This window comes from Sipha flava, unplaced genomic scaffold (genome assembly GCF_003268045.1).
Source record: "Sipha flava isolate LNK unplaced genomic scaffold, YSA_version1 84_pilon_pilon, whole genome shotgun sequence".
Lineage (NCBI taxonomy): Eukaryota > Metazoa > Arthropoda > Insecta > Hemiptera > Aphididae > Sipha > Sipha flava.
The window spans coordinates 664,476-736,564 of NW_020273626.1; the positions used below are offsets into that span (position 1 = coordinate 664,476).

At 26.9% G+C, this 72,089-nt stretch overlaps 4 protein-coding genes and 1 pseudogene across 5 annotated transcripts; 1 reads left to right on the forward strand and 4 right to left on the reverse strand.

The window, feature by feature from the left end:
• Window positions 1–3,895: 3,895 nt before the first annotated feature.
• LOC112693299 lies at window positions 3,896–11,195 on the reverse strand (annotated as a pseudogene).
• Window positions 11,196–13,353: 2,158 nt separating this feature from the next.
• LOC112693286 (DDB1- and CUL4-associated factor 7) lies at window positions 13,354–17,535 on the reverse strand. The gene is made up of 9 exons (XM_025568282.1): window positions 16,900–17,535; window positions 16,596–16,727; window positions 16,381–16,522; window positions 16,205–16,303; window positions 14,358–14,480; window positions 14,164–14,287; window positions 13,934–14,085; window positions 13,755–13,872; window positions 13,354–13,680 (listed from the first exon to the last, which is right to left on the reverse strand). Exons 2-9 carry the CDS (start codon window positions 16,700–16,702, stop codon window positions 13,505–13,507), a joined length of 1,041 nt encoding a protein of 346 aa, XP_025424067.1. The 5' UTR covers window positions 16,703–16,727; window positions 16,900–17,535; the 3' UTR covers window positions 13,354–13,504.
• Window positions 17,536–17,790: 255 nt separating this feature from the next.
• On the forward strand, window positions 17,791–32,562 carry LOC112693288. Its single transcript, XM_025568283.1, has 21 exons — window positions 17,791–18,996; window positions 19,959–20,107; window positions 20,178–20,423; window positions 20,495–20,579; window positions 21,566–21,748; window positions 21,896–21,955; window positions 22,017–22,073; window positions 22,723–22,803; window positions 23,087–23,146; window positions 23,800–23,847; window positions 25,914–25,991; window positions 27,036–27,152; window positions 27,607–27,906; window positions 27,965–28,072; window positions 28,160–28,272; window positions 28,404–28,610; window positions 28,685–28,840; window positions 29,937–30,084; window positions 30,154–30,325; window positions 30,687–30,846; window positions 30,900–32,562. The coding sequence occupies exons 1-21, from the start codon at window positions 18,667–18,669 to the stop codon at window positions 32,458–32,460; spliced, it is 4,419 nt and encodes a 1,472-aa protein (XP_025424068.1). The 5' UTR covers window positions 17,791–18,666; the 3' UTR covers window positions 32,461–32,562.
• Window positions 32,563–43,403: 10,841 nt separating this feature from the next.
• On the reverse strand, window positions 43,404–46,863 carry LOC112693281 (protein cornichon-like). The gene is made up of 5 exons (XM_025568272.1): window positions 46,080–46,863; window positions 44,338–44,406; window positions 43,831–43,943; window positions 43,603–43,746; window positions 43,404–43,539 (listed from the first exon to the last, which is right to left on the reverse strand). The coding sequence occupies exons 1-5, from the start codon at window positions 46,158–46,160 to the stop codon at window positions 43,509–43,511; spliced, it is 438 nt and encodes a 145-aa protein (XP_025424057.1). The 5' UTR covers window positions 46,161–46,863; the 3' UTR covers window positions 43,404–43,508.
• A 3,658-nt stretch (window positions 46,864–50,521) lies between these two features.
• On the reverse strand, window positions 50,522–59,302 carry LOC112693291 (class E basic helix-loop-helix protein 22). Of its 2 annotated transcripts, XM_025568288.1 has the most exons (5): window positions 59,066–59,158; window positions 58,756–58,866; window positions 51,958–52,158; window positions 51,602–51,884; window positions 50,523–51,375 (listed from the first exon to the last, which is right to left on the reverse strand). In XM_025568288.1, the coding sequence occupies exons 3-5, from the start codon at window positions 52,152–52,154 to the stop codon at window positions 51,265–51,267; spliced, it is 591 nt and encodes a 196-aa protein (XP_025424073.1). In that variant the 5' UTR covers window positions 52,155–52,158; window positions 58,756–58,866; window positions 59,066–59,158; the 3' UTR covers window positions 50,523–51,264. The 2 variants fall into 2 exon arrangements, with proteins under 2 accessions (XP_025424072.1, XP_025424073.1); XM_025568287.1 differs by lacking the exon at window positions 58,756–58,866 and having other exon boundaries at window positions 50,522–51,375; window positions 59,066–59,302.
• Window positions 59,303–72,089: the final 12,787 nt, after the last annotated feature.

Consider the following 72,089-nt stretch of genomic DNA (forward strand, 5'->3'; position numbering starts at 1 on the left):
ATATTTTGATAAATATTTCCGTCCCCAATGGGAAAATATTTAAAGATAAATTAAAATATGTTTTAAAAATTAAGGATATAAAACTATTAAAACTAACTCTGAGATTATGGCAAGAAATCAAAATATTAATTTAGAAAAAACACTAAATGTTTTCAATTATTTTAAATACGCACCGATAACAAGTGTAGACGTTGAACGTACTTTTTCACTATATAAACAAATTTTAAGTAATAGACAATACAATTTTCATGAACACAATTTAGAGATTTATATAATTATAAATTTTAATTCGAATATTATATTAATGTCCATAATATTATTTAAGTAAGTGATTAATGATTTTTAAATTAATGATACTTTATATGATTTTACTATGTTTTTTTAATGTATTTTTTATTGCAGTTTTAACATATTTTTAGTGCAGTTTAAAGATATTTTTAACGCAATTATAACCGGTCTTTATTTATAATAATAGTGATATGTTATCGGTACCGATAATTATGCAAGCTTTTTATTGTAGTGTACCACGATCCAACGAACATTAATCTCATGCTGCGTTGACAGTCATATTTTTTCTTTTAATTATGCGCTCTGTATATTAAATTTATTTTATTTTACAATATAGAATTCTAAAGCATTATAATAATAAATTATCAACAACAACTTGATATTTTCAATCAATGCCGTCTATGTTAATTTCATCAATAGGTTCACCCGTCTAACCACTGGGAGAAACTTGAAAAATAATTGATGGGGCTAAGACTAAGTTTTTTACTAAATAAAAATGTGGTGAATCTCATTTGAGATGTCCATTGACAAATTGACCACTTTTTTACCTAAATTATTTGCACTTTCTTCACCATTATATCTTTTAATAGTCATTATAATAACTAGGTAGGTACGTATTGTAAATAAATATTAAAAGCGTTTGAGTACACTTTAATGGTTAGGTTTAGATTGGAGATAGACGAATTAAATAACTTTTTGCAATTTATGTCTTTCAAATCTAACATACATAGGCCACCAAATGGTTCATATGATAATATTTTAAATTATTTAAATCTTATTCCGCTTAAAACTAGACGCTTACAGCTGATCTCAAAATGTCTCCATAAATTAATTTCTGGCTTAATCGATTGTCCCGATTTACTTTATTTGATTAACTTTAAAATTAATACCTTTAATACCAGAAATCTTGAACTTTTTTATCCTACTCATTCTGACAAAAACTATATAATAAATAGACTTGCAAATCAATTAATGATTGCTGGGAATAATTATACTTTTAATATTAACTAGTTAAGTTTATTTCGTCTTGTTTTACTCTTGTCTCTTTTAATATATTGTTTTTTGGATTAATAGTTTCGTAATTATTATTTATATTAACTTTTGTATATTTCTCATTGTATACTGTACCAAATTTATCATAATTGTAAACTCTTACTACTGTAATTTAAACCATTTTTTAAGGACTTCGTCCGTTTAATTATTATAAATAAATAAATGACAACGTCAATATGTCGATTTAAATTAATATCTTATGCAGCCAATGAAAAAAATTATAACTAGGAAGGTTTAAAAACGCTATTCTAGTCCAAACAGACGAATGTATACATATTATACATTTAATATTACACTTATACTATTCGCAAGTTCTAAATTCCATACATAATAGGTAAATGTATCAAAATCTAATACCTACTCCAATATTTTTGAAAATGCTATTACGATTACATCGTATACAAAATATGTATGACAAATATTTAAATACTGACCTCATTCCTAAACATATCATATCTTATTATAATCAAATGTAAATTATACAAACCATTCACGTGTAATACATTTTTCTACTAAAACATAAAATTTAAATTTCATATTACGAGTCCTACGAATGATAGTTAATAATTAATTATTAATATAATTATTATGTTCTGTTATAATTTATACATATTTTGTCACCAGAAAACTTTCATTTCACTCATTATGTTGACATTTCCAATAAAAATGTAAGGCAGACAAAAAATAACAGTTATTTGGTTGATATAGATTTTAACCGTGCTAAAATTATAACTATAATTAAGTGCTAAATCGTATTAAAATATATTCAATTACTCTGAGCGCACGGTAGTGCGTTGTCAAGTTCTAGTAGTGCGACGTGTATCTTTACACACATAGAAAAATGGAGTCGTTTTAACACACCAACGTGTTAATTTAATATACATTTGCGCGTCGTTTTTCGCTCAGAGCTAAATTGTTGTTGATTCAACTACTATTTATTGTTAAAACATTGAATTTATTGTAAATGCTTGATTTATACACTCAAAATCTATTAAGGGGTAGATACAACATCAACAGTATTGAAAATAACTATGTTATTAATCATAATGATAATTATAACAAATTTAAAAAATAACAAAAATTATAGGTTATTCTAATTCCATTTATTGTAAAAAAAACATGTATAAAGTAAATTAATTTTAACAAATATTTTAAGTTATATTGATTACATTTGTAATAAGAGTAATTTTTAAGCTGTTTGTAGAAATAACACATTTTAATAGTTTTATTCACTCTATTAAAGGTCAACAATTTTGATATAACATACATTTTTTGTTGTATTGACTCTATATTCGTTCGTTCAAAGTAATTAGTAAAAATAACAGTTTAAAATTAATACCTATTCACTTCATTAAATGTCAACGAAACTTATTTATTACTTTTTTTTTTATTACAATAAGTATATGTGATGTTGATATCATAATGAATTAGGGAATAATCAATATATCGATGAATCTTCACGGTGGTGAGAAATGATCTCTAATCATTAATAAGTTCTAAACACCAATTTTGTTTCTATCTAAAGCCGTGTTCACACTAGTAAAAATATACATTGTGCGTCAAACATAAAATTCACCGCAAATATTTACGCAGAAAATGTATGTTGCGGCTCAAAAAACTCATAGTCCACGGATTGTGTGTGGAATGCGCCGAAAACATTTATGTGTGCTCTTATGCAGCGAACACGTCCACACACGCACATATTTAGTGCAGCATGAACAAATTTGCACCGAATACAACGCACATTGTAAATTTTTACGAACGTGGCTTAATATTGATGCCCACATATGACATGTCTATGTCTACTGTGCCACTCCATCATGATTCATTATATAATATAGTATATTTATAATACATACATAATACTATAAGACAATATTGTATAAATAACATCATGAAACCAACATTTTGGTTGTGGTATCTTACTTGCATGTGTACATGTATCTAAACTTATGCATATAAGTGTATATTTTCATTAAATCTAGAAGGTAAATAATTTAACTCTTTGGTTGGGTATAATTTTGTTTTATTTAATGTCACAAAAATACATAATTAATTAAAATAAATAACAATATAATATAATGTATACAATAAATTATAAAATAATCAGCATTTGCTCATGTTCAGATAAATTATTATCAATGGTATCAGATTCTATTAATGAAGTACCTATATTATTTATTTCTATACAGGTAGTAGTTACTGGAGAAGTATGAAATTTCATTAAATGTTTTCTAAATTTATCAGATCTTTGAACATCTGTCACACAACAGTCTTGCCTACATGTATATAATGAGTACCTACCATTGTGATGATATATTTTTAAATGCAAAATAAGTTGGTTAATTTTAAGACATTTTAATGAACAGATGGAATATAAACACATAATAAAGTTTATTTAAACTTATTAAAATTTAAAAAATAATAGTAGTAATAATATACTAATTGTTATATAACTATTTACGCCTTTTGTTGATATAAATATAATAGGTTAAGAATTCCCTATTCTTAAACAATAAAAATTAAATTAAAATCAAAATATAAAAGGTAATAATTATGTATTAAAATTAGCTGTGATAAAAGTAGTTATAGAAGTTGATTTATCATATTTGGTGAACAATTTAAATAAGTGTTGTTGAATTATAAGCCAAGAGTCTCATAACTTTCAATAGGATAAGCACAATTAAATACAAAACATGACTTAAAACAAATTTCAAGTGCTTTTAGAGGACAGTCAAAACACCATAACTTTTTATTTACTCTGATGTAACAAGAATCAATGGAGCTGAAATCTTTTCCAACAAAGATTATATAAGGCTGGATTGTAGCTTCATATTGACTATATTTTAAACGCTTCTTATCAATATCTTCTTGAAGACCAATCAGATTCTAAATAAATTCAACATTAATATTAGGATGCATTTATTCATAAACTAATTTTAAATCAGAAACGTACAGTGCAAATATAAATGAATGCAGAAGAAGATTCTAACAATGAAGGGTTCCAATATTTATTTTTTCCAGTAGGTAAAATATTTTTCATCAATGTTTTTGTTGGAATCTAATAAACATTTAAAAGTAATTTTAAAACATTTACTGTTTTTAAATATAAAATAATAATAATTACAATAACTATTCATACAAAATATGCAACAATACTAACAATAATAATACAATGATACTCAATCATAATATTTTACTTACTATGTTGATACATTACTAAATACTAATATAGTAAAATATACTGATATAGTAAAACAAATAATATAAATATAAATAAAAAATATGTATAGGTGATATATGGATATAATTTGATTATAACCCAGATATTCATTAACAAAGTAAAACTATGCTTAAAAATTAAAATAGGATTTTCCCACTTCAACTCAAACATAAAAAAAAAAAAATTTAATTTAAGACATAGTTATTAGTAAAATAAATTAATAATGAATAAAATATTATTTTATACTAAAATATTAATTAAATAATATAAACATATTAAGCTCAAATCATGATTTTTGATAATGCAGAGCATTTAAAAATTGTATATGCTTTAAATATGTTTATTGGGCCTACATAAAAACATTTTAAAAAGCTAGTAGGACTTAGTTGATTAAAGAACATCACAGCGAACACGGAGTGCTGTACAAGAATAAAATATAATTTACAATAATAGCAATAAACATATATGTTGTAGATTGTTAATTTTAGGGAAGCATTAATGTTAGTAGACCATTTAATTTCATCAGTTGTGTTTAACTGTAAGCTTTTAAAAGTCAATAAAATATTCTATAGCATTTCTTATATCAGAATAACCTAATAAACATACCAATTTATAACCATTCGGACACTGAAGTGCAGGCCAAGATTCAAAAAAGTCTGCTAAATATTGATTGCTAGACCCTAAAATTTCATGTTTCCGCAGCTAATAATATCAAAATTTTCTGTCAACTCTTAATTTGCCAACCATCGTTTAATAGCCACTGTATCTTCTATAGCATGTACAATTTAAAATATATATTATCAATAAGTTATAAAAATAACGATTATTTATTTACATTAAATTTTAAATACCAGAAAATGAAATATCTGTAGCTGATAGTTGTAAATTCTTTACAACTCAAACAGAACTTATAGCACTAACTGCCCTTAAACGCCTAGATACATTCTTCCACCTTTATAAGTTTTCCTTTAGCATGAGTTGGTCTCTCTGAGCTTGCTGGTATCAAGTAAACACTCTAAATTCAAAATCAAAATGAAAACTATTTATCTGAGGTAAAATTAATTTTATCTATAAGAAAGTACTGAGTAAATATTGATTTATTACCTTATGCTCTTTAGGAAATATTTGCACTATCAAATCAGATAATTTTCGAAAAAATAATTCATTACCTCTGTAATATTTTGAAAAATCAACAATTTAAATATTTTAAATATAATAAATAAATATGTTTTATTCAAACTTGCTCTGCTCCTGGAATAGATGATTTATTAAAAGTAGAGTCAATATGTTCTGAGCTTCATCAGATAGAAATCCATTATTTTTTTTTGAATCCGCAAGTACATATCTACCATCACTTGTTGTATGCAATTTATACAATAGTGTCTATTATTATGACATAGTAATTATTAATATTTATTGCAATAGAATTCAATATATCATTTGTATTTTAACTAAAATGTTCAATTAAGTATCTAATTTATTTAATGTATTTCATTCAATAAGTGTAGGTAAAAAAAAAAAACACATAATTGACTATTTTATAAGTAAATATTTATGAATTTGGATGCCTATATAGGTAATTTATTTTTTAAAACAAAAATACAAGATAATAAACATTTAATAATTTCAGTCATTTTAATTTCACAAATTTTCATTTATTTATGGTTTAAATAAATGGCTAAATCCTAATAGATGCTTTAAAATTGTCATTGTGTTAATGATAACAACAGTTACATTGTACTGTGATAGCAATCTTTTAATAATGGACAATATTAAAACTAATAAAATGTCAAGTGAAAAAAAAAATCAGTAACCTATAGGTATGTTATTTTTATTTTTTATTTAGCCTTTGTATATTAGGTATGTTAATCCAATATTTCCATAAAACACATTAAATTATTTTTAATTATTAGTAAAATAAAATTTTTTAAATAATTTACTTTATAATTATGTCTAATTATTATTATTACAACAGCAAGACGAATCGATATTAATTGTTAATTATTGTACCGCAAGCAAAAATAAAATATACTCGTGTTTTTTTCTATTTCCCGTTCTCGCAGTATCTATACTATATCATTGATTATAAATACTAACTTTTATATAATTAATAATATTGTGTGTTTGGGTAATTATTTCGAAAATAAATCTGGTTATTATACAACAATTAATAATTTACAACATACGCTCATAAAAAATATACATGTAGTTACCCACTATCCACACTTACGACACACGAAACACAAACTACTTTATTTGTATAGATTTTATGAACTTGTTATACTTATACTTATATTATTTCCAATACTGACGCATTTTTTTATTATATAACTTTAGTGAACTGGTGTTCGCGTCGGCAAGTCGTGTCTACACATGCAGTGGCATACATTCAATTTTGCTCGGGGGGGGGGGGGGGGGTTTAACAAAAATAATCGTTATCTTTTTTTTTTCGTTGCACAGATAAATAAGATAAATAACTGCTATAAATAAATATTATTTTATACAACATTTTTATCAATTTACAGTTTACTTTTACATAACAGTAAATTAATAGTTATTGGAATATAAAAACAGCATAGTTAACAAAATTTTTCAAATACCTATCAATATAATTATTTAATTATAATAATATTTGCATAGTTGTATATTTTAAGTTCAAAGCGTAATAATGAAACTACGAATATGTTACACGTCATCAATAATAAAACAATTTTTTTTTTGGCCCTGGGGGGGTTTGAACACCCCCCCCCCCCGTATGTATGCTCTGTACACATGTGTTGTATTTTAATGTTGGGCAATATAGTTTCCCCAACAAATTATCCTAATTACACATTGTAAGGAATTGTTTTACATATCGATGAATGATAAGTGGCGTATTTACAGGGGGAGGGGGTGTCCAGGGGAATTGAACCCCCCAGAACCTCTAAAAAAAAAAAATAAATAAATAAAAAATAAACTAAAATTCTTACATATTTGCAGAATTGGCTATGTTAAACATTCACAGGGAAGTTGAAAGTTGAAGTTATTGTTGATAAAGTGATAGAGGCATGCGCGCCCGCAGGGGGGGGCAAAAGGGGCCATTGCCCCTACTGAGAATTTTTGTTTCAAAACTATTGTTAATTTAATATCACGCATATTAATTATAACATAATTTTATTGAGATTCATTTATGAATTTTAGTAAAATTTATTATATTTTTAGATAATCTAAAATGTATAATCTTGAACGTATTTATTAGTGTACAGTTTTTACACATGATTGCATATCGGTTAAGACTATAAATTCTCCCGAGTACTGATTTCTATGATATTTGATTTTCTTCTCATCTATTTTTAGATACACATTGCTTTGGCCCTTAGAATTTTAATCTTGCCCCGGGTGAGATTTTAACCTACGGGCGCGCTTTAATAGAGGAGTTGGCCAAGAAATCAAGACGACTGGAATTTATTTTATAACTATACTTTATAATATATAGTGCTAAATACAACATATAGGTATATATATATAATATTACATAAGACTATACGATTATTACATTATATATTTAGTTCAACCTTCTCCAAAAACTGCATAAGGACGTAACTATTACAATATAATACCTATATAGTTTATATTAATTATATATAAACTGTGGACCTCCCCCAGAAAAAATTGAATATACGCCACTGTACATCATAATAGAAATAATATACAGATAATATTTAATACATCAGAAAATAATAGTTTCAACAAAAACAGCATTATAATACTCGTAATATTATCCACACAAATAAACAATACCCACTTTAACGTGAAATAAAAGATGTTTTTTAAAAATAAATATTGATTTTTTTTTTTTTTAGATAAAGATAAATAATTAATGAAAGGATTTTATTTTAGGAAGATAAGAAAATATGATTTTTTTTCTACTGTCATAGGACTGTAATATGTCACATATTACTAATTAAAATAAAATGTAACACGTAGAAATCGAACGATATGTATATGACAAACGCTAACAATACAAAATAAGAATGTACATGGGAAGACGCATTTTAGCGCTTCACATAATTAAAAGATTTTAATTCTCAGAAAACCATAGTGTGCACGTGTAAGCGTGTGAGTCACTCCTTTTACCGAACGATGTTAATATTCCATGATTCACATTTAAATAAAAATATATGTGTGTAGGTATGTATATGGGTATGTATATGTATATCGCACGCTAAAACAATCGAACGACGGATACACGGACGTGACACATCTTGTGGAACAGCTGAAGGGGGGCCATTCACCAACATATAAAAGGAGATGGACCGGGTCAACACCAATTTCAGACGTGTCCAGCCGTTTAGTACAAACACCCCGCTAACGATTGTCATTTTCCTGTTAATATTGTCTTTGCTAATTTTTATCTAAGTGTTAAATATAATATTAAATACTGTCAGGGCCACATTTAAGAGGGGGGGGGGTACTGGCTACAACTGCCCCGGGCGCCAGTTTTTTGGGCGCGCAAACATTTTGTGGTCGGAAATTTGCTCACTTGTGAATTATTGAACTTTTAAAACTATTTTGAAGTTATTTTTTTTTTGTTTTTAATAACAACATCATAAATTAATGTTAATGTATTATGCTGTTTGGAATTTAAACAACTATGAACTAATGTATTTATAGCAATATAGCTATCAGCGATCCAGAATATTATTAATATACCTAATAGTAGTTCCCAAATTTGTTGTGATAATATCAATAAACAAGTTATTTATAATAATACGGCTTAGGTACCTATTATGTTATTGAGTGCGGCGTGCGGTGGCGTGCCGACTACACAAAAATAGCATTGATTTTAAAATACCTATCGACAAGGTTCATAAGGATCTATTTCCTATATTTTCCGTGGGTAGGCCCCTTAGAGGGGCGCCAATTTTTTTTTTTTGCACCGAGGCGCAATATGTTTAAATGCGACACTGAATACTGTAAAAGTATTCTGTACGACTTAATTATTGAACTTACCCCATTAGACTTAGATTTATAAGTTAAAACAAACATTTATGTAGTACTGGCAAACAACGCCCAGCACGCTACAGGGCTGCAAACATTTAAAAAGTGGTAAAAATATACATATATTATATTAACAGTGAGGAGCGTAAAGGTTTGTAAGGAAAATATGTATAAATGTCTTACATATGATACATAACTGATATAAAGTGTAAGGTTATCAAGTAAATTCGTAATGGTCCTCAGTTCTGAGGAAACTTTAATAATATAGGTAACGGCTTGTAGCAGCTGTACAAAGTGGAGGCAACAGAGGTGTAGCCGGGCAAACAGAAAGAAACTGACAAGACTAATTTTATTGAAAAAAAAAATAATTATGTTTACGATAGAATACCATTTGAGGCATTAGATTATCAAATATCGATAATCCACAAGATTTTTTATTATTCTTCATTAGTAACATAATTTAAATTCGTCAACAATAAAATTAATTTTTTTGTATTCATGTTAATTTTATATTTTTGTTACATTCATATTATGTTGTCATCTACCCGCTAAACAAAGTTACCATATATGATATGTCAAATAGTCTTACATTAAATTATAATTTTATTTTTTACTTAATATTTAACCGAACATTAGTTTATCATAGGTACCAAAAGTAATAAAGATTGAATAAAATGTATTATCGTTCAAAGTTCCAAAGAAAAACATTAAAAAAACTCGTAAACATAATATGTTTTTGAGATCGAAAAATCATTATTTTGTGAAAATGTACGAAATACTAATGGTGAAACTTACATGGCGAACCTATTTTTACTTATGCTTATATAAAAAACCATAAGTTCTGTTGTAACTTATAACTTAAACAGTGGTGGTTTTACGGGGTGGGGTCTGGACCTTCCTTCTAAGTCACGCGTTTAGATTGTGATATATATTTTATATTTTAAATATTTTGTCTTGTAACTAATTGTGTTAATTTTCTTTTGTTAGTATATTAATTAAATTTTAAGACTAAGTGTTAAATTATTAATGGGTTAAACATTTTTTGTCTTCACATATTATAAGATAATGTAAAAAGATCCCTCCCCAGAAAAAATTTAAAAAGTAGCCACTGAACTTAAGTACACATGTGAATGTGAAACTTAAAATTTTTCGATCATTCAATTAAATTAAAGTACCTAGGTCATTAGTTCGTAATAGTTATACCTACTTCTTGTTGATTGAAGCAATATTTTTCCATATTATAATTTTCTATATTTAATAGTCTATATTTGAATATAACCTTGGTGGCCAATCCGAATGTCCATAATTTATTTATCAATTGTTGTTTCATTTTTTTTTATGCACCAAAAAAAATGATTAATTTACATCAATAAATAATACTCGATCGTATAATATTAAATTTAAACTCAAATATTTGCTAGTTTGATTTTTATATTATAATAAGTGTAATAAAAAACTTATTTAAAAGTGTTCACTTATATGTAACATTTGAAATGGTTTGGGTAATATATTTAATTTTTATTTTCTGTTTAATTACGAAGACAGTGATGACAATTAAGAATTGGCTAATCAGTTATTTTTATTTAAGGAAAAAATTTAAATTTTGAATTAAACGGTTATTCAGACATTATGTGCATAATTTTACCAGCATTTTGAACACTTTAAATAACCTCCAGTTAGTGGAGGGGGAAAACAGGCAGCCTTTTGCATATTATAAAAAAGATGTCTGTGCATACCTATGACCAATCGTTCAAGAACTATACCGTCAGTTAGATAAATACTGACAATAATAATGATCGGGCGAGGGTCGCTTTACGAATGGGCTACTTGCTCGTAATGTAATACCCTACAAACTACCGCTGATCCTCATAATTAATGCTGTATTTTTATTTATATAATTATTTTTGTCATCTACTAGATATTTTTTACCGTACGATGAAGAAGATTTTTAACAATGAATTGAGACATGCTTAAAAATAAAAAAATATAGAAATAGTACCTATAAACCTAAATACGATCAATACCATGAAGACCAAAAAGTATGAATAAGACTATTATATTCTTGTGGAAATTGCTCTTAGAAAATTAAAAATATTTCTACGTCAATTCTGTAATTTATATTATTTTTAAAAAGGTATTCGGCAAATTCAATGAAATTCGAAAAGCTAAGACCGGTTGCTAAAATGGTACCATTGTACAACACTGTACACAATAAGTAAAATATTTGAACTAATTATTCATTGACCACTAAGATAATAAGCAAGTAATTTAATTTAAACTTAAGATACCTTAAAGTTTTTGGTTTGTTAGAATTATGCAATAGATGATAGGAATATCATAAAATATAAGTATATAATTTGGTTATTAAATGTTAAAGGAAAAAGTTTTATTATTAAAATTTATTTGTTACTAATTCTTAATGATCAATAAACATATTTAAATTGAAAGTCAGAATAAGAATCATGGCAATTAAAACATCAATTTAATTAATAATTAGGGAAAGTTGTTATGAAAAAAAATATTGTGACAATTAATCTATATGTTAAGCACTAAATTAAAATATTTGAAAACATTTTATCATAATTTATCTGTGTGCTTATTTATCATTTATTATCATTATTTAAAAATATTTATGAAAAATATTCAAGTTATTACATGGATTAAGAATAATAATAACAGTACAATATAATTTTTTTTATATGTTTATGCTGTATTATAATATAGTATAGTTAATAAATGTTTAGATATAATTAATTATTATTTATAAAGTATTAATATATTCATAAACTTCAATGTACATATATAATATTATTAATTTTATGTAAAATATTTTTTTGTTTTTTCAAAATATTCAAATTTATTTTAAGCATATTAAATTAATAATGAAATAGGTTTTTTTTTATCAAAGTAACATAATTTAGTACTTTATATTATTCAAAGTAGAATTAAAAAAAAATCATACATTTACAATTGAAATCTATGTATTTTTAATACAAAATATGTAAGTATTATAACTATAGTCTAATATGCTTTAATTTAAAAAAAGTATTAAAAGATGATTCCAACAATATTTTAATGGATTTTAAAATAATCTAATCGTTATTAATTTTATTGCTTTACATTTTATATTTAAAATCTAATATAATTTTCAAGAGAATAATTATAAAATTGTTCAGATTGTACAATAATTAACATCAAATAAAATTAAATATCTAATGTAGAGTGCTAATAAATATTGTAAAAAATATTTTATAATTATAATTTGTATTATTTTATGATGCCTAGTTAATGAATATACAATATTAATGTAATTTATAATGAATATAATAAATGTTAAAAATGTACATGTTAGGTTAATAATTATTTAATAATTAATCTAATAGTAGGTAGTTTAATTTAACATTGCACTTGCAAATTGTGTATTAATATAAAAATGAATTATAAAGTTTTTATATACATATTGTATTTGGTAAATATTTATATTTCATGAGTTAATAATTGTGTAAAATAAACTTAAACATAAATGTTTAATACATCACAAAGTCATCTTAAAATAGTTAAATAAAAATAATTTTATGATAATACCGGATTTTATTCTGGTTTACAGCAAATACAAAAAATTTCTAAAATATACATTTTTACTATGAGTATTCTTCTTTGTTATGTATACAAGCTACAGATTTTTCTACTGACAAAAAACTAATTATTTACATTTTATACTAAAATATTGGACAATGTTGTAAAAATAACTAAAATAGTAAAATTAAGAGAAAAAAATGAGCAAAATAAAAATAAATCACGGTCTCTAATAAATCATTAAAAACAAATAAAAATCTTTACGTTTTTTTTTTTTTTTTTTGTAAACAAAATATGCATTAATGAGTATATATTGAAGTAAAGAATGTAAGAAAATTTAAAAAAATAAAACTATAATGTGTTTACAACAGTCCAATAGTATTACTACACTCTCAAAATTTCTAAAGATTTGTTATAACAAATGGCGATCCAATCTGGCTGAGTGGCACCCCATTGAATTTGATTAATTTCACCTTCTGCAGCAGTATATGCTAAAATAGGATCTTCTATGGCTCTTGGCATTTGTTGTATATCCCATATCAAGGCTTGATGATCATCACCTAAAAAAATAAAATTAAGTTGGTAATATTATAGATTTAATAAAATAAAGAAATAATTACGCATAAAAACATACCTGCAGTGCATATATGACAAGATGAATGAGGAGCCCATGCGATTCCGTTAACACAGGCTCTATGGTTGTTTAATCTAGCGACAGGAGTACAAGGAACTCTGACATCTAATATAATGACCTTAAAACAATACAAATATAATTTATGTAAATAAGTAAATAAATCAAAAACTATTATTTACTTCACAAGCATCCATTGCTACAGTGGCAAGGTAATTAGGATCTTGCTTGTTCCAAGCAAGCCTAAGTAATGGAGAGTGCTGAGGATCTTCATAAATTATAGTAGAATGCTCTAAATGCCGTAGATCAAACATTCTTACTGAACCATCAGCTCCTAATCAATAAATTATAATTTACATAGTAATGTAATTAATATTATTAATAAAAGTAAGAATTTTTTGTATTTTCTTACCAACTGAAGCAAACATATCTCGGCCACCTCCGGCACGACTAAAAGCTATATCATATACTTCTTTATCATGAGCAATTAATTGAGTTTTTACATGACCAGCAACAGAATTTATTCGCCCAACAATCTATAATAAAATTTAATTAAATTATCTGAATCCATCACTAGGAAATATATATTTAGTATGGTAAAAATACCTGGGTTGTTTCAAGACCCCAAATTGTACAAGTAGTATCAATACTTGATGTACCAATTAAGTTAGGATCAACTTCATTCCAGTCAAATGATGTCAATGGAGCACAAAAGTCTGAGTTTTTATTCTGTAAATAATACAATATGGATATAATTAACCTAATGTTATATTATAAGTTATCCTATTTAAATAAAAATTAACAGAATTTAGTTTTAAAAAATGTTAGTTTTCAAAAGTAATTAATTTTAATTTAAATTAAAATATAATATATGATCCAGGAGCGTACATAGGAATTATTTAGAGGAGGGGGGGTCCAAAATTTTTATTTTATCTGTTCTCCAATTATAATTATAGTTTAACTCAATACCAACAAATTACTGTTAATATACTATAGTATGATTTATACATTATAGGTATATTATATAATCTATAAAATTTGTATATTGAAGATAATAGGAAATTAAAATACATTATATACTATTACTATACTATTTACTATTAAATCGTTGAGTACGTAGAAATTTCAATGGGAGGATCCGAACCCAAACACCCCCCTCCTACCTTGGGTACGCCCTTGATATAATCTATCAGTAAATACATCATAACACGTGTGATTTACTTAGTACTAATATGTATTTACTGAATAGTTAGAAATTTTTTTTTTTTATATAAATTTATATATATATATATACACATACATTTTTTGTTCACTTTTAACAAATAATTTATTGACATGTAATATTATTATTGATATAATATTTTGAATGAATAAATAATTTGAAACTTCTGAAGATTTTTTTTTTTTAATGCTACTATATTAACATTTAAGAATAATTTATATCAAGTTTTCATTTATTGTTGAATCATTTTTATAAAATAAAATAATGTTAAATAAAGATATAAAAAACATTAAAATGTATATTAAAATCATAAAATATGTGGAAAAAAATTATTTTTGTAGCAGAGGCAACTATAAATATAGAATTAAGAGATATTTATAAATAATTTTTTGCAGCTAGTCATACACAAAATCTATTATTTTTTTTTTTTTTTTAATTATTTAGTAAGCACTGATCATTATGTAAACACAAAATCATATTCAAGCACAAACTAAAAATTGGTCAAACACAAGTATCAAAGAAGGGTTTTTTATAATGATAACTATAGAATTTAGTTACAAATAATAAAATTTTATTTTAGTTATAAATTGGTGACTATAACTCATGGATTTACATATTTACAGTATTAACTTATCTTTTTTTATTTATTTAAAATATACTTATTTATATTTGGGTAACAATAATTTAATTTAATGTATTGATAGATTTGTGATAAATCTGTGTATCTTCGCTTTCTACAACTCATTATAGATACGATAATAAGTTACATTATATTTTAATACATTTATGAAGTTTATAAAAATATATATTATTATGTTAAAACATTTGAAAAATATGGAAAACATTATTTTCAACAAAATTTCAGTGCAATATTAAAACAATTTAAATAAGAAAATAATAAGTAATTAAACTTTTGCAACACACCTAATTATTTTTTCCTCAAATATTAATTACTAGAACTACCCATTAATAGATACTTATTATTTTATTTGTTAATTTCTTCATGATTTTATACACCTTGGTCTCTAATGCAAATGTTAGTTAATTAACTTTGGAAAAAATAATTTTTATTATATTTTTTATATAATAATTCATATATTATATAAAACCATACAATACAAAATATAAAGTAGTGGTAGGTCATATATAAGATAGTTTCTTCAGTTTTAATGAAAATACAACGAAGAATTGCTATAACTATTATAGATAAAGTAAATAAGTAAATACTAACATTATTAAGAATGCATTCAAGTCTTGTTTCTGGTTCACCTGCTCTCCAAATTCGCAAATAATCCCCACTCGTAGCAAGCAAATCAGGAAAGACTCCTTTCTAAAATATTATAATTCATAAAATAAAATAATTATAAACATTAAGTTTTAATATAACAAATAAAATAAAGAACATACACTATCAGGAATCCACATAATTTTTGTTGTTGGATAAGGATGGTCAAATGTGCTTTTAGGACTGAATTCTGATACTTCTTCATCCAACGATACAATTTGTACTTTATTATTGTACTCCTCCACAAAACTTCCAATGGCTAATCTACAGTATAATTTTAAAAGAACTTAATAAACAAGGTTGACGAAACTTGCATTGACAAATTATAATTACTTACCGAAATCGCTTGTCGGGTCGTACTGACCAGTTCATACTGTACAATGGCCAAGGAGCTTCATGTTTGTAAATTTCTTTACGTTTTGGTGTAGATCCATGTACAGCCATTTTAAGAGTTAATGCTAGTTTTGTTCTGAAATGAAAAAATTTCAAAAATACAATACAATAATAATTATTTTTATTGAATGTGAAGCAAAGGACAGCTTGCAGGAGTAAGGGAAAACTGGAAGCTTAACTCTAAAGGTTAAAAAGCAAGTCACTATAGTTAAGCCACTTCTGGATTGTAGTAAAAATGATGTACTTACCGTTATGTCAGGAGTGACAGCGTCAATGCAGTCGTTGGTGTAGTCTAGTAATGGACGTTATTACTGTTGGCGTGTGTACGTTCGGACCAGTGTTGATGGCGTTGTTGACAATTGCATATCTCACGATTCGAACACGGTGAACATGCGTGTTTGCATGCGACTGGTCAAGCTGCGATAAGTTGCGAGCAAAATCACTGGAATATTGTTCGAAACGCAACAACCGTATCGCTAATATTAGTATTAAAAACAGTTAACAAGGACTAGAACGATCAAAAAATATCGTTGCAAATGATGAATATTTGTTTAATTTTATCGCCAGAAAGACATCGCGTTGATAACTACAGTCGGTCCGACTGTGGCGTTGATGACCGGGAGGAGTCGGAGGACGGAAGAGGGAACGCTTTTGTGTTGTTATTATTATTTCGCATGTACGGGGCGCGCGCCCGTCTGAATGCGATCGTAATTATTATAATAAATCCGTAACGATTTACGCGACGCTAGTGTGGCTAACGCATTTGCGGTAAAGGAGAAAACGACACAACGGTGAAATTAAAAAAAATCCAAAAACAACGCTCCGATTAGACGGACATAAACAAACGCCGCCGCGAACCGTGATAGCAACCAGTCTGGAAGGGTAATGAAGAGGGTTACAGCGTTCGAGAACAGATACGCTTGTTTTTAACCAATGTTTTAAACCGAAATGTGGTATGCCGGTTGGAGGCAACCAATATTACCGATCGGATATGGGTCGCTGCTACCACCGGCGCCGAACGACGAGCACGCAGTACGCGCTCCCTTGTGCGTCCGGGCGCCAGTGATTGTTTTTGTTTGCTTATCAACGGCGTTTCTTCGAACCCGTGATAATGGTATCATAAAACAAAAATAAGACAAATGTTTGTCAATAACAAGAACAAATTGGAAAGTTACATTCTTAACATTTTTAATATACCTTTGAGCCGTACTGACAAATATTGAAATAAAAATAAAATACAAATTAATTTCCATTTCGTTGGTTTTCAAAAATCACATTACTATAATGTGTAGTAATGTGTATGATACATATTATTATATATTCATCGGTCTGAGATAAGAGGTATATATTTGATGTAAAATATTAATAAAAATTGTAATATGTATCACATTATATGTACATAATATAAAATAGCTTATTCAATGAACACCCGAGGACTTAATAAACGTAACTCCAAAGGCTATTGAATGCATACAGAATATAGGTGTTGATCTAAAATAAATTTTAATATTTGTATTTTAATATAAGTATTGTCTATACTATTATTCTTTTTAAACAAACTTATTATAAACGAGTACTGTGCAACATGTATTGGTGGGTAAATGTGCCAGATGAGATGATATATGAAAAAAAAAAACGATCGAGTACTCGAGTGGAGGCAAATTGTTGATAGCGAGACGAGGCAACAGTCGTCATTGATCGTCGCCAACGGATCGTCGGACGTTACGTTTTGGAGAAACCGTGATAAGTTACCACCACCCATCCGCGACGCGTCGTCATTGGATCGTTCGCGCGGTAACGTTCCTCGGAGACATGAGCAACTCAGTTTTCGTTTTTCCGTTAACTTTGCTCGGCATTCGCCCCTCGCCGTTCTGCCGTGCGTCCGTCTCGACCGTCGTTAATCTCAGCAGTCATTTCCGCCGCTGTCACATCCGTAGCTAACCTCCGCAGTCGATCTCCACCGTCGTCGCCATCACAACCATTTTAGAAATCTCTACATTGTGTCCACTGTCGACATGTCGTCGCCCGATATAAACATGGAATGCTCGCCACAGTCCAACGAACCGTTATCGTCGTCAATATTGGTTGACTGTGAGCCGTCCACGTCGTGGCAGAACGTCGTCGGACCCTCAGGCACCTTGCGACCAGTGCAGTCACCACTGTCGTCGCCATTGCAGACATCATCACAACTACCGCCGCCGCCACCACCACCACCACCGCCACCATCATCAACACAGCAACCTGCGCCAGAGAAAATGGATGCAATGGACTACGTTGAAAAACTGTTAAACTGGGAATCGTTCGGAGAAACGGTTGAATATTACCGATTTCAGAGGAATATTTCGGTGAGTTTTTGCTGTAAATAATTTTTTTTCCATCTTGTTCATTTGTTCAATTGCTTTATACCTTCTGTTTACTTCATTTGCTGATCCCTTACTGCTCGTTTGAAACAAATTTTGGAGCAACAGTTAACTTTTTCTTCCCTCTTGCAAATTGTTAGGCTGTTGACTCCGACATGATTTTGTTTCTTCACCGTTACTCCTCATTTGCTGCTTAGAGTCTTACATTTTTCATCCAATGATCACTGATAACCAAAGATTTTAAATCTCGATGCAACACCTTGTTATGATTGTGATGCATCAGGAACATATGATTGTTAAACTTCTTGGTATTATCTAATTATATGTAAGTATAATAAAATGTTGGTGCATATTTGTGAAATTACAATACAAATTAATATGAAATAATATAAATGACTTGACCTTACTTGTTGATCATTAATATTTTTTGATTTTAAAATTGTTTTAATTGAATTTACTAATAGTTGGTAGAACTATCAAGGCTATTATTTATTAAATAACATTAATACATATTACTCAGATCAACTAAGTCTTAAATACACATCTGAAAACAACGATAAACTATTAAGCAGATTTATGTATATAGTATATATAAAAAATAATTGAAATTATTTAACCAAGCTTTTTGGTTTACCATTTTATGTTAATGTGGCTATGGTTATTTTCTATAGTATTTAATTAAATCTATGAAATTAGTTTTGTAATTTTTTATTGATATTTCAACATGAATATTATTTTTAATAATAATAATTTATTTTTATTCTCTATTTAAAAACATAGTTATTTTATCTAAGATAAATTTGTCTTAGAATTTTTTTTTTTTTGTAGATCTTATAAGGATGGCAAAATATTTTAAAATAACCATTTTTAATTTTTAATTTTATAAAATATGTTTAAGTTTAAATAATTGCCTGACAACCTAATATATTTTTATGTTTTTTTTTCAGAAATTAAAAACTGATGATGCAACTATTCCAGACAAATCAGCTATAGAGTTCATAAACACAAAATATATTGAAAACAATTTTAGATCGATAGGACTGAATAAAAAATTTGACAAAAATAATATAATGGAAGCACAAAAAGAATTTGAATCGTAAGTAAAACATTATATCAATTACCATGAAAATGTATTTTTTTTTTAATTTCTAACTTTTTTGTTTTAGTTTTGAAAATTGGTTTGTTCGAAAAAATAATTTTGCTGCTATAAAAAATTTTATGATTTCTTTTCGTTTACCATTGTTTTGCCACCTTTATTTATGTCTTTATTCAGATCATAATCGTCAACAATTGCATTTATTTTTGAATAAATTTAAGTATTTGTTTATGAGCTCCAAAGGTGCTGCCTTACTTGAAGAGTTAAAGAGTGTTACAGAACAAAAAACTTTGCCATCTCGTCTAAAAGCTCTCCGGTATAACAACTTTTATTCATAATAAATTAAATTTGTACTTTTATATTGATGATTTTAATTTATAAATTTAGGGGAAGCAAATTTGTTTATCAAGTTTCTCCAGGCTTTTTCAATCAACTTATCAATTTTTTTAAATATCATCATACGATTAGATCGGTTTGTATATTTAAATGTCATATTATGGAATAGTTTATAAGAGTTAACTTAATTTTGAAATGGTAAAACCATTTATTTTCTTTGTATTACATAACAAAATTGTATATTAAACATTATAACTCTGTATCATAGTTAAAGTGTAAGTAATTATTAACTAATTTAGTTTTGATAACTCAAATTTCAAGGGAGGTAAAAATGAATTGGACTTTTATATTTTTTGAATTACATAACTTAAATTTTTTTTATAAGTAAAAACAAATTTGAGTTATCTATTATTATGAGTATATTTGTAAACTACAATAATTAAAATACATAATGAGTTAGTATTGTAATGAGTAAGTTGTAATTATTACAACTAGAAGATAACATTTTTTAACACTATATATATAATTTTTACAATTTAGAAAAATAACTTGATAAGAGTTTGACATTTGGGAGTTTTACAGCAGTGTTCAATTTTTCCTAAGTATTTTAAAAGCATCTCACCTGCATCTTCAGTTTTTACAATAAACACTCTTAATTTATCAAGAAACACCTTTTATATATGAATAGATATATGTATGTATATATGTGATTAGATTAAGTTAATTGGTTTACTATGTTCCAACTTATGCACTATACGTGGATCATTGAGATATTTGATGTTCAATTATTATAAATGTTAAAAATTTATATTATTCATAGTTTATAAATTAATACATTTTATTATGCAAAATATTTTTATACTATGGTTAAGTATACATTTTGACCTATAAAGTTAATTACTATTCCAATAATTATATATTATATATATACATTTAATTCATATATTTTATAGTATTCCACATATATTTTTAAGTATTTATCACTGTTATTTTGAATTATTAAATATTATATTTATATTTTTTTAAATATTTGGATGTGTTATATTTTTCTAGTTTAATTTATTTTAATATAATTTTTTTGTATATAATACATATGTATGTATGTGTATGTATTTGTTATAGGTATTTCAAGAGTGGTTTGATGTTATTTTTACCAATAATAATGATCCTTTTATGATATATGAAAAATATTATAATAAAACCTTATCAAATATAAATAACAAAATTATGACAAATCATCCGATATTGAATAATAGTGAACTTCCCAACGATTTTGGTTCCACCAGTACAATTTTAAGCAAAAAAGTAAGTTTTCATTTAATTTCATTGTAATACCTCTTTGAATTTTTATTGAGAATTACTAAGAAATCCAATCACTTCATTATACTATTTCTGATAATTAATAAATAAACCAAAAATTAAGTATTAAAATGTTTGATTCAATTTTTTTAGGAACTAAATTCACCTCAAAACCAGAAAAATAGTACAAATACTACTAATTTTGAAGATAATGTGAGTAATTTTTAATTTTTATAAATTTACAATGAAATTGTATTATAAATCTTAATTTTAGGTGCTTATTGCATCTCAAAGTATGAAAATTGAAAGAACTTCTAATTCTGAAAACATTGTAAGTAAATATTTTACTATTAAATATAAACAATATTTTTTGAAAAATTTACTCTTTTATATATTATACGCTATTTTTTATTTTTTTTTATGTTAAGTTTAAAAACATTTCAAAAATATTATATCTATTTTATTTATTTTTACTAACTGTCTTTAATAAATACTAATTCTATTAAAGTATGAAGCAATAATAAATTAATGTGGATTGATTTACAAAATAATTATTCATTTAAATTATTGGATAACTTAAATTTTTATAAAGTTTTAGACTGTCTATAATAGAGAAACTTTGTTGTAAATACTTTGAATTGTATACACTTTACATAAGTAAAATGTTGAAATTATATCAATACCACTTATATTCTTCATGAAAAAAATCTTTTATTTAATATAATTCAATAATTTTATCAACAAAATGTAATATAATATAAATTCTAAAAATTATACTTGTTTAATACAATAGAAAAAATAACAAAAGTTTACTCATTTACTTATTTGATCAGAACATTATTATCTATATTTCTTGTATTTTTACTAATAAAAAAAAATACTTTAAATAGTACTAAAAATGTATTTATTTTATTTGCTTATAAGTATTTTGACGATCCTAATTAATTAAATTATTATAAAAATTATTTTTAACAAAAAAGTGTAGTGATGATCAGCAACCATCTACAAGTAAAGAAATTCTAACTTCCAGAATTCAAGAACCTCATTCAAGCAAATGTCAGGTAAATGATGACAAAGTAATTTCATGAATACTTAAATTTAAATTTTGATTTATTTTATAATTAAAATTAACTATTAATGTTTTATTCTCAATACTTAATCATAATTGTGGTAATATTTATTAAAATTTTTAAATCAAATTATTTCAAAATAAAATAAATATATAGATATTTTATTCTCAAAATCTTTGTTAGTGTATATTATTTTATTAATTGAAAGTCAGATATGTATATATTTGAAATTTCCTTATTTTTATTGAACATTAAAATAAATACATTTTTTTAGGAATTAAAGCCTTCTCAAAACAAGAAGAAAAATCTGGCGTGTTCTGATTATGAAAATAGTGTAAGTAAACTGTTGTTTATTTTTATTTTTAAAATAGAGGAAATGTATACCTTGAAGTTGCCTAAACTTGCATTACAAATATACATTTTTTTAGAACTGTTAAAAATATGAAATAGTAGAAGATTATAGAAGGATTTATTTCTGTTATTGGATAGAGTTAGTTGTATTATCTAAATTTTTGAAAAATGTTAAGACTTGTTAATACAATTATTTATATAATTTTTTCACAAAAATTATGATTCAATTCAGATGTATAAGATTTTAAATCTTATTTAGAGTGTAGAAGTACTTAAAGTGACTAGGATTCAGTTTGAAAGTTTTACTAACACATTATTGTGATATTAATTTAAGTAAATTTGTGTTATTAATTAAACAATAAGTTGTTTGATCAACAATCATCTACAAGTAAAGAACATCAAAGTTCTAGTCATCAATAGCCTTATTCAAGCCAATTTGAATGAGATGATGCTAGAGTAATTTTAATTTTTAATAAACTAAAATTTTACATTCAATATTTAACGATTAGGCTGATTACTATTGTACAATTACTAAAAAGAAATAACATGATTTTAATAAATTAAAAATAAATTAAGTAATGATCTTATACATTTATTTTTTGCTGATATTTAATATTTTCATTATTTTTATAATAGCCTATCGAACTGTCTTCAGGTGATGATTTAGAAGAATCTAGTATTAAGGTAAGCTTAATTAATTATTTTTGAATGTTGATTATTTATTTTAACTGCAACATTATAATTATTAAAGACTGAATTGAATTGTTATTGCAACTTTTTTTGCATTTAAGATAAATAAGTACTGATTAAATATATAATCGATATATACTTTTTTGTATTCTGCCTATATAATTTTAAAATGCAATTTTTTGCAATTTTCCACATTTTATAAATGTTTTATAATATTTAAATGTTGTATTTAAACTAATAAAATATTTAACCCAGCTAAATTTATTGAATTGAAATGCTATATTATGATCTACTGATGAGCAGATAATCTTTAGGTGTACTGTAAAGACATTGGTAAAATTATTATTATTATTCACTATTATTCAATATTTATACATAATTTTTTCTATCGTCAGTATTATCTGATATTAATAATTATAGTTTACTAAAATACTAATGGCGTGCATGTTTTTAGTGGTGTCATTAATAAATGGTAAGCCATTAAATATGAACTTGCATATGTAAACATGTACTGGCGTACAAGTGTTATGATAACATTCATTAATTAATCAGCAATAGTTAGAAAACTTCAACTTATTTGTGCTCCAGGGCATGTTTCATTATTTTGAATATAAAATTTTGCTGTGGTGTTTTTGTAATTTTTGTTTTTGAGATGACAATATAATAATTTAATTTTTCAAGGTTTATATAAAGTATCTCTGTTTATGAGATGCCTTTTCGACAACCTATAAAGATAGGTTGGCTAGAAAAAATGCATATTTAAACATTGCAAAAAAAAAAAAATAAATGAATATTGAAGGATTTGAAAAGGAAGAAGTCAAATCAAAAATACTTATATATAATATTTCATCAAATATTCCTGGTCTAAATAGAAAAAATAATGAATGATAAATTATTGTATGTAATTGAAAAATATTAAAGATATCTTTTATAAAGTCATGTCAAGTAGAGCAGATTTTAATTTACAATAATGCCTACCTTATTGAATTGTTTTAAATATACCTAATCTATAACTAATGTAGATGTATTACATAATTTTTCTTTATACAAATATATTTTTTATTGATTAATATATTTAAAGTAATAATTTAATATTTTTAATTTTAATAAACATAATTTGAAAATGTATTAAATTATCAATTTGAATTAAAAAAAGTAATTTTATTTAATTTATTTTATGTAATTTGCATTTTTATATTGCAATTTACTATTCAATTTTTACATATTTTTTGGTGTAGTTATACAAATTATTATACAATTTTGTGTGTTCTTAATGCAATTAAATACGGTTTTTAGTTATAATACATATCAATTGCAAAGTTTAAACTTCAGCTTACTTTATCTAATATTATATATTTTTAATTTTGTATCCATTTAATATGTCTATTAGAAATTATTAATTTCATACATCATATGAAACTTACGATTTAAAGATGCATCCCTTCATATTAAAATATTCTATCTATTAATTATTTAAGGAGAATTGTACCTGGTAATGTACAAACTATAATTGGTTGAAATAATCAAGTATATCTTTAATACATATGTATAAATTGTTCATTAATGCTTTAACTATATATATATTTTTTTTTGCTTTCATTAATAATAATATTTTAATATATTTAGATTCTAAATGGAATGGTTTTACCATGTGTTATTTTTTTTTTTTGTGTCTATTTGATTTCAACTATCACTCTAATCATTACGTTGATGGCCTGTATTTTTTCGAATGATTTAAAAAACTAAAAAAATTCAACCTAGATTAAATTTCAAACTCTTTTTACCTCCTCATGTTATGTATTATTCTACTGCACTATATAGAGTACTTGTATAAGAATATTATAGGCATTTCATAATTTTTAATTGAAGTTTAAACCTACCTTATTAAAAAATGAGATACTATTACTGTATCATCCATATTTAGAAATATAAAATAATCTCTTTCACTAAAAATCATTTTTTTGAGAGTAATAGTTTTATATTGATTTCAAGTTTAAAATACCAATACATCAGTATTATACATCTGACTGTGGATTCTTATCAATTTTTTATATTTTTAGAGTAATGTAAAAATAAAACGGAAGAAAAACAAAGCTAACCGATCTTCATCAAATAAGCCGAAACATAAAAGTCACAAGGTAATTTTAATTTTAACTTCTAAAAATTATTTAGAAACCATTCATACTAATTTATTTAGTTCGTTTTGCTTTTATTTTCCCATTGATGGATTTACAGATTTTATTGTGCTATTGTGAAACATCAATCTCCATGAGACGCTTTCTTGGGGTAGGGGCGGCATATTTAAAAGGGCCTAGGACGGCACTTGTTCTAAATCCAGCTCTAATTATATTAATTATTATTATTTCACATCATATTTTGTTATTTTATTATTATTATCACCTACTTTCTGGTGAGTCAATTGGTCAATTTTGCACATAGTACTCACACTTTACAAAAATATATTATATAGTGCCGCCGTTGCATCATCCCATTATTGTAATTTACTATTTTGTATATTTTACTAAATATTTTTCTTATGTTGAATAAATTAAGTAATTGTTCATTAAAAAATTTTTTTTGAAAATGCAAAAAGACCCTATCTTGGATTTTTTATTGTCTAATAGTTTCAAACAAAAAATCAATTGAAATTTAATCACTTGGCTTCTAATTTATTACTAAAATAATTTAAATTTTCAGTCTCCCTACAATATTAACTCATGAGTCGCTACTGATAGTGAACTGTATTTTTAGGAAGTAATTTATTTATCAATTAAAGAGTTTTGTGTTAAAATATTTGTATTGCGATAAAAGAATAAAAATGTATAATTTTTATAACAATACCTTTTAAAACAAATATCCTAATGATAAGAATGATATATTTTTTACTTTTAATAACAAAAATGAAATTAAAATAATTCATTATAAAGTTTCAAGACTCAATTTGGCACACTTATAATGTAAAACATAAATTTAAAAACACTAATGAATAATTTTTATCTTTTTTTGAAGCTTAAACTATAGTTGAGGCACTTTTCAAGAAAATTCGTAATTTATTTTTGTAGTTTGATGTCTATAGTTTAAATTTGACATCCCGGTAATATTAGTACATAAAGACGTGGTTTTTGAACTTTTTTTTAATTTTGGAATCGTGAACTATAATTTTGTAAATTTTTAACTTTTAGAAACGCAGACGTGAAAATAATGAAGAATCAATTCAAGGAAACATATCCATCAAAGCTAACCCAGGAAACAAGGAAAGAATATTGTTACGATTTGGAAAAACTGTTGAAAATAATTTTGTAATTATATTTATGCTTTACTTAAAATTGAAACTAAAAATGTAATAAATTTTTATTCAGATCTATTTTTGATACTAATTCAGTGTCATAATAAGTTGATTTTCCATTATTAAATTAATAATTTTATAATTAAATAGATAAACCATAAATATAATTTATATTAATAAATATCACTATCATAACCTGAAAGTTAATATTTAAATTACAATAAATATTCATGTTAATGTTGAGTTTTATCTTGCATTAATCTGTTTAATGAACTGATGAAAATAATTTTTAAATATTAAATACAATTATGAAATACATTTATTGAATGTTAATGCAAATTAAACAATTAAATCATTGTTCACTAATTACTAAACCACTACAATTTTATTTGTTTATTAACAATGTATACTTAGTTTATTGACAATAGATGTTAAGTTTTTTTAATGTTTAATTATTTTTTAAACAGTATTATTTAATAAATGGTAAAGAATTTTACGCGAAAAAAGAGTCATCCTCTTTTAAAAAAGAAGCGGAAGATAAAAAAGATGAAGAAGAGAAGAAAAAGAAAGAAAAAATTGAAGAAAAGCGACAGGAAGAAGTGAAAAAAAAGGACAAAATGAAAGATGAAGGGCAGAAAAATAAGGAAAAAGTGCAAGATCAACAGGAAAAGCCATCGGGATATGAATCAATCGATGAAATAAATTTTGATGATTTTAACGATATCAGTATAAGCAGTAGTAGTTGTTCGAGTAAAATTTTTTCTGAAGTAAGATCATACTAAATATTTCTTTTTTATATGAATAATAAATAATTATGAATTTAAGGATTCTTCGGAGTTTTACAGTTCTGATAGCTCCTTTTATGATGAAGAAACTGCATTGCGAAATTATGTTAGAATCAAGAGTAAAAACTTAGACCAAGATTTACGATTTGTAAGTTAAAACAGTTTCCATATACTACTTTGTATTTCAATAATATTTTTTTTAAAATAATAAAAATATTAAATTTATATTTTTAAGAAAACATCACTTTTATTGAAACCCGAAAATATAACAAAAATTGATTTGCAAGACTTTGAGAAAGATCCACATTTGTGTACAACAAGACAAATCATATTAAAAAATTGTAACAAGTACGTGTTTTAATGACCTTAATTTAAATTTAAAATTATAAAAATAATAAAATAAATTTCTTGAACACAATTATTACTTTTATAATTATATACATGTTTAAAATTTTAAAATATTGTATTTTCATTTACAGCAGATTATCATGTACTTTATTGACGACAGACCATAGGCATGTAGTTGCTGGCTCTTTAGATTCCATAATTTACCTATGGGAGAGATCCAATGTAGCAACATCTCTGAAGCAATCATTTGATATTTTAAATAATTTTGATAATATAGTGAACAAAAATAGTGAAAAAAGTTCCTTATCTTCCAATTGTAACAAAAATTTAGTTGAAAGGTAAATTATTTCATCGTAATAATATTTTTATGCTCTAATAATTTGACTGTTATTGAATTTTATGATATTAATAGTTTAGAAAAAAGTAAAGCGTTCATTTTACGTGGACATGGTGGACCTATATTTGATTTAGCTGAAATATCTAAGACTAAAGTACTTCTTAGTGCATCTAGTGATAAAACATTCAGAGCTTGGGATTTAGAATCTAAACTTTGTTTAGAAGTGTATAAGTGAGTTAAATAAATCAATAATTAGTGTTAAATATATATAAAATAGAATTATTCACATTTAAGGAGTACATACATTAGATTAAATTATAACAAAAAAAAGCAATCAATTTTGTGATTATAATTTATTACATACAATTTATGAGTTAATGGCATTATATAACAATTATGTTGGTGATAAAAATATGATGTATCTATTACAATTACTGTTAGTGCTATTTAGGTAATTTTCTTAAATTGGTACACGTATATTCTTAATTACTTTACATCATAGCTTATTACTAGGATTCAGAAGTTATAGGGGTTGCATATTGTTTTGTATGTTCTCGATTTATAGCAGACCAAGCTAAAAATCCGAGCTATACAGTGTTGAATTTAAAAAAAAATTAAAATTAAATTAAAATTTAATTAAAAAAATTAAAAATGCATATTTGGATATTTCGTTAATTTTAGAGAAAAATTGTATATTTCATCGATTTTTATTGATTTTTGCATATTAGTATGCATATTTAATATTTTCTAAAAAAATTAATTTTTTTCATTCTTAACCAATTTATTTTAAATAACATTACATAACACAACACTAATAACACGGAAAACGTGTATCATACAAAACTCGATATTATTTTTCGTGGTTATTTATTGTTATTTTTTATTGTTTACCATAAAGTTAACGAAAATATTAGTGGTTCAATGCAACAACTTAACATGTATTACACCAGATATACTCGTATTTATTTCTTATTTCATAAATAATGAAAATATATATTTTAAATTATTTTTTCAGTTCAATAAAATATCAAATGCCCCAACCGGTTATGGGCCATATTTTAGTTTTCAATAATACAATTTTTTTAACTATAGGTTTTTAGAATTTACTAACTAAATTTATTAATTTTTAATAAATAAATATTTTTTTTTGCATATTTTATATTTTTTTCGTGTATATTTTGCTTTTTTTGACTACTATTACTTACGACCCAACTTATTACAATCAATGGATATACTATTTAATAATTCGGATTATGTATAATTATTCAATAAATTTAGTTCCACGAAAACTTATATATATATATGATTTATATTCACAATTTTATAGTGGACATGATCAGAAGACTTGGTGTATTGCTACTTGCTCAAATTCCTTACAATTAGCCATTGGATTATGTGACGGTATTAGCTGTTTATGGTTTTTAAATTATAAACAACCGTTAAGATTTTATTCTGGTCATCTTGATGATGTTTTGGTGAGACAAAATTATTAAAATAATATTTAAATAGCTACAATTTATAATTACAAATTTATTGTGTTTTAGGTTCTAAAATTTCATCCAAATCAAACGCTTTTAGCATCTGGTTCGTCTGACAAAACTATACGCATATATGATGTAATGAATGGTGATTGTCAAAGACTTTTGGTGGGCCACAAAGATTATATCTCTTGTTTAGAATTCCATCCTGAAAAATCTGAATTTTTAGCATCAGCTTGTAAGTTTCAATACATATTAAGAATTTAGGGCTGCTCTATAAGAATAATTGTTTAAAAAAAATTGCTAAAACATATTTTATAAAATAAAAAATAATTATATTAATAATTAACCAGTTTCTTCGTAATGAAATCAATATTTTTATTACTATATTTTCTATTATATTGATGCTTAAAAAACTGTAAATAGAAACTTAGGACTGATAAGTGTATTAAATTATATGTGAGTTGCGAATCGGTAAATTAAAAACAATGTGTATTATTTTTAACAAAACATGCTTTAATATGGTAAAATATCTTTTGTGTTGATAATTTTTGTACTAATAAATTTTAATTCAACTTTGTTAAAAAATTTATTTTAAGCTGGTTGCGGTGAAGTAATATTATGGAACATATTTTTAAGTAAAATAATATGGAAATTACAAGTGGAAAAAGTGCAAATTTCGGATCTTTCTTGGTCAACTACTTATATACTATTGGCTTCACTAATCACTGGTGTTGTCCTAAAATGTGATATTACGGAGTGAGTGTGATTTTATATTTTTTTATATATAATTAATGATTTTTTTCTTTTAGGGATTATACGAATTCATCCAAAAAAGTAAAAGGATTTTCAACCAATTTTAATCGTTTAATGTATTTAAGCATATTAGACTCTTTAGTATATACAATAGGCATTTCTGGGGAATCAGATTTTCAAAATAAACTAAAAAAAAAACAAGCAAAGAGAGTTTCAAAGCAAATGGAAAATGAAAAAAATTTGAGATCTCAAAGAGAAACTTCACCTTTGTCTAAATTATTATACAGCAAACATATTAAAAACAATGGTACGTCATCAAAACCTCTTTGTTCTTTAAATTCAGCATTTTTGAACAATGATTTTTTGAAAATGAATTTGACACAGCCACCGTCTAACCCAACTATTAATGATGAATCTAAATTAAATATTGAAAATCAATCAGAAAATGTTAGGTTAGTACCAAAATCTTCAAAAAGACTGATATCTGCTGTACAAAATACTTTAGAAGTACCTGTCAAAAAAGGTGTTCAGCTAACTAATTCAAATGTATTCCAAAAAGAGGATAGAGAAACTGATGTACAGTTGTCCCAAGAATCACAACAAAACATTAAATCCCCAAATAAAATTAGACCTCTGTTGATGAATAGTGTACATGTTTCATTGCCAACGTCTGTGACAAATGTACAACATAAACTTGATAACAATAATTTAACAGATGATATTCAACAATCTCAATTACAAAATACCCTAGATTCTGAAGTTCAAAAAACTGATATTGACGTTCAAAATCAGTATCAAATGGAACCACGGAATGAACGTCTTACAGATGATCTAATAAATAGCATGCTTGTTCCCCTGACTGAACAACAGCGACTGCCACTTAATGTTGTAACACATGACTTGGATAATCAACAACAAGAATTAAAGTACAATATTCCATCTGCTGTAAAATCACTAGAACAAGATCAGCAGTTTCAATCAGTTCTAGGAAGTAATACTAACAATACTCATGGTATGGTACAACAGTTACAGTCTAATATAAGTACAACCAATGTTCAAGTTAAACAAACAGATAAGCCTGGTATTAACATTCCACTTCGATTGCTGAACCAACAAGCTAATATTCAATCCTCAGCTGTTAATGTTTCCCAGCAACAACTAGCAACTGTTCAATTACCTAATGTCAATGTTAAAAAACAAAGAAAACAACAATTAAATGTTCAATCACCCAGTGTTAAACTTTCTCCAAAACAAATTATTGTTCAAACAACAACTGCTATACCACACTCAAATTCCCAATCATCCAATATTAATATTTCACAAAAACCGACTAATATTCAAACAACTGCAATACCTCAAGTAAATGTCCAATCGCCCACTGTTAACGTTTCATCAAAAAAAATTATTGTTCAAACGAAAACTGACGTCCCTCAGCAACCACAAGCAAATGTCCAATCGACTAGTGTTAACAACTTTCCCCAACAATTTGGTAATAATGTTCCTAGACGAAGAATAGATCCCAAAACTTTCCCAAATGTTCAAGCAGCACTATTAGGTCTCAGTCGACCTATTAACTCGGGTAAAACATTACAAAATAAAAAATTGCCAAAAAAATAATTAGGTAAAATAATAGGATCTCAATCTATGATTTGGTAATTTCACCAACCTAACCACAGATTTTAACTTGCACAATGAAAACTGATTAATATTTAATTAATTGTACTTAAGTATTATTTATTATTTTTATATATTATTAATTGTTTTTACTTAAGTATTTATTGATATGTAATTTTTTTTTTTTAAATAATTTACTATTACAATTAAAATATTTTTTTATATGAAAATAGTAGTGCTATGATTTATTTATTATTTCTACTTAAATGTTATTGATGTGCTACAATTTAAAATTAAGGAACATTCCTCTTGTTGTTCTTTACTTAAATATTAATTTTATCCTAAAATCAGAGATAAAATATGATATTTATTATATTTTACTGTCATGTAAATAAGTGTAAATAGTGTAAATAAACAATGTAAATATGAAAAAATTACCATGTTGGGTTTTTTTTTTTGATTAGAACAAACGAGTATTAACTTTATTAAACAACTTTATAGTTATTAAAAACAAATATTTATATACATCATAGGTTCCCAATGTGTGCGTCGCGATGTATGTCTAAGGGCGCCGCGCCGTCATGAAATATTATCGGATCTAACATTTTTCTTATGATTAGCCATGCTATGACTTAGAGAAGGGCGCCCTGGAAAAACCTTGGATCAAAAAGGGCGCCTTAGTTGAAAAAGTTTGGGAAGCACTGATATACATAAGAGGATGACCCATAGTTATAGATGAAGAAAAAAGAAATTTTTATTTCTTACTCCTTATATTTTTCATTATTATATGTAAGAAAGGTATTTGAATTAAATTTGTTCATTGTACTAACCCCCTCATGTGCCGCCAAGGGGTTGAAAAATTGCAAAACAGAGTTAGTTTGTCGTTTTTTTTAAATTAATCAATAAACTATTGAACTTATGGTAAAAATATACATAAATTAAATTTACGGATATTTATATTTTTAATAAGAAATAAATCTATACAATTTTTCATACATATATTAACTATTTTATTTGAAAATTTAAGAAATATCTTTCTGAAAAAATGAACTTTTTCACAGTTTTTTTCAAGTATACTATAATTATGGTTGATGATACGACAAAATATCTCATGTAAGAACGATAAAAAAAATACATTTTCTAAAAAAAAAATTATTTTAAGTATGAATTGCATGGAATTAATTGTTTTATTGCAAGAGTCGGGTAAACGTAAGAAAATTAAAAATAAATAGTATAATGTCAATATGAGTACCTATTTAACTCAATAATTATGTTATTTATCATAATAGTATCAAGTCCGCACCATTCTGCTATCGTGCAATTAATTATAAAAATATTTATTTACCTAGTTTTGTGTTGAACATATCTTCAAAAACTCATGATACATAAATAGATTTTTATGACGTGGCGATTCGATTATTTTTTGTTGACCAATTTGAAATTTAAAAGTTTCTATGGATTATAAACATTGTGTACTTTTGATTAATAAATTATGCAAAACTATCATCAAATTACCGACGTCGATTTTAATTTGAAAATATTGGAAAGAATATTTGAATTGTTCATTTCAATTTGTAATTCGTACCTATACCAAAGGCAAAAAAAAAAAAAACTATTGGACTTATAATAAAACTCAATTATAAAGTTTATCGTTATTTTCAAAATTAATACACTTCTACTCGTATGTGCTCCAACTATCAAGCTTTAAATATTTTTTAACTTTTTTATTTGTAGAAAAATTTGCTAAAATATAATCAGAAAACCATTGTCCATTGTCAAGAGGAATGGAAAATAGTTCATAAAACGCATCAGATATTTCAGTGGAAGGTAAAAAAGCTAATCCAAAAAAATACTTTAACCAATTTTAAATTTCTGATTCATTTTTATCATATTCAATTTTAAGTTCCAATTTTCCAATTTGTCTGTACCAAGCTTGTGCTAGATGAAACTGGCAACATTTAATTTGTGCATATGGAAAAATACACAAAATTATAAGCATTTATGATCATTATGAGCAGATAATTCAAAATCCATAAGTATATTTTGAGGTTTTAATTCGTTAGTACATAATGTTTTTATTAAATGCCACATTTTGACATAAATAGCAGTTGTTTTGAATGACAACATACAATACACCACTTGAACGTACATTTATTTATGTAGAACATGAACTGTATATAAAATTGCTCTTGGTTATGAAAATTACAATTTTTGATTCTTCATCTATATGACAAAATATTTCATTACGATGTGTAATAATTATTAATAATCTTAAAATGAAACTTATAGTGTAACGGGTGCAATTTTTCTTTTATCCCATTATTAAGGTACAAAAACGCAAAATGAATTTGCGCTTTTGGTCTATCGAAAAAAATAGACGATTTGCGCTTATAGGTTTGACTACATAACCTCTTTGGTACACACATTTTAAAAGAAGCAGGGCTGTCCCGAAGGAGGGTCTTGAGTGGTCTCATCCCTCCACCACCACCACGAAAACATCATTCGGCAGTCGGACTTGTTTCATTATAGCCTATAAGGACCTAATTTTACTTACAGAAAACAAATATTACATATTTCGTAATACAGTGTATACACGAGTAAAATTTATATAACTACTTATTATACAATATAAAATATTTATATATATATATATATAATTAAATTGTAAATTTTAAGAACGTGCGACACTGACACATATATACATGTTAAAAAGTAAAAATATGACTACATATAGTTAACTATACTACACACATTGAGTAAAAAAATTGTAGTCAGAATTTTTCATATTATTCAACCCCCCCCCCCTTGATTTTCTTTGAGACGGCCTTGACTGGAAGCTAGTGGCAAGTTAAGTATCGAACGGCGGTGTAATGTTTTACTGGCCGTTGACCGTTGGCTGTGCAGGGATATTCGCCCGACAACGTAATACACTACCAAGGCTGGTCCATGGGCGTAGGTATTGGGGGGGGGGGGTGTTCAACCCCTCACCCCGAAATTAAATAAAACAATTCTGAGCTTTTTGTGAATTTGTTCGAGAATTTATTAATTTACTTAATATTAACTTAACTTGTATATTATGTACTAGGTATAATTTGTGGAAAACCACATTTTACATTTTATACTAGTTGTTTTGTAATTATTGGTAATAACATAACAAAATAGTATAGTGTAAAAATACCATAAATCACTTTTATGTTCAATTTCACGGAAATAAATAGATCGGTTTAATCGACGGACCGCGATTATCAGCTAGCGGCAGCTTCAAATTCTTGTTTCCGTTCAAGTCAGTGACGGATTTAGCGTTTTGGCGCCCCTAGACTTATTCACTTTACCACTTCTCCCTATCGTACTACTAAGGAACCAACAATATTTGGTCTAAACCTTTCTCTTCAAATTTTATTCAGTTTTTTTTTATCAAAATAACATAAAATATTAAATCTTTAAAATATAAAACTTCTAAAAATAAAATATTTCATGTGTATTGATTTACCTCAGATACCATTATTACCAGTACAAATAAACAACGCTTATACAGTCACATAACGGAAATATAAATAGCCAAATATGAAAATACCTATACTCGGATAGTCGGATGTTCTCAATAAGTACATAGGTACTAACAGTGGCGTAGCCAGGATTTTTAAATGGGGGAGGGCTAACCACTTTTTTTGGATAAGTAAGGTAAGAGAGGATATGAGAATTCACTCTTAACCCCCCCCCCACCATCTACCACCAAGTTTCTAAACGCATTTTAGTATAGTTTCAAAAATATTTATTAATATATAATTTATAATAATAATAATAATTTTGGTTTCAGTGTTCAGTCACTTGCTCCACTCTGACAGCTGCATTCTCTTAGGCGAATTTTTGGCAAATTCAGTTATTATTTCACTTTCATGGAATTGCTCTTTTTTATTTATATTAGCCATAGCTAATCCATTCAGTCTGTTTTCCGACATGGTGCTTCTTAAAAAAATTTAGTTAAATTTAACTTAGCGAATAAGTGCTGAAAAAGTTCTTTCCGGAGTGAAAGAGGTAACTGGTAACGTGGCGAAAAATTGTAAAAGTATTTTAATGTTAGGTCGAGGATTGGTGCGATGAGAGAGTGAATCAAGAGCAGAATTCGGTTTTGGAATAGTATTTTGACTCCATTGTTGCCTCCATATGAACAGGTCAGCCCTGATTGTAGATGAGGTATCATCATGGAGATCTTGGACATATTTTTAGCAGCTTTCATAATATTTTTATCGTCATACATATTTAAATTGGCCGGAATAAGTCCTTTAAGTGGCATAACATCAATAAGCCTTTGATTAAAACGAGCATTGATTCTATTAAATAGTCAAGATACATTATACATATAAACACGGCTCATGGGGGAGGCTATAGCCCCCTTAGCCCCCCCCCCTCCCTTGGCTACACCACTGGCTACTAATAAGTTATTAATAATAACTATAAAATAGTAACTAATTGTAATTATTTTATTACAAATATTTTCAAATTATAATAATAATTGTAATATTCTTACTATAGCTTAGAGGTACGCATCATACAATGTACATATTAATATATTATTATAACTTTAAAATTATTTTTATATTTATATTTTATATTTTTATATTTATATAACAAATATAAAAAAAAATATATTAAAATAAATATACCTAATAAGTCAATAATAACATTTAATTCTATAAAAAAAAGCCGATGTCTAGTGTACCGGTGTGCAAATAAATGTGTAATGACAAATCTTTACAATAAAGCCTCGTAAGTACTTATTCATGTTATAATATTATTTTATATTTTATTATGTGTCGTGACCATTTGCTCCCAAATTTAATAACTTACTTATTTAAACAAAATAATATAAATAAATTTAATAATAACATTATAAAATAATTAAAAAAAATATAAACTCGTATAATATAAATTAATATAACAAAATATAATAATAGTATTATTAATATTCTTTAGATTTTTAAAATCTACAATGAAGAGGTTGAGCAAACAATCATCGATATCTACATTTATATAAAAAATAAAATCTCTGATTCATATTTATCAGAAACTATTGAAACTATTAATGAAGAACGAACTATAGAAAAAAACGCAACTATTGAATCATCTTCAAAATTAATTTTTAATGATGATATATCTTTTTTTGTAAATAAAATTTAGACTGATGCGGAACGCAAATTAATTTTAACCCATTTTTGGATACCACTAAATAATTATAATTTTCCTATAGAAAGCACCCGTAAACTAAAATTTCAAATATAGTGGATTGATCAATTCCCTTGGATTTTATATTCAAAAATCGAAAACGAAATTTATTATAAATATTGTTTAATTTTTAGGAAAGACGTTTCTGTTAAAGGTAATAATCAAAAACTAGATAATTTTGTTTCAAAAAGCTTCAATAATTGGAGAAAAGCAAAAGAACTATTTAATATACACGAAAAAAATGACTATCATAATACCGGTAAAATAATGGCTGATAACTTTCTTTCTGTAATAAATGGAAAACAAATGATTGTTATCAATATATTAAATACTGAACGAGCATGTCAAGCTGAAATCAATAAGAAAAAATTGACTTCAATTGTAAAAACAATAATACCGTATGGTCAACAAGAACTTCCATTAAGAGGAAAAATTGATTTTGGTAATGTTCTTAACTGTGATAATAAAAACGATGGTATATTTAGACCACTTTTACGATTTCGAATTGATGCAGGTGATACCAATGGCGTACATTGAATTTTGCTCTGGGGGGGGGGGGGGGTAAACAAAAATAATCGTTATCTTTTTTTTTTTGTTGCGCAGATAAATAAGATAAATAATTGCCATAAATAGATATTATTTTATATAACTTTTTTACCAATTTACAGTTTACTTTTACTTTACAGTAAATTACAGTAAATGTATGGGTACTATTAAGTATATTACATAATTTTTTAAGAAATCTGTCCAACGCACTAATATATTAAAAACATAGGTACATTAAATTATCTTTATCAGAATCCAATCATGATAGATTAATTTCAATGCGTGAAACCAGATGAGTTCAAAGGCACGAGTCCGTAAAACGATTTCATGAAATGTACATTCCGATAGTAAATATGATAGAAGAACTCCTAAGAAGTAATAAATGGAAGTGTTTTTCTACAATGCGTGTTTACGACTGCGTGGTTTGTAGTAGAAAATTTTAGTCAGTTGATGTTTAGTAGTACATCAAAATGGACGTGGTTATGCTTTATACAATTTTGGAGTATGAAACAGATGAATAACTATTTCTACTTACGAATAATTTCCGTAATGGAAATCATGAAATGTTTAGTCAACGGAGCAGAGAGGGATGTTTCAGTACTTTAATTAGTAATAAAAATTAAATAAAACATATAATAAAATATAAATAATATATTGAAAAATATTTTAATAATGTATAAAATAATTTAATCCCGCATTGCGTTTCACGTAAAAATTGCCCTCGTGGCGACTGCTGCGCGATTGACGTGCGTGATTCGATAATCGCTCGCGTGAATTATTAATAAACATCAATACTATTTGTCATGGTTTTAACTTTTATGTGATCACGCATCGCACACCACGCAATCGCGGATATGTGGTTGTAGGAAACCACGGCTTAACTGATGTAGGTAGCACAATGAGTGTACTAAAATTTTCAAAAAAAACAAATTAATCAAGACAATTATAAAGATTATTCGCCGGAAGAATATTATAGAAAATCACTTTTTATACCATTTCTTGATTATTCTATAACACATTTAAAAAATAAGTTTGAACAGCATTATGATTTAATTTTATCTTTTCAGAATATTATGCCGAATAAAGTTGTTTTTACAAATGAGAAAGATGTTATTAATTTATGGGATTTTTACAAGACAATATTTTCGGATCATCAACAGCTTAATTCGGAATATTTATTGTGGAAATCCAAATGGGTTAGAGAAAAAGAAGATTTAGACCATCCTCAGCATTTGAAGCATTTTCAAAATGTGATTCTGAATTTTTTCCAAGTATAAAACAATTTTTAAGTCAATTTTTTGTCTCACGTAATGTATATAGTTGACTGATATAAGCATTGAATTAATTGAGAACATGTTTCGTGAAACAAGTTTTAAAGAAATAGAGATCCATTTTAGCAATTTGCAATATGCTGTACAATCTGTTGTTGAATTTATAGGTAATAATTAAATCAATATTTAATTAATTATTTAATATAAATAATTTGTCTTTTGTAAAACGGTTTAAACCATTTTCTAAAGTAGGTATCACCAGAAATAAATTAAGCAATTTTAGCTAGTTGTTTTCATCCTCTTTATAAACTTTGGTAGTAATCAAATCATCATAAAAATGAACGTCAACGATTACAAAAGTATGTAATGATATCACAGAAAAAACATTTAAGTTTAGTTAAAAATTATAGTAGGTATTTCTATTGAGGGGAGTGACAGTGATAGTTTTTACTATCTAATGAACCTACAAAAGACGATAACAGTTCGTAATCGATTTAGAAACTGACTGATCGAGGCATCTTGTCTTTGTCCATATCATATAATTACCCTACAGTAAAACAAATATTCGTTCATTACAATACAAGTTTGTGTTCTTCAGCGTCACTTGAAAGAATGTTTCCTTCTGCTGGCTTCATATATTCGCTTACGCGTTCTAGGTTATATGAAAAAAGGTTCGAAAATTTAATATTTCTTAAAAGTAATTCGTCATTTTCAAATTAAAGTAATAAGTAGATAATATAGTGATTTTATTTAATACTAAAACAAGATAATGATCCTGGTCTATTGCTATGTTCCATAATTAATATTCATGTGTTTTAATTTTTATTGAAAATTAATAATATTGAAATACAATGTATTTTAACACTTTTACTTAATTTAATAAAAATCGAAAAAAAAAAAAAATAGTAGTCCTGTATCTTTGTATTATAAATGTATCTAGTATTTAGTATTCTCCTACAAATTTGAATTGTATCTTGTATCTACGGGTGTAAATAATTGATGTAAGTACTTATATTTTTTTAGAATTTCGGTTCTATTTTTTTTTTTTTTAATTTCCATTCATTTTTGGTATACTATAATATGCATTCAATTTAATGTAATCAAATAATTTAATATACTTTGTATTTACTTTTAAAATGCTCTTTGTATTGCAATTTTTTAAAGAAAATTGCTTTTTTAAGTACTATATTTTATATGTAAGATCAGAAGTGACATATTTTTTTTATAGTATTCATGAGCATATTAAATAGATAAAAGGTCAATGTTAAACATATCTAACTGAAGATAAAATATTGTATATTCATTAGTTTTCTGTTAGATAGAAACTATATAAAAACAATCCACTATGTGACATGTTTTTTGGATTACAATTGATTCTCTCTAGAAACAATAAACAAATTTTATTTCTTCTTTATTAAATTTTTTCTAATCAATAAATATTGATCTCTTATCAATAAAATAGTTTCTACAAATATATATTAATATCAATATTAAATTAATATTACAGAATTGAGAAAATGGGCTTTTCAATACAACAAATATTTTTTTTTGCACATTTAATAAAATAAATATTTTAATATAGATAGATTGGTTAAATATGTAATAATATTATAAAATCAAAATGTACACAAAAATTTTTTTAAATAATATTATTTATGGCTTAATAAATAACAAATTAACCTACTAACTTAGTATTCTCAAATCATTATTGTATTAAATATGCAACATAATAACAATGAAATTGGAAGATGCTGAACTAAAAAATATTTCATTTTTAAACCCTGCTCAAAAACTATTAACTTGTACAGTACATTATTGTATACTAATTGTTAAAATGAATTGATTAAGTATAAATTGTAAGGATTACATACATTTTAAAACAATAAATAATCCAAAAATAGAAAATAGGTTATGGGTAATTTTTTTAATTATCGTTCATAAAAAAAATATCGATAATTTCAAAACATTTTTCATTGTAACACAAACATTTTCAAATTACAAATTTAGTTAAAAAAAAAGAAAAAAAAACAGTTTAAGTTCTTATTATGTATTAAAATAGCACAAACTTTAAAATTGAGAATACTAAACATATTTATTAATCAAAATATTGAGCGTATACATTTCTGAATACTTCATTGTACTATTAAATTATAATCAATTACATGTTATTATTATAACAATTTAAGAAAGATTTTAAAAGTATAATTATTGAAATCACTTAATATTATATGTTGTTGATTAGTTGTTTATTTTAGAAACTATCGCATGCTATCTTTGAATATACTAGATACTGTTAATTATTATTAAACAAAATTGTTTAAGTATAAATTATTATTTACAATTATATAAAAATAATAGCTTAAATATGCAATTATTAAAACTTACAGAAAACCAAGTACAGCATTTTTATCAATAAGAATAAATTAAAATGTTGGAAACAAATGATCTATTCAAATTAGTTTTTTTTTTCGATCATCTACAATACAAAGTTAATTTTTCATATAATTCTGAATCTTAATAAAATATTGTAATTATATTATTATAGACAACATTCATTTGGAAATTTTCTATTTTAATATCTATGTTCACCATTGTATAATAATATCTTTTCATAATGCTATTTTCATTATTGTTTATACAATTAAGAGTACCAGAGTAGTGAAAGATAAGAATAATTTATACTAAATTAAGTAACAAAATGTTTTAATGAATTGGTAAATGATTGAAAAATAATTAAAACATTTGCGACAAATATACATGAAAAAAAAAAAAATAAAAAAATAGTGGTTATTTTTTATTTTTGTTTAATTGTACCCGAAGAAAAATTGTATACATACATTTTAGATAGCCTAATATTGATTAGCTATTCAATAATATAGCTTTAAATACTGCACCTCAGTTAAGACTTAAATGTATAATCAAAATAATACTTTTAAATTATTGTCTAAAATTAAAAAATGGCCATATTAGTTTTAAAAATGTTTTCAATTATTAAGTTAGGAACATTTTAAAGAAGCACATATGATAAAAAAAAAAAATGTTTTTTTAATTATTTTTAAATACTAAGTAATTTTAACTATGACTATATGAAAACACTAGGTTAAAATTAAATGTAAAAAAAAAAATATATTATTTTAAGTGATATTAAGATATTTAGAGTATAAAAGAATTAATTATAAGAATATCCCTATAATGTTATTGAACTCAGCTCATTGTAATTGTATATCTTGAGTATAAAACGTACTCACATTGCACAAAAATTCATTAATCTAAGAATTTTAATTTTGATATTTGATTCATATATAAATATGTGACTTTAAGTGTTAAAGAGCATAGAATTATCAGAATACATTTCAGAATAACTTTTAGATTTTATTTAAAAATATGATATTCTAAAAAAGTACCCCGAAAGATAATGGCATATTCGTTGTCCGAAAGTAGCCTCTTCATATATCAAAATAAAATGCTGTAATAATTCAATTTTTAATATTAAATAAAGAAATGTTGTATCTGATGTTTATCATCTTCAACACAAAAAATCATAAATTTATATCTAAATCAAATTTAAAAAATAAAATATTGAGACTAGTAAATCATTGTGCAAAGCATGCACTTTTAAATGTATAAATACACCAGCTTGGGCCCAATGCCATCACAAGTATTTTTTAATTTTTTATTTTTAATTGAATAATATAAATAGAAATCTTAAATAAAATGTTAATACCATTTTTATTAGAATTGAATGCTCTTTAAAATTAAAAATACTTTTGTTTTGTGCAGTTCTGAGATAAAATACTTTAAAGATATTTTAATATTAAAAGTACAGAAACAAGGAGTTTTATTAAATTAATTTGTTTAAAATTTTACACAGTAGGAAAAAAAATCATAAATAATTCATAGAATAATTATTAAAATATTAATTGAAACAGCCATAATTAATATAAACTTATGTATATAAATTAGAGTTGGCTATAAGTATCCATGATTTAGTTCAGATGGTTTTTGATTTATTTAATGATCACCAATTAATGCTCGTATCATACTAAAATAGAAAAATAATAATAAATGTTAATGTATGATCTAATTATCTAAAAAAAATGCTTACCCATATAAGTAATAGAAAAATGAGAATAAGTAAAATGCCAATTTTATCCAACCTTCACGTTGATATTTATTTAATTTATCAGCATTCATTATACTTGTCGGATCATAAAGACCAAAGCCAGACATTGCAGGTCGATTTCGATACCTGTAATATATTAAAATATAGTATATATTTATATGTCTTGTTTGAAAATAAATTAATTTGAAATATTTCTTCAGTATCTCTTACTTTGTTATATGATAAGCCATTAATGGGACATTGATAGCAAGGGATAGCCATTGACCTCCAATCAAGAATAATAGATTGGAAAAGAAATGTAACATATATTCTGGAATCACTAGCTGAAAAGTTCAATATTTTATTAATCAAAACATAAATTATTACATCAGTCAAACAAATAAAAATTGACTTGATGTACTATAATTTATTTATTATTTAATTAAAAGTTACAAGTAAAAAATAATCTATTTGATCACTCGAAAAATGTAATTTTAAATAGTACCTATAGTGAAAATAAACATTTCAAATTGATACAAAAATACCCTTTATACACAAGTTTAAATATCAACATTCAGAAAAAAGTTTTAGTATCGATTACTTCATCAGTTAATTAATAGCCATGATATCCTGATTTCATATAATACATACATATATTTACATTTAAATCATAAGAATATATAGTTTAAAAATAATATTCAATTTATTTTATTGTTATATAACATATTTTATACTTACTGGATTTAAGCTGTTACATTGATCAATGGGATTCTTACAATCATTCTTCAGTTCATCAAAAGCAATAACCTAAAACAAAACAATTTTATTAAAAAAAATTATTTTTATATTTGTTTTGGATTACTCAAAAAAAAAATAACTTGATATTTCTTAAATAATTTTTAGTAATTTCATCCAATTAACACAGAGTAATATAAAAATAAAATGCATAAAGTGGTTTAATATAATAAATTATAAACAGAGGCAGTTTGTTAAGAAATACTTTGAAACTGTGTCTTCCCTTACAATAATACCAGTTACTTGTAAATTATAATTAATTAAAAATAAAAATGAACTGAAGTTTTTTATTTGAATTGAAAAACTTATAAATTTATTTTTCTGTTATAATTTAAGGAAAAAATAATTAAGAAATAGTAAATTTGAAAGAAATACTATTTTAGGTATTAGTACAACGTACGATGATGGCTGAGTTATTAAAACTTTTGCTTAGTAGTTTCAACATCTAATATTATCGGCTGGTAAGATGGAGAGGGTTGGGTAGGTATTGAAACTAGGTTCATGATCATGACTTTATACAATGTGTCACCATTGCTCTATCACTACAGTCCATTGTAATTTATTACATTAAATAATTATATTTATCTGATGCCTATTATTTTTTGAAATTTTAATATTTCATTTAAGTTTTTGGTATGTAAAAAATTTAGATCATAGAATTTTTTTAATGAATAGTTTCAATTGTTCAATATGTTAACATAAAAACAAAAATGAATTATTAAAAATTTAAATTTTCATGCTCCCTAGAACATTAATTCATGGACCATCAATGATTATAAATTAGATAAGTATAATGATATGAGTATTCCAACTATAGTAGAACACTATAAATATATTACATAATGAGGAATCCATAAGTTAAGTTAACCTACTTGATACATTTAACCTAAAAGAAAATAAATACAATTTTACTACCTATCCAACTGTAAAAATTCTTAATAGGTACTTGTAATATTATGTGTATGAAATATATATTTATTGATTTATATTATCAGATATTTTTGATTTAAATAATTTGTATGGTAAATTAACTGTAACTATTAAAATGCACTTATATAAACTGTAAATACAAATATTTTAATGTGCCTATATAAATAATCAATATTTTATAAAATAAATTGTTTTTTCTCAAAATGATTGTATATTTTATTTTGAAAATATTTTATGAAATTAAAACTAGTTATGTTTCATCTCGAATTTCATTGGTTTGTGCTGTACATTTTTGATTTCATAACTACTAACAGTTGCTTTTTTCATATAATTTTAATTTTCATAAACTTTCAGTTATAATATATTTATTCATGTTTGTAATATAATTTTTAAATAAGTTTATTGATTAGATACAATTAATATTTAAGTAAGCAAAAGATCGACAAATTTGATTTAAACTAAAATCTAACTGTGCATCAAATAATGAAAACTCAAACTTCAATACATCATAAGTCAATTGCAATTTCTTGGGAAATATAATATTATAGTTGTATAGATATAAAAATCTAGTTTTGATATGGTCACTCTTAATAAAAGCAATGAGACTAATGCAAATATATACGTGACCAGCAGATAAGTTATTATTCAAAAATCAAGATGCTAGTTACATGACATCTGACCTGAATGATTGTGGAAGAGAGCACCATGAATGAAGACATATAATTTTATACTAAAAATAGTAACAAACTACTCACATGGAACACCGAGAAGAACAGCAAAAAGGCATCGGTTATCATAGCGACGATGTACGTGCATGCAGTGAAATTGAACGCCATGGCTACACCGACGTCGTTCGTCGGGTCGATCGAGTGTTAGATGATAACGTGACCCAGCACGGTAGATAGCCGTGTCCGGTGCGGACGATAAGCGGTCTTCGGGGCGTCACGGACGAGAGAGAGAAACCGAAGGGGACGGAGCGCGTTATGGACATGCGAATTTCAACTCGATAACAACAGAGTTTTTCGATTCCCAGCGGCGGAAGGAAGCAACGCAAGCCAATCGTCCGCACAAACGTAACAGGACCGCGAAACGAACTGAACGTGATGAAGACGAAAGCGTTGAACGCGGACCGTCGTCGAACCGGCGAAAGATTTGTTGATAATACTCGGTATGGCGAACGTGACCGAATTCAGTAGAAATCCGGAAAAACGTGAACGAGACGACTTCTGACCGTTTCCGTGTGTAGAGACCTCGTTAAGTACACCGATCGCGTGATTAGCGGTTAACGACGCCGTCCGTTGTTGTCTTGTTAGTCGATTAAACTTGTTTTGTCCGCTTTTCGATATCAACAATAACGACCGCTGTCTCGCGTGATAACAACGATAACGGATACGCTCAACAACGTCAACAATATCAATTTTATTGTCGACGATGAGATATTTCGTTCATTTTAGCGAACCGTTCCTTTCGTCCCGGGTCCATAAAAGGTACGATTCCAAATGATTCTTTCCGTTCACTTGCTCTTACCACCGGTTATTCAGCGACGCACCGTCGCAGTGTCGCATCAGGTGGAACGACGTGCATTTCTGTTTACATAGTCACTCCGGTCTCGCGCCGCCGATTATGATTTTCGTTAAACGCGGCAATCGTTTTATTTTAAATCATCTATTAAATTTTTTTTTTTTTTTGTAGATACTAGATAATATAATATAATTACTATCTGCGAATTTATATAGTTGAACTTAAATATTAGTAATGAATATTGTTAATTATTATAAATTAGTTCGCTGTCGTAAATATATATATATATACACATAATGTGATTGTGCATGGTAAATGTGGCGTGACAATCACCGTATCAAAAGTGGTATATTGAAAATTGCATTTAATATAAAAACAGGCTTTTTTTTGTGTCTATAAATCTAATTATATCATAATTCGAACGGCAGATTATAATACTTTTGGCATTGAAGACCGTTTTAGTTAGGTGAACTTATTTATAGTTTATTTATCAATTTGGGTTATATTTTCAAATATTAAACGCATTAAGCCCGATTCACACAGGTACGACACGTCACGACATGACACGACATTAAAAATTGTCTGTCGGACATATATAATCCATATACGACCGACAGACGCGTACTTAAGTAATTCACAATAGATAAAATACAAACAGTACGAAGACAATTTTCGTTTATAGTAGTCAGCCGTTGCCTGCAAAAATGTTTAAAACATTTTCAATGACTGATTTGGCAATAATTGCAGTGTTGCTTGTTGAAGAGGAAAATAATTTTTAAATATAAATCCAAAAAGGCATATATGGGTTCATGACATATTAAAAAAAAGATAAGTAGACGGAGAATACGTGACATTTATTTTTGTCTTTCAAGCTTCTTCAATTTTTTATAATTATATTAGATAATAAAATAAAATAATTTTAAATTAATATCTAGTCCTAAATACCTAAACATTTTCAATAATAATATTTTTATTTTATTGATAATTTATATTTTAGTTGCATAAAATAATGTTCGATTCAACAAATTACATTTTTTGACAGAATCCCAATAGACATTTGTCGGTTGCCTTATTTGAACCGACAATGAGCGAACCGGCACAGTCACCGACAGAAAGACAAAACATTCTTCTTGAGAATGGTCGGTCGGTCAGTCAGTGCTGGTGCAGTGTTAGTCGTGTCAGTGTAAATATCATCATAGAAATACGTATTACAATATTTTATCGTGTCGTGTGGTGACATGTCGTACCAGTGTGAATCGGGCTTTACACTCATTACAGTGTCAAATCATCAAGAGCTTCTAATGGAAAATTGGACGATTATACATTTATATTTAATAATATTGAACATTAAGCCGCGTCCAGACTAGACGACCAAGGGTACCAAAGGCACATGTGACGACCTTATTCGGTGATGTTGGTCTAGGTGTATACAGCGCGATCGAACGAACGACGACGACGAATGTGCCTTCGGTTGCCTTCGCTCGGGGAGCGGTACACAAAGGAATTTGTTATCAGTTTAGACACGGTTTGTTGATATTTTAGTCTTCGTCAACATTTGGTCCGATCGGATATATAAAATAAATTGTGTGCGTTCACAGTTTAAACTAGCGAAGGCTTCCAAACGCGGACAAATGACGAATTCGGAATGAGTTTAGACAGTATGCCTATGTTCTCACATCTAAATACAGCTAACGCCGAATGTGAAGACGTTGGCATTCGGTTGCCTTGGTCGTGTAGTCTGGACGCATTTTAAAGCTATTACACGATACTATTATTACGTTTATATTTTATGTTATTAGAAATATTTCCAAACGGTTAGATAAATATATCGAAAATTAAGTCATTTTAGAAGGAACAGAAGCTGTGAAAATAAATACATTTTTTGTGATAATTGACAAACTGGTCCTAGAATTATCAGAAAGATCAAAAGCTTACACTAAACTTGATAGTCTATTTAATTTTTATTCAGACTTGCTATTTATATGCCCAAAAATATTAAAATAAAAAAATAAAAGATAAATTAAAAAATATTCCAATGACCTAGGAGATGAGTTCTGTGATGAATGTTTACATTTCAAGCAATTTTTAAATAAGATTGAAATAGAATAGTCAGATAAAAAATCTCTTGGCATATTTTTGAAAATTTGAAGAGAAAAAAAAACTGTTGCAACGTTTCCAAATTTAGACACTGCTTTGAAAATGTATCTAACCACTATTCCATCAAATGTAACTGTTGAAAGATCATTTATTATTTTAAAGAGAATTAAAAATGATCTAAGTAGTTCCATTTCAAATACAACGGTATCTAATTTGTTATAATTTAATGCGAATTCAGAATTACTAGAATCTATGAATTTCAACTACTTAATAAATATGTTTGCAGCAACTAAGTCGAAAAAGCGCCAAATATAAATATTATTAATTAATAAGTATTATGGATGAAAAAAAAATGCATTAATTATTTTTTTTTAATAAAATATATCAAGAATACTTTTTTTTTTGTTTTTTTTTGTTGTATTTTATAACTAATTATTTATCAAAAATATAAACGAACGAAGGAACAAGTAAGAACGTTCGGGTAGAACCGTTCCTTATCATACCTTTACTGAATTCATTCATTTAGAACGATTTGTTCAGGAACGACCCATCATTGATTATCATTAATCATTAATGTTTACATGTTTACAAAACATTTTTCATGAAAACAATAATTAATAATTGGTTTTTCAACTAAGGTAGATAACAAAGGTATTTACTCAATATTATATCGATAAAACTACTGTTAACTCTCTGGAAAAAAAATGTTTTATTCACATTGGTTGGTTTTAATAGTAAATCGAAGGTACACAATATTTATTTTAATCCTGCGCCATAGTAAGCCAAGTACCTTATAAGTATTTATACTTACTCAATGATTTTTACTTTAGGGATCAGAAGATAAATCATGAGACATTTTAACAAAAATAATTGTAGGTTTTAGTTTCTGTCAAAATACTGCGATTTGCAAAGGAATCTTACTAAAAAATTGACGAATTTTATTGAAGGGTATTTTGAATTTATTGATTTGCCAAAGATTAAATTAGACATTTCAGTTTCCTGAGAAGTAATAAATTATATATTACTATTGTATTAATTGCTATGGCATTTAATAAACCTTTATTATAACACTAAGTACCAAAGATTTTTCACATTAACATATGTTTGCCTATAATGTTTTAAATAAAGGTGTTGTGTTATTTTATTTTTATCAATTTCCAAAAAATACAATCTACTATAAACTTTAAATAAAACAATAAAAACTATTTTACTATTTTTTTCTGTCCTTAATTATTATATTATGTTCAGATAAATATTTTATTTTTTGTAATTTTTTTCATCTTTAATTTTCACTAATTTCATTTTAATCAGTTGAAATCAATGAAATACCTATGATTTTTTTTATTTTTTTTTAATTCGCATTAATATTTTCAGATAATTTGTGCGAAAAATTATTTTAAAGTACCATTTTTATTCAGTTATATTTGTTTATGAAAAACAATATTTTTTCATTGATATAAAATATTGAAATCTTAAAAGAATTTATCAATTATTATATCCACCCAATAATAATAATAAATTATAAGCAATAAAATATTTTTTTTTTAAAAAAAAAGTTATAATTGTCTATTATAATTTTATTACAAATCGCATTAAAATTAATTTATATATAGTTAGTTAAATATTTGAATGACAAACCATAATATCATATTATTCTACGTGTCTATATATTACCATCTATAAACTAAATAATAGTTTATCGTATGCGTGGCAGTACGTATAGCTAACTTATTATATAAAATATTAAATACTAATTAAAATAAAATACAAATAGCAATTTTCAAACATTATTTACAAAAACTTTGTATAGAAAATCACTGCAAGCAATATTATGAATGTTAATATGAATTATCTGAAAAATATTATCTATAATACTGTTGTACATTAGAAAAGATATCTACCAATATTGATGTTTGTATGTTTGAACACGAAATCGTTATAGTTATTATAAGTTTATATTATAAAGAAGTGCATTCATGTACAAAATATGCTTTCCAAACGTCTGTCTACATTAAACAGCATAAAAATATAAAACCACTTTGTATTCATAACAACTAAGACAATACATGTATTAATGTATAATTAAATGTAAATATTTATATAAAATATATATTATATATGTATAATATATATTGGTATTTATAACATAATAATTTAAAGAAATCACATTATATATATACGAGGATGTATATACCTCCACGTTTTTACTTCATTTAATTTGGTGGATAACAATTATTATATCCGAACTGCATTTTTATTTATAAATTTATTTTTATACATTCATTATTATTATAAAAGCGACTTCTATTGTATGGCATTATTTTAAGACTGTGGAGATTCCGGCGATGCATTGGGTGATGCTAGTGAAGGTTTGATAGGATACATCGACGCCTGTAGATCGAAACCTGGTGGCATGGTCATTGTTCCTTGAGCCTAAAAATAAATTAACAAACGTTAAAGTGGTAACAACGTACTAATACAAGGTAACAAATGCGAGATGAATTAATTACTTCGAGATGGACGGGGCAAGTTAGCAAAATGTTTAATTTTTTTAAGAAGTTAAATTTGCAAAGATATCGTTAACTTAAAAAATGCACGTATCTGTGGATGCAAAGTAAATGCTCTCATCGTTATACTAGTATATAAAATTATAATATACCTGTATGTAAGTTATCAGTCTTCTTAATTCTTCTAGAGCGTTTGCTTGCATTAAAATGTAATTTTTCGCCAATAGGAGTGTAGCAATTTTCGATAATTTACGTACGGATGGCGAGTGAGCATATGGAATGACGCTTCGAAGTTCGTCTAATGCATCGTTCAAATCATGCATCCTTCTCCTTTCCCGCGCATTGATGTTCAAACGAACCGACTTGCCTTGCTTGGATTTCGATTTTCCTCCAGTGCTGGACATTGTAGAGGTACCTTGACCATTGTTTGGTATTCTAAATAAAAAAAAAGAAAAATTACAATTTTACGGAATCAATTGCTCACTAATGTTTTCGTTGTATTGCTAACCTGTTATCCGAACCATTGTTGAATTGTTGACAAGCCGGCCCTGGGCTGTTTTCGTCCGAAGCTACTGAGGATGGTTGAGGGAAATAATATCCTCCCAACCCCACAGCGCTCAGAGGAGTCCGTCGGCCGGGCACTTGATTCGATTCGCATGCGAAGTACGTGCCGTTAGTTTCTAAGGAGCTAGATGTGAAATCCATGGTTCTGAAATCAATGAAAATAATATATTTCCCGTGGCGACTAATGAATATAGTATCATACATTTTTCAGTTTGATAATATTTCAGACAGAAATGCACTTGAGTGGTTTTATATCGATAATTGCTATATGTAACTTGTGAGTCTAACAGTTTAATTAAATATATTAACCAGTTTTAAATAAATGATTTTCAAAACAATGTAGTCCGAAAACCCTTGAGCTTTATATTTCTATATGTTTGTGTATCTAAATCTTTATTAAAAATAATAATAATGTATATATCTCTTTCTACCCAATAGTGGTAACAGTAATTAATATATTTATAGAAATCGTAATCGCACATATCACTTATAAACACATCTGTAATTATAATGTAATTTAAATATCTGTTTATTGTTTTTTGTATATATTGAGAGTTATGTAACCGAAAAGGCTGATGCATGTGTGTGTTATTGTAATATTCGTGTGCGTGATTTATGTTTTTCTTGGTCTTTTGTCAAACACCGTTTGTAAACGTTTAAATTTTACGTATTATCGTTTCCTAGTTGTATTGATCTAATAGCAAGTGATTTTATTTTTATATTTTTGTAATCAAAGGTAAATGCACAAATGGCCGTAGACGGTTTGGCAGTAATTACTATATTATATTCGGCGATTTATTATATTATTATATTTTGATAGTCTAAGGCAGCGTTTCTCAACCTAGAGATACACTTATCCCTAGTGGTAAGCGAAAAGATACGAGAAGGCACTCGGAAAAAAAAAGTATAATGGTGGAAAATATAAAAATTTATATATATCAAAAAAATAAATTATTTAATAAGTATTTGTGTGTGTTTGTGTGTGTGTGTGTGTGTGTGTGTGTGTGTGTGATGATGTTTGTGGAAAAGGCTTTATTATCATACATCTTCAATGAAGATAAATATCGTAATAGATTTTTTGTGAGTTCAGATTTACAAGTTTATTTATTATTTATTAAACCAGATTTTAAAAATAAGTGTTAGTAAAGAACACTAAGGATCACATTAAAATTAAATAGTATAATTTTTATAAATTTTTTTTATATACATTATAGCGTATACTGATTAAAATAAATAAATACTTTATAATAATTTTTTTTTATTAAAACTAATTTTATAATTTCTTATTAATTCTATATGAAAATAGACAAATTGGCAGTTGAGTGTATACTAATGAATAAAAGATGAGAGACGATGGTCTAAGGTGATTGTTATGTGCTCTAATTACCATTTGTTTATTGTATATTATGTATTATTACATGTGTGCAAATCGCCAGGAGCTTTATAATTTTGATTATTATTCCACGTGCGCAAATCGTCGTAATTGCTAGACTATAATTTTGATAATATTACCTTTTAGTAAGAGCGTATATACTAATCGTTTTCTCTTATATTCATTATTTTATGTTATATAAATTATCTGTGCCTGCAGATCATTTCGTGAATTATTTTATCATTGTGTGCTGGTTTGAAATTATTTATTTATATTTAGGTAAACGGCTACTTAATCTCTACTCCATTACATTGTGAGTTCCTTTTTTTTTTTTTTATTAATTTATTTGTATTTTAAACACTGTTGAGCCAGAAGGGTCACTTATTATTATTTAATTATATGATTGTGTTTTGTTTCAACCAAGCTACTATTATCGTTATCTATATTATTCTAAATTATTTAATCGTATTTCTGTGAATTATTTCTACCATTTTGTGTCTTATTTATCTGTTTAATTTGTAACAGCAGCATACATATTAACACATGCTACATCGTAACAGTTTTGTAGTTTTATTTTACTTTTTACTTTTCAATTAGCTTTTAAATTACACACAAATACATATTACATATATACACATACTTACACACATTTCGACCTTATACCTCACGAGTATTTGTACGGCGAACCCAACCACTACTAATTGAGCTGTTTACTATTACACATATAATCCATCGGTGGTGTGAAGTGTAAAACTCACTATCAGTCGGTGACCAGGTATGGGTCATATAATTTTATGCATTCTGCCCAAACAATATTTAACAACTCTTACATAGTACTTTTAGATCATTATTCAATTAATCCGATAAGATCGAGTTATTTATTAAAAAGGACTTAAGATGTTAGCTTCAATATCAAGATTTTAAAATAATAAAAGTTTGTCATCACGCACATGTGTTTTTTTTGCACTAACTTTATTAATCAATAAATTATTTGAAAGTCAAAATGAGTAGAAGCTAATCAAATCCTCCTTATATTTTAAAGTATTATAATATTTCTTATAAATAGGGTCCGGATTTTTATGTAAATGCATATTTTTCTACAATTCGCATTTCTACAATTTCCCAATGATACTCAACATTAAACAACGTTAAATATTTTAACTATACAATTTTACATAAAATAAAGTTATACTTATGTAATATAGACTATTTAAGTTGCATATTAATTGTGATTAAAATATAAAAGTAAAAGTAGGTTTATAATATAGGAATAATTTTTAAGATTTTACTTTTTTAATTAACAAAACCATTAATTTTAATTCTTAAACTCTAGGCCATACATTTTCTAATGATTTATAATAATAAAAATGTATCATTGAATCAATAATTAAATAGTGAAATTATACACTTTAGACTTTTACGGATTATCCCTTGCGCCATTTTTTAAATTTATATTATAATTACCTATAAACGAGTAACTTAACTACTGGTTTCATATTCAATTTTAGTTAATAAAAGGATTAAAAAAATATTTTGCTTCAGACTAAAAAATCAAAATGTGAACATTAGGTACTATATAAGAAAAGAAAAATTTAAAAATTACATATCCGGAAAAAATATTTTTTTTCATATATTTTGCATACATTTGACTTCAAACAATAAGAAAATAGTCAATATATCAAAAACAAGTACCGTTAGAGTAAGTGAATAAGTGTTTAATAATAAATCACTTTATATTATTGTTTTTAATGGTTCTGAGAATAAGAATATATAGTGCAGACACGCATTATAATCAATATAATATCTCTAGTGCCCTTAATCCACTCGCATAATATAATACGTTATGCCAATTTAAAATAATTAAGTTTACTATTAAGTTTAATACCAACATTAAGAAGTAATGGGTATTTTTTAGTGTCCACATTCCTGGTTATACGGAAAACAACTAGAGAGCAAATACAATAATAATATTATAAATTAATTGCGATGCTTCAAGTATATATTTTAATATATTGTACGAGAGAATTATTAAATAATTAAAAGCAGGCGAGCCAGTTACTTTACCTAGAAATACACATTGACCATTTTGGTATTGAACATTAAAAAAGTACATTTGGTTAATATTTAATAAACTTAATCGATGATCCGATTGGCGTGCTTTGTAGTTATGCTGTACATGTATGTATGTAGCACATAAAATATTCGGTGCTAAAAATGAGACTCAGGTCCACGCAGTATGTTGTAACTTATGAAGAAAATGTTGAAACATTATTACAAGAAGATATAATTAAATGTGGTCGTATTCTTATCTCGAAGATTAATATAAAACGCACATAAAGAACACACAAATTTATGCTTGATAATATTAAATTGTAATAAAGCTATGGTTTAATTTTACAATATTAAAGCGCGTAGTGTAGTATCAATTTAGTATATTTAATAAAAATGCAAATCATTTATTTAGTTTTTATTTTTTTAGCACATTAATTTGTGTTACATATGGATGTGTACATAAATCGTTTACCTATTTTTTGACTGCAATGTATATCTATCCTCGATCAAATTTTCAAGTATCCCTGAACGTTCAGATAAACTTAAACGTATAGCTTTTGTCAATTTAATGATTAAATAATAATTCGATTTATATAATATTGACCAACGATTAAGCAGTTTTTTATTTTATCAATCGATTATGGTTAGCACATTTAATTAAAACATCATTTATTCATGGATAATATTCATGATAAAGAGGTATTATTACCAACATACAGTGCCGCAATTACAATAACTTGGGCCTGTGTGCAGTAGCGTAGCAAGGGTATAGCGAACTGTGCCTACGCCAGGGGCGCGAATTGCAAAGGGGCGTAAAATTGTGCAAAAGTCGTATTTTTATCCTACAATCAAATCGAAATTTTTCTATTATACTTTTTGAAATACATAGATGATGTCTATTTGTACAGACTATATTTGAATTTAATGATGAAATTATAAAAATAGCACAAGGGCATTTAAATAATAAACGTCGTATGAAGAAATTATCGATGAATTTGCTACGCATAAAGCGAGAAAAGCAAATTTTCAAAGTTTAAACACTGTAATAATGACTTATAAATAAAAATTGAATTCTTAAAAAAAAATATCGTAAAATCAAATTTTAATTGATTAAAAAGCGTTTTTTTTTCTAAGTTTGGCAGGAGCGCTAGCGAGTCTTTCTACGACACTGCCTGTGTGTAATTAAAATGAATGCCCTCCCCCGCACTTGGACTCTGCAGGGAATTCGTACCGTATATGTAACTAAACTATTTTGAATTTCGATTATACAGGCTGTAAAAGAAACGTTGATGTACGATAATGTGTACAAAACAAAACTAATCAATTATTTTTCAAACTCCATAAGTAGTTATTATTACTAAATGGTTTTATTTTCTTGCTTTCTACATATTTTTAAAATATTACCATTGGGTAATGGGCCCGTGTGTTTGACACACGCAACACACCCGGTTATTGCGGCACTACCTACATAATTATTATGCTAACGCGAGATATTAGAGCTGTAATAACACAAATAAATATATAATGTCTAAGTATAGCCAAATAATTGAAGTGACATTTATTGATTATAAAATAATATTTTATATAATTTTCATTTAAGAATCATATATTTATCTGTTTATATAATTAAACTTACTGCTGGTAAATCTTTACCAAATTCGTCTTGCAGTATCTTATTAAGCCATAAAACAGACGTATAACGTACGTTAAGGGAGTTATTTTCGGATTACCTTAGAAATGAACAGAAAAAAACTAAGAAATACTTGGAAATTAAATTTTACAAACCACTTGATAAAAATGTTTATAAAATAAAAAATGTTATTATTAATAAATTGAAAATATAATATAAGGATAATTCTATAAGCTATTTACCTAGTGCTAAGTAATATGAAGATTTTTTCGAGTTTATTTTTTTATCAAAGTTAAATGTTTGAAACGTAACATGACTGATATTTTGACAAATATTGATGATTGATTATTTCCGTATTTAATCTAAAGTCAAGTTATTTTTAAATAAACTAGATTTTGATAAGAATTGTTTTTCGCACGTGAATTATATATTATCCATTAGCCTTTTAAATAAAAAACGAGTAACATTAATAGTATAAAAAAGACCTATACTTCATACTAGCATCTCACAAGAAATATTTTTTACTCTTATTCGATTCTCAATGAAATACGTGAAGCGAAACTATGTTTATTCTACACGTCTATGATGTTACAATATTTGTTTTCAGCAGCACTAAAATTATATCAGTAATATTCGATGAATATTCTATGGTGGAATTTATCATTGAAATTTAGATTTTGCACTGATCGATAGACTTACCGTTGCTTCAGCGTATTGCATCTGTCACGTGCAACACAATTAAGTTTTAAATCATATTATAAAATTATTTGTGACCAATATCTGCTACATGGGTCGCATTATGAATCAACGCAGTAAGTTTATATATTAATGAGAACATATAACTTAAAATGTAGAACAGTTTTTGTAATTGATAATTGTTGAAACATATTTGAGAAAGGTACATTATTCTATTACAATATTTGTTGTGATGCGTATTTGTCCTATTACTAAGGATATTACAACGGACGTTTCTATTTCGGGATTAATGAAGATTTTTGCTGCTATTAGAGCGGGGAGGAAGTTAAGAAAAAAATCAGTGTAGCACATGAAATAGCAATATTCGCCTCTGGATTACTGTGTTTTGGTTGAAATGAAACGGCTTTGAAACATAAACCGTACAAATATTGTTTCTCGTTGAATTCGTATACGATTCTTATGAGCAGACTTGTCGTAGATGTTATTGTAACTATTATACTACACGTTGTAATATCGGATGTTGCCGAGATATGGATCGAACGATTAGGTCGGTATTGATTTTGAAATTTTCGAAAACGAATTACGACCGAACCAGTGGTGGATTTAACGGTCGTTTAATCGGCGAATGCCGACGGGGCCCCTTCTTAAATTGTTTACTGAGGCCCAAAAAAATTGTAGTTAAATTTTTAAATTTTTCCACAAAAAAAAATTATAATACAAACTGTAATATCGTTTACAAGCAGCTTTGTAAAACGGGGCTAAGAATGTTAGTGATACATTTATTACGAGGCCCCTCTTTTGGATTTGCCGTCTTCATTTGAATCTTTAAATTCATCACTGGACGAACTCTAACCGATATAAGATCGGAATTTGGACGGACGTTGTAGATCATGGTCAACTCATGCATATTATTAGCTTATCTAATCGCACGGTGTCTTATTGTTAATACAGTGTTTATACGTGCGTGTATAAAGTAAATACTATACACTTACAAGGCGCAGTGGGAACGGTGTGTTCATCTGTTGAGAAATGGCTGATGTGTGTCCGGCGTCGGTAGCGATGCTCGGCGAAAAAATAAATTTCTGCTGCACAAACACGCGACCCTAACGGTAATAATAATAATAATAATAATAATAATAATAATAATAATAATATTAATTTTGCGTATCATTACGTCATACGTCGTTACGGTCTCGCAATGACGACGACCGCGAAAAAGGAACCAATAAAGTTAATGATGACAGTAAACACACCGCACGATTCACGCGATATTTTTTCGAAAATTATGTTTTTTAAATTTACCTGATCGTACTCCGACGTCTCCGACTTTCTCGGTCTTGACGAAAACAAAGTTGTCTTGGCACTAAGGTGTACGAGACGATTTGATCGGTGGGGACGCACGCGAAAGTCGATAACAGTGTCGTGGACCACCGCACCGCAACTGCTGCACCACCAACGCTGCCGTCACTGCCGCGACACTCGCTGAACTCGCGTTCGATTCCCATTCGGAAAACCGAACAAAGCGCGGCGGCGGCGGCGGCTACGGGTGCCGGGCGACGTAAAGTCCTCCCGTCTCGGTTTCGTTCACCCGTCGCCGCCCGCCCACCCAGCCACGGCCCCAAAACCTTATCAGTGTCCCGCGACGCTCGTCCACCACCCGCCGACCCGTCCCTTCACGTCCGACCGTCCGTTCTGCCCTGTCGCCGGGCCCTTCTCGGTCAACCCCCGCCGCGCACGCAGTAATCAGAAAATCCGTGATTTCCAAAGGGATGACAGATGGTGGTGCGGCGGAGCACGCGCTACGATCCCTGGCCGCGACGCAAGGGGTTTTCGTGGAGCGATCGGTATAGGCGAGGGGTAGCGTCGTTACCACGGTAACCGCGGGCGCCCGGTGCACGAGTTATCGACACCCTTTTTGTCGCCACCGCCGCCACCGCCTCCGCTTTAACTACACAACGGACCCCTTACCGCGTCGTTTGCCGGTCCACTCGACTCCCTCTCGACGGTGCACGGTGGAATGGTGGTGGCAGCGGACATGAGTACCGCGTGCCATCCCTATTTCCACCAACCCTCTCGTTTCGGTTTTTTTTTTTAGTATTTTATTTTGTAATGTTCGCTTCCTATTTACCGCTGCTGTTGTTATTATTATGCCGCCGGAGCTCGACGCACATCGATAGAATACGCACGCCGATCTGCCGCCGCCGCTGCAGACGTTATTAGCCCTTCGTCTCACTAAACGATATTATATTTACTTTCATATTTTTATTTTATTTTTATTTTTTTCATATCTCTGATATATTTATATACATGAGACTTATACCATTAAACTTTGATCCTTCTTTACACTTTATTTCCTCTCATTCCTGGCCAATGTCTTTCTACCTCTCATTATATTTTTCACCCTCTTAAGAAAGTAGTTTTTATTTAATGTAATTTGTTTTGAAAAAGCTTAATCTCATAACCTAAACCCATTTATAATTATTTTGTACTTGATAATTGTTATCTAATTTTTTTTTTCTTTCCGATACCAAATGTTATACTATGTTTAAGTTTTCACTATATTTATATCCATTTGCAAGTCATTGGACAATATATTTGTACATTTTATTTAGATAATTTAGTAATCAAGCATAATTAAACTCGAATGAACTTTTTTAAAAAATGTTAGTGTTCATTAATTAAAAATATATTAATTACTAATTACACACCATTGACGACATTATAAAGCGACTCATATCTATGTGTAAGAAGTGATTATTATTTATATAGTTAGTAAATGGTCTACTCTAACAATACATAAAATTAATAGATTTACTTGTATATTTTATAGTTGGTTTAATAACTTGATGGAAAATACATTATAAAATCCGCGTTGAGTGAACCCTCAATGTATTATTATTTAAAAATTTTCAGATATAGATAAATTAAATAATTTATTAAAAATACAAACATACATTTTATAAATAGGTAGTTTTTTCAATAATTGATTGTGAAATTGAATTAGTCTTAACTATAAGTTATAAATCTATGTTGTGTCTTGTCACTACTTCTGAAATGGTGAAGTATTATTAACCCAAAATCATATTTTTTCAATGAGTTCTCTACGTTGACTGATAAATATGATACCGTCTCACGTAGATTATGTGGGGATCTCGTAAATGTAAAAATCTTGATTGTAAAAATATACGACTGTATCAGTCTTAAATCCGAGACCCTATGCGCCGAAATTCAACGTACAATCACCGGTCCACCATGATTTATTTTTTTATTCAAGATTTTCACATTTACGATAACCCCATGTCATCGACGTGTAAAGTAGTTTGACATTTTTTTCTTCGAAAACTATGAGCTTATCGACACTGCTTTTCTACATTTCAATATTGAATAAATATTGCATCTGAAGTCTCGTGCTCGAAGGCATTGAATAATATTTAAATTTATTGATGTATTACGTTGTTTTAGAAGAATGATATTTTAAACTTAATAGTGAAATCAGTTATTTATAAAAATGGATATTCAATAGTCTTTATAATGTACTTTAACATGTTATAAAAACACAAAATGGTTTTATCAACAATCTTGATACGGAAATAATATTACATATTTCACCCTAAAAATGCTATTTGGAATTCAAGTATGTTTATTTTGAAAATTAATATATTGTGCATAAATATAATTTTGACTTCATTACGTAATACGAGTATACTACAGCCTATGAAGTAAAAGTTATGATTCCATTATGTCATACTCACAACCATCATAACTACGACAAACTTCATTTTTTCTGTTTTTTTTTTCGTTTTTAACCTTATCGCTAATAAGAGTGACTTATAGATACATACATCAACATCGTCGTGGAATCCTCCATCAATTCCTATGGTATTTACGCATCGTGTTTACTCGGCGTCTTTTAACATTAACGTCAACATACGACATCAATGAGGTTTGAAAATATGTGCTTTTAACAATATTATTCCGGGTACGCCGGACATAAAACGAAAACATGTACACAACTCACGACAATATTTCAATTTTTTATTTATAGACCATAGAAATATATATTTAAGTACATCATACATGTACACAAAGAAAACGTTCCTTTTATACGCATCTGTTTGCTGTTGTTCGAACGTTGCTATTATTAATAACAATTTATCATACGGCATTGATACGATACGAAACTGATGTATATGTGTACTCGTATAATATTATAGTGGCGTACCAATTTCCTCGACCCAAGAATAAGACAAATATTGTTTCATCTACAAAGTGTAATGCTGTCTCGGATAATCGGATAATTATATTATTTCAATAAGTAATTTATTAGTGAAATTGATTAATTTCAAGCAATGTGGTTTATGAAGACATCACTAATGATGAAATGGATTTGCTTTCTAATAAAAACGGTTGAATTCATTTGCCGATATGGAATGTATTATTCACTTATCAAAAAAGATTACACTGAAGTTATACAAGTAATGGTTATGAAAGGAAGTATACTAAATATACGGTACTTTCCTGTTATACGAGACTACGACTGTTATCACGACTACCACTCAAGACTACCTCCGTTATGTTTGTATTTTTGTAGTCTTAGATAACAGGATTGTGATGTGATCAAAAAACAGGGTAGTCTTGTATAACAGGAAAGTACCAAATATATTGTATAAGCTTGTTCATATGCAGTAAAGGGTCGATGTTCCAACAACCCATGGGTTTACTATACATGGGTTCAACATTATATTTTTTATGAATTTTACATAATTAATTATGTCCTTCTTATATCTATGTTTATATAATGAACTTTATAAGTTAATAAGTGACAAACAATACAAAATATAGATAACACAGAATTATAACTCAAAGTTATAACGATAACAACTGTTATTATATGACATCATAACACTGCACTTAATGTATCAATAAGATGTTGGAAATCTCCTAATTCAATCAATATTAACGAAGCTGTAATTTTAGATTGGTCATTGATTGTATAAACTGTGGACCCTGTGGTTTTCAGCCCAATGTCGTGATCACTTATATGATTACAATAATTGTAATAATTATAATTATTATAACTCTAACAAATACCAATGCAAATTTTGTTAAAAATAGATTTGATTAAAATTAAAATAAAAACTTCTAGAAGAAATTTGAAGAACTATTAAAATGTATAATAATAAAAAAAGAAAAATTCGCAAATATAAATGTATTTAATAACATAATTGTCGAGAATTCATAGTTTTAATTCGATTCAGTTAGTTGTTTTTTTTCATAATTAATTAATTAACACACTTATTTTAATTTTAAAGGTTAAAATGTATTTTTTTGTTTACATACCGATGTTTTCTTTTGAATAATTTCGGATCCGAAATAATTTATAAAATACTAATAATAATTTGTAATTTAATTAACAAATGTAGATTCATGTTTTCGAGATATATTTTATAACAAATATATGTTAATTTTGGTTTATAAGTTTATAAGGTATTAATGAAAAGTTATTTAAATCCAAACTTCACGTTACGTAATTCAGAGAGAATTTTTAACCTGTGTTAATGAATTAATTCTACAAATGTTCTCATTGAAGCCATTTTAACATACAAGTAAATTGCGGCATGCATAAAATAATTTATTTTATTTAGTTTAACTGCTTATCAAATTATAATATTGCAACATAGGATAATGTCATTCATGTTATAAGATCCATGAGATAAGCATAATGTTATTAACATACATGAGAACAAATCATATAATTACTACATTGCACTAACTATAGCATACAAAAAAAAAAAAACAACTAACATTGGTAACAATTAAGTGAAAATACATTTATTGATACCATCGATGGATTTATATTTAAACTCGATCGTGAACAAAATATTATTATGATAAATGTAAATAAAACTGTTTTACTTTTTCGTCGATGTATTTTTAACTCTTGTTGTAATAGTGATTATATTTAGTCCGTGGATAGCCATCGATTTGATTAATATGAGTATATCGATTGGATGTATGAACAGAGATTAATATACATATACAATCATCTTTGTAATGTATTGCATACACATACACACACACATACATACACACATTTATGTGTAAAATTATAAAAAATTATAATTTCTGTGCTGGAGCGATAACTAAAAATTACTGTCATCTCAGAACGAATCGTTTTAATTTCAATAATTTATAGAAATCTTGTACATGATTTTCATGTAGTTTTTCTGTATTTCAAAATCTCTAATGCTTTTGTCGCAATAAATATTATTTGATTGGTGGCATAAAAAAACAAAAACCACACGTGTGACACGTACGTATTTTAATTTCTTAAATATTTCTAAATTTTATTTGTAATAATTTCTGATTAATTCAAAATGGAGATTCTAATATTTCATAAAACCATATAGCATCAAATATTTTAAAATATTTTACGTAGTTGCAATAAAAATTTTAAAGATTTTTACTCTGCAGATAGTCCGATATTTTCTGTGAACTATTGTTTATTAAAGGAGTACCTACATAAAAATGTCTTGTAAAACTTTTTTAAAATTGAATATTTTTTGTAACATTATAAGCCCTCAACAGTTGCATGAACTATAAGATGAATGGGGGAGCGGGAGATAGAAAGAACACTTAGGTATATAAAACAACGTGATGTCAGAGTGATACCTACATACAGCACATTCGCTTTTACACCGTTATTGCATAATTGCAGAGTTGTCTGCTCACGTTCGTGCGATTAACAAATAACGTAAGGCTATTATTTAATATTTCGAGTGCATTGTCTTTTACAGATGTCTCACAAAAAATCGACACTTCCCCTTGGAACACTTGAAATTCCTCTTTGAACGTGTCCTATTATATAAAATGCGTATTACGTCTCATATCGAGGACTTACCTATTTGACATCACACAAACGTTTACCACTATAATATACTTATCCCTTCAATTAAACCATCACATTTTGCAGAGATAATTTGTTTTCATAGACATCGAACTGGTCTTCGTTATTGTGTGTTCAGATTGAAACCTGCATAGTTGATTAATGAATTGAAGAATCAATTAAAAAAAAACTGCAAAAAATATTATAAAATTAATCAATAAGAGTTCTGCATTTAGATCCTTGGAAATCGGCATTTGAGCTTGATGAAATGGATAGTTGCATTTTAATTTCATGCAGGGTAGCTTCTGTTAAAATTACTTTCTTATTTATTCTCTTGTTAAAATAAATTTTGACTATTATGACTGAATTATAATTTCTTTTTTTGTGTAATTTGATTAATTGCATACATTTTTTCTAAGTGATAATATCCAATCGCTGTAAATCAAAAATGTATGTATACATTTATGTAGGCACATGAATAATTAATTAAACAACAATATTGAAAAATCCGATTATTGATTTTTTTCATCCTATTTTTATATCTCTTGAGTGTTTGTGTAATAATTTTTCTCATTTGTTAGATTTTATCATATATATTATAGTATTTCATAATCTTTAAATAGTCAATATTACAAATCTCCAAAGTAACGCATTGATATACAGTGTTTAATTAATTAAAAAGTTTTAAATAAAAATTTAAAGCAAAAAAGTTTTTAACCATTGACGATTCAATCTACTAAAATAAACATCATGGTCAATAATAATAACACATCAAGGGATAATGAAATGTCCAATGAGAACGAGACCCAAAGGACTAATGGAGCGCCTAAGGAAAACGTAACTTTAAATTATTTATACGAAACTTTGCAATACCTAGAAAATACTATAGTAGATAATGTTGAATTTTTACAAGTTGTCTAGAATTTCAAAGACCAATTTTATATAGCATATAATACTATTATTGACTGGCCTATGCATGATATTATAGAACTTATAACAACAGTTGTAATTACGATAACATCAAATAAATCTGTCTGCTAACGTCATTAAATCTGATATGCGAGATCATTCAATGTATTTCGTATTGTACAACGTATTTCGTATTCCATTGATTATGGAGGTAACCGAGTCAACAGAAAATTGTTTTCCGATCTGAAGATATATTAATTTATGGTGGGATGAAAATAATGTAATTAATATTATAGACGTCTGATGTATTATATTTAACTTTGTTTAAAAACTAAATTAAATATTATATTTAAAAAATAATTCATAGTTTATTGCTATTTTATCAATAATTAATTCGTTTTCTAGACGAATTTATACTTAAATTTATGTACAATTTAATGAAAAAAATTTCTTAAATACAATGGCAGGCACAACAATTTAAAATCTTAGAATAAAGTATAAAATTCTTGCATTAACTATATTTTAGGATTTGTTTATAAAATACATCGAGATTTTAATGCGTTAGCATAGAATATATCCACATTTATTTTGAGTTTTAGAATGTTTTACCATTTGGTTTTTTTAGGAGAATTTTTTCAATATTTGTTATGAGTGTATAAAAATAAATAAATACCTAAATAATCGTTTATTTCATAATTTTGTAACCAAAACTCAAAAGCTATTATTATACATATCATATATATATATAAATACATACATTTATATATTATTTAATTATTGTATTGGTAGTGAAATAATAAATGTGAATAAAAGTAATACAAATTCGCATTACAGTTAAGTTTTGAAGTATAGAAGTGAACTTACGTGACTGCTCTCTCGTATTTACATCAATATGGTATTCTAACACAAATAATATTACTTTCAATAGCGAAATAATTATTTGCATAGCAAATACCTTTTATTTAAGTATACTTTAAGTATCAGTAGTGTTTCGAATTTCTACAATATATTTAGGGATTTACAATATAAACTTAATATTTATGTCAATTTTGAGTGTTTCAATTTTCACCATCATGTTTTTGAAGAAAGCTCTCATTTGATCCATAAAAATGAACCAGAAAAAAATACGCTAAATGAAAATACACATGTTTAGACTTTACTCAAGATTTGTTATTAAAAATGCAGGAAAACACTTTGAAGCTAATCGAACGTGATTATGGAACTGAATCGCTGAAAGAGGCACATTGTGATTCAAATCTAGCACTCGATGGAAAGGTATATATTTTTTTTCACTGTTAGCAACGATGATTCATTAACATTGTTATTATTATTGTTGAAACAGTTACAATGCGATTTGTCTGAGGACTTTCATAGGGTACTTGTATTCAAACATAATATTACGCTATTGGATTCGACGGTTTGTACACAATTTTTTAATTTATTTGATTTTAAGTATTATTACATTAATTTTTATTTGAGACGTTCACCAACCAAAAATTTATGTTTTATGCAATACAAATACTACGAAAATTCTTGTGTGAAATATAAACGCATGGGTATATTTGTATATAGTACGCGTTCAATTAAGAAATTCTAAATTAGATTTACTTTTCAAAATAAAGGTTTCAATTTTTATAATGCTCAATGAATTATATAATTTCCAGTTTTCATAGAAGTTCACTATTTTGTTAAATAATAATATTAAAAAAAGTATCATATTTTTTTTTCATCAGAATATGTATAAAATTAATTTTTGTTCTGTAAAAATGCACTTCAGTTTATTATTTGTGAGGTATATAAGTTACCATCAATGTCAGCAATCAGTCATTACCGGAAATGACTAGTCATAATTGTGGCAATGGCTGATTTGGTTTGGCATTGTTGATACTATCTAGACATTACTGGCTAAGATAAGTAATCAAAGTTGATAATAATTAATTTATTATGTTTATTGAAAGTTAAAAACCAACACAGTTTAAAATTTTATTCATTTTCACAGTGTAAGCTATTACCAGGGTTTCCGAACGGAACGTAAAAAAAAGGTTAAAGAACATTATTATTGTTCATAAACCAAAATATAATAGAACGAAACTAATTATTATAATTTTTTTTTTATTGATCACAAAAATAACATCGACAACAAAGGCCATTAGTTACAAATAATGATATTATACTAAATAAGAACTAATAATAATAACAATTTTTTTTATATAAGATTGAAAAGTTTTGTTTGTTTCAAAAAATTAATTAAATCAAGGTTATTTTTTTGGTTAGGTCCAAGTGAAGTGCCTAGGTTGTGGGCTATCTTGTGTTCGGCTTGTTATTGATTGAACCTTAGACAGTTTGCTATTAGGTGTTTGATTGTTAACAAGGTTCCGCAGGTTTGGCAGGAGGGGGTTCCTCTTTTGCCATCAAAAAGCCATGAGTAATTCTGGTGTGGCCCGTACGGAGTTTATTGAGAACCGTATCTTCTTTACGGTTGAGGTTAGAATTAATCCAACGGTATATGTCTCTTTTTATTTAATTTAATTTTGTGTTTTGTATGTTCCAGATTTTTTGCCATTTATATTTTGTACGTTCAATTATGAGTTTTTTCGCGTCGTCGTATAACATTTTATTAATTAAGAAGGTTTCTTTGTTGTTGATGGCGAATGAGGCGTGTTCATCGGTTATTTCATTGCCTATTATACCCGAGTGTTCGGGTATCCACATGATGACGATAGTTTTACCCAGACAGGAAGCTAGGCTGAGGTTGTTCAGAATTTTGAATGCAATATCACCAGGATTGAAAAGGTTCTACAGACTTCTTATAGTGCTCAATGAATCGCTGAGAATGATGAATTTCGAGTGGGCTTCTTGTAATATATTCTCAATAGCCATAAGTATGGCTGTAGCTTCGGCAGTGAATACGGTGGTAGTTTGTGTATAATTTTTTTATTTGGGAATATAATCGAGAATCCTACACCTTCATGAGTTTTTGAACCGTCGGTGTATACTTCCTGGAAGTCTTAGTATTTACTTATAATGTTTTTAAAGAAGCTTTTGAAAATATTTGGCGAGGTTTGATGTTTGTGAAGACAGCTGAGATCTGTATTAATTAGATATGAGCTGGCCCAAGGAGGTTGGGAAATTTTTTCTTTGGTTATGATTTGCGATATATCGAGGTTTGTGTCTTTCATCTTTTTTATGACGAGGGGGTTGTTTTTTTGGTGAATGATGTTATTTGATTTTGAAAATCTTGCTAAATATTTGAGATGTGATTCCAGACTTTTTATATTAGGAATGGGTTCATCAGCGAGGTTATAAATACTATATACAGGACAACTGCGAAAAGCTCCTAAAGCCAGTCTCAAACCGCAATTATTAACACTATCTAGCCAGTTCAGGAGGGATTTGGATGCTGTTCTGTAAAGGGACGAACCATAGTTAAGTTTTGATTGGATTAAAACTTTATGAATTTTAATTAGAGTGTTTGTTTCTCCACCCCAAGAGGTGTGGGAGAGAATTTTTAAAACATTAACAGAATGACCGGTGGAGGCTTTTAAATGTTTCATGTATGGGGACCACGATAACCATCTGTCAAAGATAATGCCAAGTAAGGGCTAGTTTGGGTTTTTTAGATTCCATCTTTCAGCCGAATTACAAGTATCATTGTATCTAGAGAAAATTTGTATCAAAATGGGAAAATTATCACTGCTGGTGAGATTGAGTAATACGTTCCAATCAGTACGCTGTGCCAGACTTGCGTTGGAGAATGACAGGTCTATACACGATAGTTCACCGTTTATAGGGTTAATTCGAGTTGGTTCGAGGTTGTTAAGAAGTACAAGATGGTCATTTTCTAACATTTTTTCAATTTCATTTCCTTTATTATCGGTTTTAATTGACCCCCACTCAGTGCTGTGGCTATTAAAATCGCCTGTCATTATGAATGGTTTGGGTATTTGATATAATATGTTTTCAATGTCGTTTTTGTTAAAAATATGCTGGTTAGGAAGGTATATGTTACATATGTTAAGTTCCAAATCCTTCAGTTTAATGGAGGCAGCTACAACTTCAAAGTGTGTAGTTATATTAATTATCTTACTAGGCAAATCTGATTTTATGTATATGGCTACACCACCGCTTGTACGAAGACAATTAGGTCCATCAGATCTGTATTCATTGTAGTTTTTTAGTGTGCCGATGTTTAAGTTGTTGAAGTTAGTTTCTTGTAAACATAGGATTTCTGGATTGTGTTTGGAAATTAGTAATTTTAGGTCGTCCAGTTTTCTATAAAATCCATTTAAATTCCATTGAAGAATTTTTATGTTTTTTGATATCATCTTGAATTTTTTTTTTTTTAAGTCTTAATGAGTAGATTATTGTTTTATCTGACTGTATTTTAATTACTAAGGTTTGGGTTTGATTCTTATTTGATTTCATTTACGTTTTAATTAATTTTTTTTTTTTTTTATTTTGTATTGTTTATTAAAAATTGAGTGTAATTATTCAATACAGAGGGAGTTATGATATTTGATTCTAGTGGTAGTACTATTCTTGATCTTGCTCAGTGGAAAGAGCCTTGTCAAGGAGAGAATTACACAGTCTCGTTAATCTGTTTTTCATGTTTTGGATTTTGATTTTAGGCTTAATGATCTCTAACATTTCGATCATTTCCAAGTTTGTAATGTTGAAATTTTTTAGTACAGCATCAGGATTGGATATGCCGATCGAGTTTTCAATTATGAATTTGAACTGTTTATAATTTTTTTTTTGTTGGGTATTTCTTAAAATCGGGTTTTAGTGGGTTTGAGTATTTCATTGAGTTTTAGGATTATATTTTCGACGGATTTATTACGTTTTAACTTTTTAGTTGCTGGTTTAGATGTATTGGTCGTATTTGGTTTAGAAAGATTAATATCATTTGGGACAGTATCTTGCAAAGTAGAATTAGGTGAAGGCGAGTCAGCAGTTGTACTTGATGAAGTTGAGGTGAGTGCTGGTCTTTTTTTCGCATCAGTTGTAATAGGAGTCAATACTAAGTTATCTTCCGTTGTTACTTCCATTGTTAATGGAGCATCGAGAAGGGACGGTGGAATTAATGTTTGTACAATGATGGTTGTATTGATGTTGATTTTTGAGTCTCCGAGTGTATCATATGTGGGGTTATTGATTTCTACTATATCATCAGTGACGTTATAGTTACTTGAGGATTTGTTGTAAAATGGAGCTTCATATAACTTAGTGTTAGGGGCTTCTGATGGAGGGTTTTTGTATTGTTTAGAGGTGTGGCCTTTGAGTTTGCATAAGTAACAGGATAGTGTGTCATCGGATAAGAAAATTCTGTGTGGAGTATTTTCATGGTTAATCAGGAGGGAGTTGAGAAGTTTTCTAAAATCATCTGGATTTATATAGACTTGGCGTCTGAAACTAAGGATATGTGCAAGTTCTGTAATGTTGAATCCAGCATTGATGTGTGTAATCTGTGATAATATTTGTATGTTGTGATATTTTAATTGTGATATAATGTCATCATTTGGTATTGCGGGAGAGACATTAGAAATAATGATTCTTTTATGGTTTATTAAACGTCTAATTTTAATTGATATCTGGGCGTTTAATGTAATACGGGGATGGTTGATTATAAGAAAGTCCACTGTATTTTTGTCATTGAAATATATACAAAATCGGTTATTCGATATACGAGAAACGTATTTGATGTGTTTAGGTGGTATTAATTTGCTGATTGGAATGATATATTCAATCTGGGGAATGTTGTCTATGGAATCAAAAACGATTGCTTGTTTTTTTTTGTAAGGTATCGTTGATAGTGGTTTCAGCGAAAGATTTTTAACTGGTTACATATTTTTCGGGTTCAATGTTGATGTTTTGATGTGATGAGGGTTAGGTTAGAAAAGGTTAGTTGTTACTTTCAATTCATTTTTGAGTACCTATTTATTATCTTATCTTTTATTTTATTTTATGAATTAATTATAATTTTTCGGCCACCGGTATGTACATCATATTTTCGTAAAAAACAATTATCACTTCATTTTTTAGTTCTTAAACTTCAAAAAATAATATGTTTTAATAAAATTTAAAAATAAAAATTTGATAGGAAAACCGTACATTTTTTTTATCCAAATAATATTTTTCCATTTCATTATTGAAAATTCTACAAAAAAACTAAAACATTAAAGTTCCTTATAATATGATATAGGACCGTTTCGTTTCAAGTGAATTTACTATATAATATGATCCATTCAGCTACTATACATTTACATAATGAATATCAAGGTATTTGGTGCCAAAATGTTAATAATTAAAAAACGGATTTTTAGGTTCTTAAAAGCTTAAAATATTATGCTAATATGCTCTAAAAAAATTCTAAAATATTCTCTTAATATTCCTTAAATTTGTAAATATGCGATAATATGAATTTTTTTTCTTAAATAGTTCAATTAAAACATTAAATTACTGTTATGGGCTATTTATTTGGTAACAGGTAAATTATTTAAATATAAAATTTAAAACAGTTCATTCATAGGA

Excerpts from the sequence above, each read along its gene's own strand:
- LOC112693288 (XM_025568283.1), top strand. The coding sequence starts at position 18,667 with ATGTCGTCGCCCGATATAAACATGGAATGCTCGCCACAGTCCAACGAA. Across the intron at positions 22,804-23,086 it reads CTCATTCAAGCAAATGTCAG|GAATTAAAGCCTTCTCAAAA; the intron begins GTAAATGATGAC and ends ACATTTTTTTAG. Across the intron at positions 27,153-27,606 it reads AAACTGTTGAAAATAATTTT|TATTATTTAATAAATGGTAA; the intron begins GTAATTATATTT and ends TTTTTTAAACAG.
- LOC112693291 (XM_025568287.1), bottom strand. The coding sequence starts at position 59,268 with ATGGGAATCGAACGCGAGTTCAGCGAGTGTCGCGGCAGTGACGGCAGC. Across the intron at positions 51,885-51,957 it reads AACAATGGTTCGGATAACAG|AATACCAAACAATGGTCAAG; the intron begins GTTAGCAATACA and ends TTTTTTATTTAG. Across the intron at positions 51,376-51,601 it reads GACTGATAACTTACATACAG|GCTCAAGGAACAATGACCAT; the intron begins GTATATTATAAT and ends ATTTATTTTTAG.
- LOC112693281 (XM_025568272.1), bottom strand. The coding sequence starts at position 46,160 with ATGGCGTTCAATTTCACTGCATGCACGTACATCGTCGCTATGATAACC. Across the intron at positions 44,407-46,079 it reads TGTTCTTCTCGGTGTTCCAT|GTTATTGCTTTTGATGAACT; the intron begins GTGAGTAGTTTG and ends GTTTTGTTTTAG. Across the intron at positions 43,944-44,337 it reads AATGTAACAGCTTAAATCCA|CTAGTGATTCCAGAATATAT; the intron begins GTAAGTATAAAA and ends TGAACTTTTCAG.
- LOC112693286 (XM_025568282.1), bottom strand. The coding sequence starts at position 16,702 with ATGGCTGTACATGGATCTACACCAAAACGTAAAGAAATTTACAAACAT. Across the intron at positions 16,523-16,595 it reads CGACCCGACAAGCGATTTCG|ATTAGCCATTGGAAGTTTTG; the intron begins GTAAGTAATTAT and ends ATTATACTGTAG. Across the intron at positions 13,681-13,754 it reads TTGTCATATATGCACTGCAG|GTGATGATCATCAAGCCTTG; the intron begins GTATGTTTTTAT and ends TTATTTTTTTAG.